Source organism: Camponotus floridanus, unplaced genomic scaffold, assembly GCF_003227725.1.
Source record: "Camponotus floridanus strain SB8 unplaced genomic scaffold, Cflo_v7.5 scaffold134, whole genome shotgun sequence".
NCBI classification, from domain to species: Eukaryota; Metazoa; Arthropoda; class Insecta; order Hymenoptera; family Formicidae; genus Camponotus; species Camponotus floridanus.
Window position 1 is genome coordinate 283,865 of NW_020229253.1, and position 72,089 is coordinate 355,953.

At 28.9% G+C, this 72,089-nt stretch overlaps 3 protein-coding genes and 1 pseudogene across 8 annotated transcripts; all 4 read left to right on the forward strand.

The window, feature by feature from the left end:
• The first annotated feature begins 11,609 nt into the window (after positions 1-11,609).
• On the forward strand, positions 11,610-21,268 carry LOC112637141 (putative fatty acyl-CoA reductase CG5065). 4 transcript variants are annotated; one of them, XM_025406147.1, is made up of 9 exons: positions 11,610-12,403; positions 13,779-13,981; positions 14,784-14,981; positions 16,051-16,247; positions 16,632-16,741; positions 16,842-17,040; positions 17,486-17,728; positions 17,928-18,185; positions 20,973-21,268. In XM_025406147.1, exons 2-9 carry the CDS (start codon positions 13,781-13,783, stop codon positions 21,055-21,057), a joined length of 1,491 nt encoding a protein of 496 aa, XP_025261932.1. In that variant the 5' UTR covers positions 11,610-12,403; positions 13,779-13,780; the 3' UTR covers positions 21,058-21,268. The 4 variants fall into 4 exon arrangements, with proteins under 4 accessions (XP_025261932.1, XP_025261931.1, XP_025261933.1 ...); XM_025406146.1 differs by lacking the exon at positions 20,973-21,268 and adding an exon at positions 18,941-19,264; XM_025406148.1 differs by lacking the exon at positions 20,973-21,268 and adding an exon at positions 18,261-18,732.
• A 12,080-nt stretch (positions 21,269-33,348) lies between these two features.
• On the forward strand, positions 33,349-37,193 carry LOC112637152. 2 transcript variants are annotated; one of them, XM_025406184.1, is made up of 7 exons: positions 33,349-33,617; positions 33,834-34,059; positions 34,822-35,052; positions 35,346-35,576; positions 35,930-36,135; positions 36,371-36,533; positions 36,656-37,193. In XM_025406184.1, exons 3-7 carry the CDS (start codon positions 34,881-34,883, stop codon positions 36,826-36,828), a joined length of 945 nt encoding a protein of 314 aa, XP_025261969.1. In that variant the 5' UTR covers positions 33,349-33,617; positions 33,834-34,059; positions 34,822-34,880; the 3' UTR covers positions 36,829-37,193. The 2 variants fall into 2 exon arrangements, with proteins under 2 accessions (XP_025261969.1, XP_025261970.1); XM_025406185.1 differs by having other exon boundaries at positions 33,918-34,059.
• Positions 37,194-45,417: 8,224 nt separating this feature from the next.
• On the forward strand, positions 45,418-53,389 carry LOC112637146 (annotated as a pseudogene).
• A 5,123-nt stretch (positions 53,390-58,512) lies between these two features.
• On the forward strand, positions 58,513-68,656 carry LOC105259137 (putative fatty acyl-CoA reductase CG5065). 2 transcript variants are annotated; one of them, XM_025406167.1, is made up of 9 exons: positions 58,513-58,791; positions 62,016-62,213; positions 64,499-64,695; positions 65,161-65,270; positions 65,377-65,575; positions 66,113-66,355; positions 66,542-66,799; positions 68,147-68,227; positions 68,369-68,656. In XM_025406167.1, coding segments are annotated over exons 1-9 (1,488 nt in total). In that variant the 5' UTR covers positions 58,513-58,590; the 3' UTR covers positions 68,370-68,656. The 2 variants fall into 2 exon arrangements, with proteins under 2 accessions (XP_025261952.1, XP_025261951.1); XM_025406166.1 differs by having other exon boundaries at positions 68,147-68,656.
• Positions 68,657-72,089: the final 3,433 nt, after the last annotated feature.

Below are 72,089 nucleotides of genomic sequence, written 5' to 3' on the forward strand. Positions count from 1 at the left end.
GACAAAATGATCTAAAGATAATTAGTTCGTGAGATTCAAGGATACACGCGTAATTGAAATAGAGAAATGTCGATATCGCATCCGAGTTGCCGGATAATGCATACCCAGTTTCTTGCGAGTATTAAAGAAATGCGGGTTCGGTAATGGCGTGATAAATAGCGTCTCGTTGAAACGAACTTTACAGCAATGTCGTTATTCTAGTAGAATATATAAAATGTGGTTGCGAACGTCCTAAGAATTTATGTATCTTTTATGTAAGATTTATACTGTATATTATATATATAAGAGTCAAAGATCAAAGAGTCTAAGATCTGTTCAGTGGTCACAGGAGTAATATAATATTATATAGTAATCCTTTAATATTATATAGTAATTGTTTTGAATATATAACTTTGAAAAAATTATTATGCTAAATTTTTTTCTATTTAAAATTTAAAATTTGATATTAATTCCATCAGTTTACGATATTAAGTTTATACAATTAAAATAAAATGAGGCTCAATGTAAATGAATCAATTTGATTATATGATAACGTGTATTTCTGATACAACATTTTGCAACTGCATTCTTTCTGTGTAAAAAAATGCTGAAACTTGTTCCGTGATTCAATCAAATAAACTGATGATTTGATGAACGAACATGTCCCAAAATATCAACGATATTAAGTCTTACTTTATATTCAGGTTTTACTGTATAATTAAGAAATGAAAGAGTATATGTATGTATATTTATAAATCAATAATTATTACTTGATATTTAATGCAATGATGAACTTTATGATTGTATTATGCAGTAGTTTTTTACATGTTTTTAAGTTCTAAAACTAATCCAAAGTATGACTAATCCAAAATAATGATAAAAATATCTCTGTAATTTAATAGTTCAAAAAGATAATCGCGGAATGTGTATATGTTCTTGTGACTTCTAATATTATTGACATTTGAAGATTATGCTAAAGTTTTATAGACTATGTATGATGTAAGACTAATCGATTTACGACTGTTCGTAGATCGATGAAAGTTGTTAGTAAAATTTTGATGATCTTCTAATAATTTCTCGTATTGTTGCAAAAATGTAAAGATCATAATCACTTCCATAGTTGTAGGCTAAATATCATTTACGTTCAGTTCGAACACAATTATATATATTTTATACACACACACACACATATATATATATATATATATATATATATATATATATATATTTATACATATATATTTTTTTTTCTCTATTTCTTTATATTTTTTAATGAAATAAAATTATGTAAAATAAAGTGACAAAAAATATGTTATATGATATTGATTCGTGTGCATTTTGATTTATATATTATCTTGATACTCGATACGTGCAATGTAGTAAAATTTCATTAATGCAAAAGATTCTATTATATTTGATTTTTATTCATTAACATATTTTCCCTGATATATTTTTTGCTTTATTCGATCTTACGATTGTACCTGGATTGTACCTAGATGATGCGTTTTACATGACAGCGACTTTTCACTTATGCGAGAAAAAAGCCGACAGACTTTTATTGCGCAAGAAAGAGAGACACTAATGTCTCTTCTTCGGTCTTATAAACTCGTCAGGCCCGGGATGCTTAGACACAATGATGCTCGACGGGTCATCGCAAACATTACGCGAGTTTCGCCGGCTTGCATTGCGCGTGGTTCTACACGACTACTGCGAAGAGTGCGGAGTTCAATAAAAGTTTAGTGTCAGTGGCGCAAGTACTTAGCGTAAATAACTGCTATTTGCTAACTATTGAGCGAATAATAATCATGTAAAGAAATCTTTAATTTTCGCACATCTTTTAAAATAGCTAGCAATCGATCGCAATAGTTCCGAAAATTAGAGACTGCTGAGTTGGAAGGATGATAATGTGTGTATAATATGCAAAGTTGGAAACGTTACTTCAAAAAAGTAACGCGTTATCGTTTCTGTTACTTTTCGTGAAAAGTAACTCGTTACCATTACTCGTTACTAATTTTGAAAAGTAACTCATTACCGTTACCGTTACTAAGAAAATAACGATTCGTTATTTTTTTGTACTTTTTATAATACAAAAATTAAATTAATTTATTTTAAAATATAATTATTTTATAGTATTTATTATAATTAATTTTAAAATATAATTAATACTTTTATATATTTGATAATAAATTATTCCATCATTGATGTTGTTCATATTCAATTTTTGATTTATTGTAATTTAGAAATTTTAGATTTATGAATACAGAGAAAAACATCATGCATGTATATAATTTTCCAAAATATTTGCAAACTGCTTCGTAATAGGAATGGATTTTTCAATTACTAAGGGGATACTATCCAGGATTACAAAATTAAATAAATTGGTAAAGAATTCGGCTCTATGTAATTAATAACACGATACTTAAGAAACGAGCAAATAAGAGCCAAACGCGGATGGTAGTGCGTAAATTTTTTAAACATTAATTGTTCGCGAAAATTTTCGGCAAACGAAAGACTCGGGTTCGATTTCTGATTCAACGACTTCGCCTCGATATTTTTCTTGTCTACATCTCTTCAGGGGGGTAAAGAGGGTTTTATAGAATTCTCAAAAATGAGAATCAACATCTTCGTATATACATCAAGTAAAATATTTGTATATATGCCTTGTGCACGTTAAAAATTTTCGCTAATAATTAATGTTTAAGAAATTTACGCACTACCATTCGCGTTTGGCTCTTATTCGCTCGTTTCTTAAGTATCGTGTTACAAAATTAAAGTAACGATAAAAGTAACGGTTAAATTCGTTACCGTTACTGTAAAAATGTAACGACGTTACCATTACCGTTACAGACAGAAAAAAGTAATAATTGTTACCGAAAAAAGTAATGTTAACGGTAACGACGTATCAAGTAACGCATTACTTCCCAACTCTGGTAATAAGTAATTTTTGTGAAAAAGAATTAATTTTCAAAATATGTAAAACGTATTAAATAAACTTCTTAGAAATATATTTGGTATGCTTCATAAGTGTTTGTGAAATCGACTTCAGACACTTCAAAGCATGAATGGACAAGAGGAGACAGAGAAAAGAGACAGTAAGAGCAAGATGGAATATCTGATCAAGTTGAATTGAATAATTTAGTAATATTTATTAAATATTGATTTATCGAATATTTGGTGACAAATATTAAATATTTAATATTTGTTACTGAATTATTTATTAAAATATTTTAACTATAAAAAAATTTGTTTATACATAAATTGATCCAATAAAATATTTAACAACTACATCTATTATTAAATATAGTAATAGGTATCAAATATCCAATTAAAATTCACAACTTAATGTATTTGATAATTATTATTGACAATTTTTCTTCAGTATACATATAATATACACAGCAACAACTAAAAGTAAATGATGTAAATTCTTTAGTGTTGAATATATGTTGAATTATGTTTTGAATGCACATAATTTTATATCGCATTAAACGTATCGTCTGTACATTAATTATCCCTTTTTATTATTTTCTGATTTATAAACATACATGGCGATAATTAAAAATTAAACTTTCGAACTTTTCGATATTTCAAAGGTGCAATTTATGTGGAATTCATGCGTGTTATATTCTACTAATATCTAATTAGTAGGTAATTATTTTGACGTAGTTTATATATCTTTAGAGTTTAGTTGAATTTGGTTGAATCTTTTTTTTTCTGCATCAATATAATTTATAACACTTGCAATACTAATGTATTCCTTGCAACGTTAGTAAAAAGATAAACTTTTCAGATTTATTACCATGATATTTCTTGCAAAAAAACAATGTGCAGCGAATGCCATAAAACATTTTCGATAACAAGTTTTCCAAGATTTTTGTTAAATACAAATATATTAAGAATGAAGCAAAATGTCAAAATGTTAATTTTATCACATCTAAAGTATCAGGCACGTCAGACAAATATACGAGGAATGAAGTCTAATGAATTTTTAATATAAGCGATCTATAAATATGATCGAAAAGAATTGTACATTCTCTGTTCGCTCGCGAATTATTATAATTCATTCATGCGTGATGATTCAGAATTATGATTGCGTGGAAAAAGATTCCACTGTGAATTTTCCCAAATTAAACAAATGCTATGCTTGTTAATAATTAAATTAATAAGTAAAATTAAATTAAATTATATTAATAAATTATATTAATAAAATTAAATTAATAAGTAAATTTAATTATTAAATTATTAAATTTAATAATTAAATTTAATAATTTAATAATTAAATTTACTTGTCAAAAATGTCTCGATATTTGTATTTTGATAGATTCATCGCGTAGAAATGCAATTCTTTTCATTCTCATCGAATACTTAGTTGTTTTAGTATATAATCGTACAAAGGTCAAAATCATGTTTCATGTGACCTTAAATCATTGCTATCGGCTATCATCAGGACTAATTGAAATGATCTTTCTGATTAATACTTATATATCGACGTTTTTATATTTTTATTGATCTGACCATAAACAGTAGATAACTCCCGTGGCATTGTAATTATCCATGAATGAAGTTTGCTCCTAAGTGATATTAACCTTTCACTTAGTATTTGATTTTCCACTGAATGAAAGAGATTGTTAGAAAAGGTCAAGATTGCTGCCCGCAGGTTTGATCGGTTTTGCCGGATGAATTGTTAAAGGAATACTATCGACAAAAAAATAATAAACTACTTTTATATTACTTATTTATTTAAAAAGAAAATATTTTTGAGTGTGTGTGTGTGTGTGTGTGTGTGTGTGTGTGTATTCCATAAATAAAGATCTCTTTTTACGAAAATTTATTATATTTTTTAATTAATCTTGATAAGAAGTTCTCTTATGCAAACGAAACCTTCTTATGACTGCCTGGTACAGCAATTGAATGCAAGGAGGATTATACGATGTGTCTCGTATTGTAACGATAAAGACCGATTCTCCGCAAACACTTTATTATCATCGGTTAACTTAGCTGCGATTCTAAACTACTCTATCAAGGCTGACTATGACAAAACTGCGATTATTTTATCGACCAACACACAAATAAAACTTTCTTACTTTAATATGAAACATTACGTATGAATTCACTATTTAAATTTTAATACATAAATATGTTTATATAAATTGTTTCTCATAATTTCATCTTTATAATTGATATATATTTTATTCACATTTTATTTGAATTCTTAAACAATTCCTAAAAAGGATTTTTAATATTAAAATTAACACAAATTGTTTGCATTTTATACTTTCATAAAAAGTAATCTCCCTGATATAAATTTCAATTAAAAAATATTTTATTAGCAAGTGTTCATTAGCCTTAAGATTGTTTTTCGTTTTTTACTCGTTTTTATTTGTCGTTTTTTTCGTTTTTATTCATTTTTTAATTATATTTTTTTGTTATATTTTTTTTATTATGTCATTTATTATTCATTTTTTCTATAACTCTACACTTTCGTATTAAAATTAACTGCAATAACTTCGATTTTTAGATTAAAGTAACTAGTTTTAGATTAAATTTTTAGATTAAAGTAATTAGTTTTCATCTCATTCATAAACTATAGATTTTGATAGGTGATTTCATGATTAGTTCAGAAATTAAGAAATTTTATGAATTTATAAAATTTAAATACAAATTTAATTTTTATTAAGCCATTCCTGATGTTAACATTTCGCATCTTAATAAAAAAATTAATTGTAATTTTCGTGTATTTAAAAACACTTTAAATTCGAAGCAGCCAAATTATTTCTACATATATGTACATAAATATATATGTATATAAATATTTAAATGTACAAAAATTTTACAAATTTTTGTATTATTAAAATAAAATCAAAAAAGATAAAAACTAAAACTTTATAATTAAGATATAATAATGCATATGCATGTTTAAGAATTATCATGTATATGTAAGAATTAGCATGCGTATTTAAATTGTCTTAAATATTATCTTTCACATTCCTGAATTCATAAAAATTCGGAAATTCCAGAGGATACAACCAATTCATTACTAATATACTTTTTTAACGCGATGAAAAAATATAAGGCCTTAAACTATTTATAGCTATATGATGAATTAAATTTTAACAAAATGTATGATGTCAAATCTTTATTTTTATCTCTATTGTGTCTAAAATATTTCTATTTTGCCTTTTTTTAGTTCTTATTATTATGGTAAGAAAAATTTATCACTAAATACACACACACACACACACACACACACACACACACACACACACACACATTGTCTGGCTATAAAGTTTTAAGACTATCTTTACCAAAAATAAAGAAGTCGTTATATCTTCAATATTAATCTTCAATATCTTCAATATTATCATTTATTTTTCAATATATATTCCTTCTAATTCCACACAGAACTTAGCGCGCTCTTCTAGTTTATAAGGTGTTTTGAAAATCCGGAACTGGGACGCTGTTTAATTGTCTTGTGACATTGCTTTGAATCTTCACATCGTTAATTAGGCTTCTTTTTGATTTTAAGTTTGGAGGAAAGAAGATAATTAATAGGAGCCAAATTGGAAGAATAGGAAGGGTTGATAAAGTTCAGTCACGTTTTTATATATTAAAAAATGATTATAATTATGGTTATACGCCGGAGTGTTATAATTAAGCAGAAACCAATCATCATTCTTTTTCATCTCAGGTTGTATGCGGCTGATTCTTGCGAGAATTTTTTCCATGATGGTCTTATAAAATTCAAAATTAATTGTTGTCCCTTGTGGAATAAATTCCTTATTAATCATGCTTTTTACATCAAAGAAAGCAATGAGTATTGTTTTTATTCTTGACTCTTAGAATCGGAATATCTTCACTCTTAGTGAATTTTGTCCAATTCATTCTGCATTTTTTTATTTGTTTCTATAGTAATTTTGCTCAATTTTATACAAAACTTGATCGCATACCGTTGCTTGACTAACGCTCCCATGACGAGACAAAACAAACACTTTGTACAAAGATATATTTTAGATATAATTAACTTGTCATTGAAAAATTGTGTTTAGAGATTGTATTAGATTCGAATAAAACTAAATTGCACTGAACTAATATTGATAACTTAATAGAAGAAACGTAGTTAAAGATTAATGCAAGAGATTTCAAGTGGCGAAAGACAGATGATGCTGTTTAGACACGTTTTATAAAATTAGTCCTAAAACTTTTATAGTCAGACTGTGTGTGTATGTATATATATATATATATATATATATATATATATATATATATACAGGGTGAGGCAAAAGTATGGAAACCCCTACATTTTTCGAAAACTATGCATTTTAGAAACAAATGTTTCAGACAAAGGTTGTAAAGTTTCAAGTAATGCATTACGTAGTAATATCAGTGTAACCTTGAATAGCACCGTCAAGGTCACATAAAAATCACTTTGAATTTTTTAAATGGAACCCCCTATTTTTCATTGCATATTCTTGTAGCTTATCTCGAGAGCTTTCCAAAACACTATAATTAAGTACCTTTTTATTAAGTACTTTTTGAGTTATAAGGCTTGAAATAATTTCTTAATTTTACATAAACCATAAAATATCTAGTAAACCATTCATTTTTCGATTATCTTATCTTGGAATTGTTAATTGCAAATTACATATTTTTTCTTAGAAACAACTATGTGTTTTCTTTACACCAATTGATTCCTCTCATTATTTTGTACATAAAAGTATGAAGGTAAGATAATCGAAAAATGAATGATTTACTAGATATTTTATGGTTTATGTAAAATTAAGAAATTATTTCAAGCCTTATAACTCAAAAAGTACTTAATAAAAAGGTACTTAATTATAGTGTTTTGGAAAGCTCTCGAGATAAGCTACAAGAATATGCAATGAAAAATAGGGGGTTTCATTTAAAAAATTCAAAGTGATTTTTATGTGACCTTGACGGTGCTATTCAAGGTTACACTGATATTGCTACGTAATGCATTACTTGAAACCTTACAACCTTTGTCTGAAACATTTGTTTCTAAAATGCATAGTTTTCGAAAAATGTAGGGGTTTCCATACTTTTGCCTCACCCTGTATATATGTATATACTCACTCATGCATAACTACAACTGCTAAGATGTACTTTTCATTCCTTATTTTTTTTATATAATATATGTATTTTTAATTTAATGTAAAATTTAATTATTTAACCCGTTCTCTTCCCTAAACCCTGAGATCGCACTAGGTCCTATCCCGCGTAACAAGGATTAAATTCCTTTACCGAAAAGGGACCACCGAACGAATAGGCGTAAAAACGCAGAGTTAAAGAGACCTTCGGTCGCTGACCTGTGTCAGGCCCTTCACATTCGTTCGACCCGATCCATACACACGCCCGAATAAAGTGTGTCACGGGATAAGTAAGTTACGTTCTTCCATACAGATCATCCTTTCAGGATCTGAACGTAACATTAAAATGAACAGATAAGTTGTGTTATTTTTCTCTCTATAATTGTTTCCATATGTTAAATCGACATATCTCTTCTGTTATTTATGATAAAAATGTAAGAATAACATTTTCTTTTAATTAAATTTAACATTATAAATATGTTAATTTAACATAAACTTTATTTGCAGATAAAGTTTAAGTGTTACACTTTTGTGTTAATTTTCAAACATATTACTTGTGTTATTTATTTACATACTTGCCTTCTGTTAAATTAATATTAAAATTAAAGTGGATAAATTGGAACATGTGAAATATGTTAAATTTAACACAATATTTTTTACTGTGTATGCAAAGTGAAGTGTATCCCGCATCACAAACATGGGTTATATCTTTTAAAAGTGGTGCGGCCCGCAGGGGAGCGAAGCAAACTGTCCACACATGTACTTTTCAAGATAAAGCAAAGCAGCATTTACTTAACCTTGATCTCTATTAAGAGTAAATGTTGCTTCATCTTAAGAAGTACATGCATAGGTACAGTATGTTCTTTCAGAAGATAACTTAACCTGTGATGCGGGATACACTTCACTTGCATAGAAAGTTATAAATTTATGTGAAATTATGTAACAATTGACTTTTCTTTCGATAAATGTACACTCACCCGCAAAAAAAAGGGCTATTAAATTTTAACACGATTTTTTCACATTTTTAAATACCGATAAATCAGCACACAATCATCGTATCGAGATGAAACGAAGCTCAAATTAAAGCTTGAACATTTCTCTTAAAAACCATGAAAATCAAATTTGAATTACAAAAAATTTTTTATAAAATGGTGGACGTTGAAGATAGCTTTTGAAAAATGGGAAACAAATTTTTTTTAAAACTATTGCGTTGCTCAGGAGAATCTATACGCTAATACATAAATATATGAGTTTTGGAGCTCATTTATTTCCTAATAAATCCATATTTTGAACAATTTTCTAGGACCTTTTTTCATAAAGTTATACCATTTTGAAGAAAATGTTGCAAAATGGGACTTTTCTTGTAAAATCTGCAATTCAACAATAAATTATGGAGAAAAACTTTTTCAATAAAAGAAATTAAAGTGTAACTCGATCCAAGATGATCCGAGATATGGTTGGATTTAAATCTTGTATGTGTGTATGCGTGTACATATGCATATGCATGTATCCTGCTCTCGGCATTATCCAGAGTCAATGGCATGGACGTGACAAGAATCTGATCCCATGTGTGTGTGTGTATGTGTGCGTGCGTGCGCGCGTGGGTTTAATAATGCGTATTGCCTCCTTTCGCATGCATTAATCCTTCGATTTGTAATATACTCTTAATCAAATTTCTTGTTTTAAATTGTTCGATTCCTCTTGCAAAGCGTTGCGGCGAAAAGACCTATTTTGCAACATTTTCTTCAAAACGGTATAAAAAAAGCTTTATTAAAAAAGGTTGTAGAAAATTGTTCAAAATGTGGATTGTTAGGAAATAAATGAGCTTCAAAATTCATATATTTGTGTATTAGCGTGTAAATTCTCCTGAGCAACGCAACAGTTGAAAAAAATAATTTGTTTCCCATTTTTCGAAGGTTATCTTCAACGTCTGCCATTTTATACAATATTTTTTGTAATTTAAATTTGGTTTTCTTGATTTTTAAGAAAAATGTTCGAGCTTTAATTTGAGCTCTACTTCATCTCGATCGGTGATTATTTACTGATTTATCGCTATTTGAAAATGTGAAAAAATTGCATTAAAATTTAGTGGCCCGTTTTTTTTCGGGTGAATGTATTAATAAACTTCTGAAACTTATTTTGTTTATATCTTTTTAATAAACAATGACCGCCGACTAAAATCTTCACAACATTACTCAGAATGATGATCTTGATAACATATGTGAGATGTATTGAAATCGGGAGATGATCCATATAAGTAAATAATTACCAAATCTTTTTACATAATCTTTTAGTAAATGTAATTATCCTAGATATTCGTGATCTTTTTGATTTCGAAAAAGTTTATTGCTGAGATTACAGATTAAATAAAAATTGTTTGTGATTAAAAAAATGATAAAAGAGATTATTTAAGATCAATTGTGTCAAGTCATTTTCATGAAATTTTAAGAATACATTTGCACTTATATAAATGATTTTTAATATCGAGCGAGTTATTCTTGAGAATAAATCTCTCTCGAGACTGGAATGCATTTATTAATAGGCGAGTTATCCTTGAGAATATATCTCTCTCGAGCAAATGCATTTACTAAAGTCTTGTACAATTTTTTCAATTAAAAATGACTGCGAATAATTGAATATATATTCTCAGGAATAACTCGCACGATATTAAAAATCATTTATATAAATGCAAATGTATTCTTAAAATTTCATGAATTTCATGAATTTCATAAACATGACCTAACACAACTGATCTTAAATAATCTTTTTTATAATTTTCTTAATCACAAAGTAAGCGTATAAGTAATATGTATATATGTATATTTGTGCATATTTGTATATGTATATTTATAATATGTATATTTGTGTACGAATTAATATTGAAAAGACTTAAATGGTCGGTAGAGATTGTAACAAGTAATTATCAAATTAGAAACGAAAAAGGGCATCGAAATTATAAATAAACTACGATGATTTAATATAAAGATTTTTGGAATAAAGCAATCATTATTACTTTCATAAAAATTGATATCATAATCTGGAGAAATCGATATATTTTAATTAAATTCTCATTCTATTTGACTAAATTCCTATCCTGTCGTCTTTACTAATAAAAAAAAATGAAAATCGTTATAAGATGCAAGTTAGGTTACAAAATTATAATCATTTGAATACATATAATCGATCTATCGTCAATTTTCTTTTACCATGATTTTTATTTGCCCACAGATTTATGATGCTTGTGAACGGAAACCAGATCTTGATGTTGTTTTTCCCACTGCAAGTGCATGCTAAAGGCCCCCCGAGCGCCGCGAAAAGCAGTATCGTCTATGCCGGTCCAGTGAGGATAGCAAAGAGGGCACCATCGCGTAAAAAAAAAAAAAAAAAATATATATATATATATATATATAATATAAAATATAAAATAATAAATATATATATAAAATATATATATATAAAAAATATATATATATAATATAAAATATAAAATAATATAATAAATTATTATAGTTTCTTTATCTACGAGATGGTATCCTATTTGCTTTTCGCGGCGCTCGGCCGCTAGCATGCACTTGGAGTGGAAAAAACGGCATCAAGATCCGGACTCTACTTGTGATGCGCGTCCATCCGCTCCGAAAATCTTAACGAAGCGCGAGCCGAGCTGCCGCGCTAGATAGGATTGCGAGAGTCATATCGAGATCTCCGCAGAGACGAACTATTATTATTATTTCGCGTTCTTAATTGTTATTTTTTTTATGTTACATTCATTTCCTACATTAGGGCAACCCGTCGGAGCATATCGGGAAGAGGACCAAGAGGAAACTTTCACGACAACCGAAGCGGTGCTTCCATTCCAGCCACAGATTCGAATGCGGAGATAACGCCCGAAGATCTTCGAGTCAGGAAAGCGCAAAATCATGGTTGGCGTTCGCTCCAGCAAAAGGAAGAAGAACATCCCTAAAAACGGCTATTTAGACCCGGGATTACAGAGTCCGGTCGGCGCCTTCGCGGACGGAGACAAAAGATCGGCTGGAGAAGATCGTCGATAAAGAGTCCTCACAAATTTAGAAGATTTAAATTATCGGGGCCGTAACAATCTCCGATACGGCGTTATCGCGGGGCGCCGCGAAATCTATCGTGCAGCGGAGCGATTGGTCACCTGCGCGCAGCATTGACACGGTTATCGACCCTGGATCGCGAGATCCAGAGAGATACTCTGGTGCGAGCGCTCTATAGTTTTGTCGTGTGAGTTTCGCAGAAGAAACTAAGAGGACGGAGCCGAGGATCATCCCATTCCACGACAAGGAGCGAGCATATCAGTGAGATTGCCCGTCTTTAATTTATGTGCCATGTCAATTTATGTGTACGCGATTCTGTCCCTTATCTCACCGTTTCTCTGATGCGCTTATTATACTGACGCGCTTATTATTATTGTATGATTCGTGCATGATACCGGTCGCATATGTAAGCGTGTCGCATTGCACAAAAATACGAGACTGCTGAATTTCGAAAGATTCGCGTATGTTAGGAGCGTTATATCGAGAAATAAAGTAAGTGCGGCGTAAACAGCATCCGATCGATTATCGATCGCATTGACTCGTCGCAAAACGAATTATCACATTTTCGTAAATTAATTAATTATTCTCGCTCGATTATTAGGTATTCTTTCGAACCGATTGGTGTCAATTTGAATATCGAGACTAAAAATTAGAGCAAATTGAAGTGCGTTTGTGAGAAAAGTCTCATAAAATAAGACGACGATTCGACAGTCAAAGTATCGTTACGTTTTTCGATGCGCCGTTCGACCCCGCTAAGTCTGGCAATAAAAAAGAGTTAGAAATATCAGGAATGTTACAACATTCTTCCCTTAGGATTTCGGTATCGCGTGAATATTTGATCTTTCTAATTTTCACGTTTTGCGAATTTCGATAGATTGTGTTATGATTATGAGCACCGCTGTCCAATTATTATTTGTTATATTTCGTTGCTTTAAATATTCTCTAATTAATGTTACTATTATTTTTCTTTAAATTGTTTCTTCTTCTATTTTATTTTCTTTTTTTTATTGAATAAACTTGTTATATTGTATTTTTTTATACTAAGTCCGCGCAATTCGAGTGTCGACCTTTTGTGAACGTTAGATTTTGTCGTGATGGTCGAATTTTTGGATTTTCGTAAAGCCTCGTGTAAATTCATTATAATATTTTCCGTAGACGCACTACCGTTAGACAAACTAGTCGGTCTGTGGCTAATAAAGCAAGCGTTTGTCGCGTTACTTTGGCGTTTAACGAATTGATACGTGACAGACCGAATCCGGCGCCCAATTTCGAGATCTCGATTCGGCCTTCGCTTCGCCGCGGCTCGCGTAGTACATCCTCCATCTCTGTTCCTCCGAGCGCGAGTATTCTTTTTTCGTTATTTGTGTTTTTGATGACATTTGAACATCCGAGGATTGTAAAAATATTACGTCGCAAGCTTTTGCGTGAAAATTATGAGTTGCGATGTAATACGGTGATTTGAAAATAATGTAACAATATACATTTCGCGTCAAGTTGTATAATAATACGAACACTATAAATATCATACTGCAAAGCGAATTTGTGTGGTTTCCTATATGTTTTACCGCGTAGTAAAATACATTTTCTTTTTTTGTCTGTCGTGATCACAAATTCTGCAATATATGATAAATTTCAGCTATGAATGAATCAAAGTCTGAGATTCAATCCTTCTACAAAAACAAGACTATCTTCATTACTGGTGCTTCTGGTTTTATGGGCAAGGTCCTCATAGAAAAGTTGCTATACAGCTGTTCAGATCTCAATAAAATCTACATCTTAATGCGAGACAAGAAAGGTCGTAGTTGCGACAATCGACTTGAAGATATGTTCAATGTATCTGTAAGATATTGTGTGACTCATATTATCTTTATTATCCTTAATGACAAAATAATGTTGCTATATATTTTGGGTAATTATTTACTTTAGGGGAGCAACCTCTGATGACCTTAAGCTTGACATATGTGTCAAGGTCACTGTCCTGAGTAACATTCAAAAGATTTTAGCCGTCACTCGTTGTTTATTAAAAAGTATTAAAAAGAAAAAAAAAATATTAACAAAAGGACTTTACAATTTTAATGCTTTTTATCTCTACAAATATTGATTTGAGAAAAAAATTTTGTGCGTACACATACATTTGTGATATATTTTAATTGCATTAAAATATATTAAATTCTATATAAATTTAAATCTATATAAATTTAATTGTATTAAATGTATTTAAAATTATTATTTTTTTATATAACAGCTAAAATAGTAGGTTTATGAAAAAAATGTACATAACCTTTTTTATAGAATTTTTCAGCGGCTTTATTTTTTGCTTAAAATTTTTTTCTCAAATCAATATTTTCGGAGATAAAAGACATTAAATTTGTGAAATTTTTTTGTTAATAACTTTTTAATAAACAACGAGCGATGGCTAAAACCTCCTTCACGTTGCTCAGGACAGTGACCTTGACAACATACGTCAAGGTCAAGGTCATTGGGACTGGGTCCCCTAAACAACAGTTTTACCCGAAAAATTATTAAATTTTGAATATAAATAAATTTAATATTAATTAAGCTTATTCAACTAAAATGTTTTGAAACAATGAATGGTAATATATGCACGAGATTAGCAAATAAAACTGATATTTTTATATAGATGTTTCAGAGAATACAAACTGAGAAGCCTCAAGTTTTGAAGAAAGTGATACCGTTTAATGGCGACATATGTTCGGACAACTTGGGCCTTACTCATGAAGAACGTGAGCGACTAATAAATGAAGTAAACATAATATTTCATTGCGCCGCGAGTCTTCGAATGAATGCAAAATTGAAAGATGCCATCGAAATGAACATGGTGAGATATTAGCTTTCATAAAGAAATTTAAATCTAATCAATTTAAGTAAATTATCAATCTAGTCGATTTGAACAATTGAATTTATATTTTCTATAACGTGTTATTAGTTGTTTGCATTGGATGCAAAGTTCTTGATTACAGTATAATTATTTTTAAACTTTGTTTGTTCACGCGATAGATTTTTATATAAAAATGTAGATAAAGATATTTATTTTTAGAAAGACTTATATGTGTGTATGCGTGTCGAAGCAACATAAAAATTAATCAAAGAACTCCGCACGAGCCTAATGGAAAAGTGGTTTTAGAGAAATTGTCTAAAAGTTGGATATATTTTAGTTTATGACCTCCTGATCAAAAATTCTAATGAGCACGATCTTTAAACATTATTTTTCATTACAAGCATTCAAAACGGACAATTAGATTCGCTAAAGATGTATTCGACAATACATGTGGAATTGTGTTGATATATTCGCGCGTATACATGAGCTTTGTGTGTGTATATGTATAATATATACAGAACGTCCCGTTTTAATTGTACATCACGATTAACATCGAAAAGGATCGGATGGAATTCAACTTTGTTCTTTTAAATTAAACTCCCCATTTTTTATCGATATTTATTATAGCATATCTCGAAAGCTTTCCAATACACATTACAATAAAGTATTTTTTTGTTAAGTACTTTTCGAGTTATTTCTTCATCCGACCACTTTCTGCGATATTAATCGAGGTATACACCCACATAGACTGTATGTATATACGCGCGAATATATCAACATATTTCAACATGTAATGTCGAACACATCTCCAGCGTAAATTCAATTGTCCGTTTTGAATGACTGTAACGAAAAATTTGTCCACTTTTAAAGATCGTGCTCACTAGGACTTTTGATCTAGAAGTCATAAATTAAAACATATCCAACTTTCAGACAATTTCATTGAAACCATTTTTCCATAAGATTTGTGCGGAATCCTTTATAAGTAATGAGACATAGTATATTTTTTAGACTTAATTTTGCATATTATAATATTCTTAATGATTTATAAGACTTTGATTTATTTTTCAAGAATGGTACAAAAAGGATGCTAAACTTGGGAAAAGAAATGAAGCACCTGCAAGCTTTTATATATCTAAGCACAGCCTTCTGTCACGTTGATCAAAAGGAAATAGACGAGCGTATATATGACTCCTCTAATGACCCTGAGGATATTTTGAAACTCGTTCAATATTTAAATGAAGATACTATCGATCGTATTACGCCAAAGTAATTAAAAATCGGTTTTAATAATTAAGAACATTCAGCATAAGCGTAGCTCGCGCAAGTATATTTTATTTAGTCATTAATAATATATTTTTCAAATTATAATTTTTTTCAACTATTTATAAAATTTAAAAATTTAAAATATTTAAATATTTGAAAGTTATTGTAAATAATTATATAAATTAATAAAATAAAGTAACTATATTAATGAAAGAATATTAATAAACAATATTAGTAATATGTAATAATGTTTATAACTAATGTTTATAATGTTTAATTAAATGATGATTAAATTAATTTAATTAAATTAAGTTATTTCTCTCTCTTAATTGTGCATAAGAAAATATATGAGATTTTATTGTGTTTATCTTTGCAATTTTCTTTTAGATTAATACATCCGCACCCAAATACTTATACATATTCGAAACATCTGGCTGAAAAGTTGGTAGCCAATGAATTTCCTGAACTGCCTTGTTGCATTGCTAGACCATCAATCGGTAATTATCGCTATATCTTATTAATTATAAAAAATTTTAAAATATAATATCCCAGCGACTGTGTATAGACAAAAAAGAATATAAATGAATCCCGTCGCAGTGTTCCCTTCGTACAAGGAGCCGTTACCAGGATGGGTCGACAATTTAAATGGACCTATAGGAGTACTTGTCGGTGGAGCCAAGGGTATTATCAGATCGGTGCATTGCAACGGCAATTTTATTGTCGACTCTGTACCAGTTGATCTTGCAATTAACGATTTAATCATAATTGCATACAAAATAGCCACTAACCTGAGAAAGTAAGTTTCCATTTTGCTCAAACTTTTCTTCTGCAATAGTAAAATATATCACAATTTAAATTAAAGTGAAATTTAATTATTTAATATTATGCTCGTAATATAAACAAATTTTTGTCACTAATGCTCCTTAAAACATTTTTAATATCAAGATTATATAATATTTTAAATTGTTATAAAATATTCTAAATTAAAGTATCGTAAACTGTAAAATATCTCATTTATTTGTAAAATTGTATACTTCTCTTAAATTTATTGTCGTGATTTTTATTAAAAATTAATTTATTACAATTTTTAAATTATTTAATATTATGCAATAGAGAGAAATGTTCAGAAGCTATATTTTTTAATCGATTGCATTCTTTAACTATTTTATATTTGCACAATTGTCTTTCATTTATAAATAAAAAAAAATATTAATTTTTTCTGTTTGATTTACCATTTATAGTTCGAAAAGTATATTCGTAGTCAATATGACATCGCAAATCGATACAATGCCTATCACATGGAGCGAGGTGTGGAAGAGAAGTAAACAATTTTTTCACGAATATCCTTTAGAGGAACAAGTTTGGTATCCAGGAGGCGACTTACATAGCAATAAATTTGTGCATAATATTATTGTCTTACTCTTCCACATCATACCTGCATACTTCATCGACTTTCTGATGCTAATATTTCGACAAAGAAAATTGTAAGTTTCTCATGTTTTAATATTTTTAGACATTATATATTTTTTATTCAAATTCTCATTTTATCTGTTGATATTATATATTTTTTATCCATTTTTATCTGTTGACATTTTTTGCTTTTTTACACATGTAATTACACAATATTATGTAAATGTATAAATTTCCTTAACTATTATCTTTTTTCGTTATTCTTACAAACAGTATGGTAAGAATCCAGAAACGAATTTTAGACAATCTCGCAGTATTGCAATATTTCACAACGAGGCAATGGATATTTTATAATAAAAATATAATTACTTTATGTGACGATCTAACACCATTAGATAAAAAAATATTTCCAATTATGATTTATAATTTCGATAAGATGGAATACTTTAAGCATTTAGTCCTTGGCATACGGCAATATTGCATGAAAGAAGATCTATCTACTTTGCCGAAAGCCCGTCGGCGTCAAAAAATGTGAGTATTCTTTACATAAATTTATTAAATTTCGCGACATATTCGTACAATCTAACAATATCATTACCATACTAGGAATTGTTAAAATTTGGCCCTTCTCAGACTTTGCATTCACAGGATTACCGCGTGTTTGCGCTGTGGATTTATAACTTTTTTATTGTTCTATTACCTAACTATATATTGTATAACCTCAACTCATTCATTGCTTACTGCATCGCAAACTTACTTTGTATTTTTATTAATAAATAATAAACACTATAATCAGGAATAAAATCTGCTAAGTATTATATAGAGATCTTCAAAATATGTACAAACAATAAGATAAATGTTTCAATAAGCAGAAGAGAGAAGTGGATATATAACATTTGATTATAAAATTTGCGGAATCGTTGTGTATTATATTAACCCATTTGTATCATTAGCATATATCAACGCACATTTTTCCTGGTCACTATCACTGGAGCGTATATATACGCGCAATTGTTTTGATCATTTTTACTAAAGAGCATTGTTTTCTTAGATGACATTATAATTTAGCATAAATAGTTTAGTGTTATTTGTACTGAAAAAAATAGTATAATATAGTATAAAGTAACTATAACTATTAAAGATAGAGCGTTCAATGTCTTCAAATAAAAGTTATCAGAAGAAATCATTGAAAAATATATTTAAAAAATAAAAATACTACAAAAAAACGAAAACATTATACCATGTCGTTACCGTCAAGATTTACTAGTCAACATTTTCCAATTCAGATTGAGAGAGAACAACTTCATCAAGAAAAGCTCAAAAGCATTATGTAGTTTGTTTATCACAAAAAAAGAGAGGAGAAACATTTTATCAACGGTAACTGCCAAATAGTTACATGCATCGATCATTTCAAATACTATCATACAGTACAAAACAATTAGTATGGATGTTCTCGTCAATATCAACATTTGTAGTTATATGTACATAATAATTTCGTTGAGACTCCTTTCATCTAATATTATTATTTTTTAAATTCTTTCATCCTTTTATTACAGAGCACGGATATTGATCATAAAGTCGACATATGACACATTTTTCATTTTTTTGTATGAAGTAAATGGGTTAATAATATATTCTTTATATTTTTGGAAAAAAATATTTAATTATATATTTAATTATATTATTTAATTATATATTAAAGAAAATATGAAAATATGAAACAAGAAAAAACTGTATAATTTTTTGAAAATTTTTGTTATATAGATGTTATAGATACACAGTAAAAATTTTTGTGTTAAATTTCACATGTCCCAATTTATCCACTCTTATTTTAATGTTAATTTAACAGAAGGCAAGTATGTAAATAAATAACACAAGTAATATATTTAAAAATTAACACAAAAGTGTAACACTTAAACTTTATCTGGTAATAAAGTTTATGTTAAATTAACATATTTATAATGTTAAATTTAATTAAAAGAAAATGTTATTCTTACATTTTTATAATAAATAACGGAAAAGATATGTCGATCTAACATATGAAAACTGTTATAGAGAGAAAAATAACACAACTTATCTGTTCAATTTAACATATAACATATTTCATCAAAAATTCATGCATTTAGATATTAATTGTGTTGTTTTAACTCTTAGAAACGGTGAATATTAACTCAACGCACAGATGTCAAAATAATTCAACGATAATATGTTACATTAACATAAGAGTATGTTAAAAATTTAACAGAAAAATTTTTACACGAGAAAATTTTAACAGAAATACAAAATGTTTTTTACCGTGTACATTTTTCATTTTATACTTCATGTTTGTATAAATTACATGCAATTACTGTTTCTGGTGCAACAACGATTTAATCCACTTTTCTCTAAAAATTTGAGAAAATTATTTTTGAAATTTTTAAATTATAAAATTAAATAAATTAAATTTTATAATACATATATTGATTAAAATTATAATAAAACTAAACTGAACTTAAATTATATATTACTTGAATTATATAATAAATCTAAATATATATTAATATATATTTAAATATATATTAAGATCAAACTTTGAATTAATAACTTTGAATTTAAATTTAAATTTAATTTTTTTAATTTCTTGGAAAATTTAAAATATATTTTATAATAATAATAATAATAATAATAATAATAATAATAATAATAATAATAATAATAATAATAATAATAATAATAATAATAATTTATTTCCTTGCCTTATACGGGGTACAAGAGGACCGCCGCTCCTCTTAGGTAACGCTATCGCCGCACGCCATCGCCGCACGCCGCACGCCGCAACTTTCTCCGCCATCTCACTCCCGCTCTCTCTCCTCTCGTTATTCTATCCGCATTCTTCCACCCCCCCTTTCTCCCTCTCTCTCTCTGTTTCTTTCTCTCTCTCTCTCATACTCGTCTATCCTCCGTTCGTCCTCTGTCTCCTGCAGCAGCAGGAAAGATTTGAGAGAGTGTAAAAGCTTCCAGCTGTCTCGATATCTCTTTTCTTTAACTCTCCACTCACTTATCTGCTTTCCTCCCTCTGTCTCCTTATCCATTCTACCGATATCCCTCTCCTTCTATAAAAATCTCTTTTCTGCCTCCTCCATCAGAAGGGAACCTTCTCCTTCTTCCAACTAATACTCTCCAACTCATTTTTTCACCGCTTGAATAAACTGTCTCTCGCTACATGTGACACCAGCTATACCGGCGGAAATGGAAGTTCTAAAATATATTTTATATCTAAAATATATTTTTGTTAAAAATTGTTATGTTATCATATTCTATGAAGCTCATTTATTTCAGGATGTACATTCTTCATATCACGACGATATTTTTATTTTACTTCGGTGTATTATATTTTATTTATACAACAATGTTGAAATGGTAAGATTTTTCTTGGAAATTCTTTTCTACGTTACTGGAAAAAAAAATCGCTACCGTTTATAGGCAGATTCATAGAGCATATTTAAAAGTTTATTTAAAAAGCAAACGTTGTACTGCATTTTCGTTTATTGCACGTAATTTGTGGAACGAGAAGATGAGACGACGAGTTCATTGCCCGATTACTTATCTCTCTCTCTGTCTTACGTATTTATATTTTTAAACTACTTACACTTATGCGCAAGGGATATGAATTGATTTGGGATAGGAATTATAGGGTGAAAGCAAAATATATTATCAATAATCTACTAATTATTAATAGAATTACTATCAGAAATCTTCTTATGATTAATATATACTATTAATATTATAGCTGTAATATGAAGATAAAGATTAGATTCTACATCGCGGACACTTCTAAAAAGAAAAAAAAATTAATCTTACTAAAACATTTTTAATTCCTCAATAAAATTGCGCCAACTAAGAATAAAAATTTGTACAAGATAAATAGAAGTACAAGAAAGAAAACTTGTACAAGTTAAATAGAAATATTTTAATTGAGAACATTGTTATACAAAATAGTTGCTTTAATTTTCAAAAATAATAATATTAAAAAATTAAAAATTTATTTAAAAATTGGAAACTGAAAATTAATATAAAACAAGAAAGTAAAAAAAAATTTAATTAAAAAAACTTGGCGCTGCCAATCAAATTGGCATATATTCCAATTAAATATATATTTAACAGCAAATATAATTGCTGGACATTTATTATTAATTCTCTTAAGATCTTCTGGATCTTCAATTAATAATTTAATTATTATAATTCTTATATTATTTTCACAAATTATACTTTTTACTTTAGAAATTTCTATGAGATTTATTCAAGCTTATGTTTTTTCAATTTTATCAACTTTATATAATATGGAAATTTAAAAGATTGGAACATATTCCAATTATTAGTCTAACATTTAAATTTAATGATCTAATTTATTTAATTAATTTATATTGATTTACATTTGAAAATTTAGGCTTTTAAGCTGAACAATATATTAATAAAATTGGCAGCGCCAAGTAAAATATATATATATATATATATATATATATATATATATATACGAAATATATATATTTACGGGAATATATATATATATATATATATATATATATATATATTCCCGTAAATACATATATTTCGGATAACATAATAATATATTTATCAAAAGAATAACACATATATTTCATAAAAATTTGTATATTTATTTTAAGTATCTTAGAAACATTTATGTTTCTAAGATTATTAATCTTATTAATAAACAAAGATTATTATTATCATATATATATATATAGATATATAGATATATATATATGTATCTTTTATATATATAAACATATGATACATAAAATATGTGGTGTGGAAGCTTTATTGTGTTTCAAAATACTAACTCCTTATCATGACAAAGCTCCATTAAAATCTAATACATATGATTTGTCAGGTGTGATTTATCACATTATTCATTTTATTTAAAACATATAAATAAAAATCACAGATAAATTTATCGTTTATTTATCATTATACATTCCCCATTTCTTCCCCATATATACTTATAGAGGATATTTTTTAAATATTTTCCACAAAAACATTTACGGAATCAACTAACGGAAGAAATGATCAATAATTGAGTTGTGTTTCAAATCTTTTTGTACCAGGAATTAGATTAGAGTCCCATTAAAGTGGATCTTTTTATCATGAAATATTTCGAAATCTCACAAGAGAGATGGTTAAGATATGTTCGTATTGAACATGACGCAATAAATGAATCTTTGCAGCTTCTATATTGAGAATTTCCAAGGATAAATGTATTTGTTTTATCATTCAAAGACTCGAATTAATTTCGCGTTCACTGCGTTGCTTAATAAAAGTTTCGCATTACTTTTATTAAGAAAAGATCTTCCTTTTTTTTAATAACGGTTCTGCCTTTCCGGCTCTATCACTGCTATTAATAAAAGTTCTCTAATAAATAATCCACAAAAATGTTTTTATTGCTTAAGAATAATAGTTGAAATATTATATAATTATGTATCTTCTTAGCCCAGATAGCAAGCACATGTCATTTTGACATTTCAAACTGGTCATTTTTGATCATAATGTCGTCAAAATGACTGATTTATTACATGACTTCATATTGACGTCTTGATATAACATTATTTTGACGTCACATTTCGGTCATGGATTGACGATTATTTTATTATTAATGTGATTAGTTAGTATATCGATCCTATAAAAAATTTTTTTTTAATTTTTTATATAACATGACTTTCGCGATCAGACTTTAACAATTTTTCTTTCGATGCATATGTTTATCTGATTCATGTTGCTTAATCACTCAAGTTTTCATTAAATTAATGCACAGTGAAAATATTAGCTATATCAGTCGAGTTTAAATGCTATATCAGTCGAATTAAAGTGCCAAAAAATACACATATTTTTTTATAATACAATTGATTGGCAAAATATATTTTTATAAAACTCAGGCAACGGACATTATTTGATGAAATTTCATACGATATGTTACATCCAACTCCTCGAAAGATCGGGCCATCTGGAAGGACATAATCTACTTACCCACTCTCTAAAAGTGAATCAGCGTATTATCACTGAAAAATAGTAAATAGTCACTGATTACAGCAGTTATAAGTACAGCACTGTAAATCAGTGATATTTTATTGAAAGAATCAGTTAATAATTTTGACTGTTTTAATCAGTGAAATTTACTGGTTTTACAGTGAAGCATTTCCACTGAAAATCAGTAAAATACTCACTGATTCTCAGTAAAATCTTATTTTACTGTTCAAATTAGTGATATTTTCACTGATTCACTTTTAGAGAGCAGTGATACACTTTTTCGGACGTAGATCAGGTCGAGTGCACTGTTAGGGGCCTGACATAGGTCAATAACCGAAATGATCCCTTGTGTGTCCTAGGTCTATACGTTCATTGGTCCCTTTTTGGTAAGAGAATTAATCTCTTTTATACAGGATGAGATCCTGCGCGATCTCGGGATTCAGGGAATGAGAGCGGGTAGAGAAAAAAATAATAATACTATCATAAATCAGAATTTATTCATGAGTTAATTCATGAAGAGTTAAATACATCTATAAGGTTTTATAAATTTTGAAATACAAGAATATAATAATCTCAAAGCGAAGGTATTATCGAATGTGTATATGTGTGTTGTATATGTGCGTATGTGGCAATTTTCGCGGGTGTTATATTAATTTGGAGATCATCAGTCAGGATAAATAGGAAGAAACCTAGATTTAATAATTTGATCTTGGCTGGATTTTTATAATAACTATTTTACTTTCAAATTTTAATATGTGTGTGTGTGTGTGTGTGTGTGTGTGTGTGTGTGTGTGTGTGTGTGTGTGTGTGTGTGTGTGTGTGTGTGTTCTTATGTAAGGAAAGACAGTCAAAAGATCAAGGATTTTCAAATTTTATAGCAAACGGAGGGAATTTCTTCCATAAGGTTTGAACGGGAATTCCTGATGGAAGCTGGGAACCCGAGAGATACCACGGGATGATGAAGTCGGAAGGGGCGGTGGTCCGGAAGTTAATTAATTATTTGTGGTTCACGGGACCTGAGCCTAAGCAAAATGCTTCCTCAGCTATGGGAAAGTCGAACAGAAGAAACTGAGATAGGAAATAGCTTAATGGATAGGGAACGGTGGATTCAAGTGTTTCGTTATAGTGAGGCTGTTCTTCAGAATCAATTGGAGACTCGGAGAGAGAGAGTTGCGCTAATCTTCCTCAAGATTGGGGAGATCTCTTGCAAAATCTTCAAGAGCCTCACCAAACTCGATAGAATCTGAGAAATCGTGGTCTGAAGGGGAGGGAGGATCAGAATCAAGGGTAATGAGGGTATGGGAGAAGAGGTACGCTCTCGGACAAGAGAGGAGAGAGGATGAGGGAGTTCTGGAGAAGAGATTGGAGAATAACTAGCGGAAGCAGTAGGAGGGATAAGTATGTGATTCATGTCTTGTGAGTTATGTTTTTGTCGCTTATTTTCTAAATTATCACTATTACTATTCAAATAGTTAGATGTTGAAGCGCAGTCTGTTACTTTATTTCTTACGCTATTCTCCATATTATTAAAACATTGGGTGTCAGTGAGGGGTGCAGTTTTCTTAGTTATTTGCTCTTTAAGCGCCCAATTTCGACGATTCCATCATCGCAACGCTATTCGCCGTTTGCCGTGACGTCACACGACAATAATAACAATTTGACGCTGAATGAGGGATAGTTTTAAGGTGCAACAAAGGATATTGTCATTAAGCTTATTGCTATTAACTCTACTATTGTCGTCATTGGGAAAAGATGCTAAGACCTTAGGAGAGATAAACCCGTTTCGAAAGATTTGCTATTTTCTTCTGAGTTTCAGTTAATTTTAATTTGTTGATTATCAATAGAGGAATAATATAAGTGAAAGAATAAATAAATAATAAATAAAAGAAAATAATTTGCAAATGCTGAGGAATTATTTGCGAACCATCTTTCGAGAATGCAAGGCGAATTAGGAATCGTTCCCGAATCATCTTTCGGAGATTCGAGGCAAATTAGGAATTACTCGCGAACCATCTTGCGGATATTCTAGGCAAACTAGAAATTATTCGCGAACCACCTTTCAGAGATTCGAAGTGAATTAGGAATCGTTCTTGAATCATCTTGCGCAGATTCTAGACGAACTAAGCCGAACTAAGAGTTACACAGCCTGCTACGCTGAACAATGTGCTAATGAAATTAGCAGCGCTAAGTTTTTTAAAATTTACTAAAATTTTTTTATATGTATTAATTTTTAATTTTTATATAAATTTTTATTGTTTATTTATTAATTTCTAATTTTTAATTTTTTAAATAATTTTTAATTTTGTATTTTGTATTATCATTTTCTTTTTTTTTTTTTAATTAAACTTTTCAAGATATATGCATATGATTATTGCAATGTATATGATTGTTCATATTTTCAACAATTTTTTGTAATAGATATATTACAATTCATTTAATATCATTTTTCTTTTAATATTAAAAATAAAAAAGAAATATGTCTATTTTATAGTAAAAATTTTTATTCAGTTGGCGCAACTTTTTAATATTATTTGTAGGAAATTAAAACAATTATTTTGTACAATTTTTTTTAGTTAAAATATTTTAAGTTTTTATTTTCAATTAGCGTAATTTTTGGATATCATTATTTTTCTAGGATATAATGTAGAAAATTAAAACAACTATTTTGTATAACTTTTTTTAGTTAAAGTATTTTTATAAGTTTTTATTTTCACTTAACGCAATTTTTTTGATATCATTATTTTTGTAGGATATACAATACAGTAGTTTTTTACAGTTAATAATACATTATTTTGCAAATACATATACTGTTTTTTACGCTGACTTAGCACCTTTTTTTACCTTTTTTTTAAAAGGGTAATTTTTTAGGGATTCAAAGTGACAACTCGTATATTGCTTCTGTAATGTACATTCTTATTTAGCACAATTCTCCAATAGCAAGATTTTCCTGCCTTGCAATCTTCGAGAGATTTCTCTGGAAATAAATATTCATTTTTACTTCTTTTGCATAAGAAGTTTGACAAAAACATGTAACTTAACAGATCATTTTAAGAAAAATGCCTAAATACTAATATAATTCCGTCAATTCTTAATAACATTATTTTTAATAATATCAGAAGACTCCGTTCGTTTTTTTCATTTTGAAGACAATATGATAACAATAACAAAAGAGCTAACCTATGGCGCACGCTAATGTTGCGCCAATCATGCCGCCACCGTTGATAATGATGTCATATTTTTCTTCGTCTTCTACGACAGTCGAATAGTTTTTCTTGGACACCACGGATGCAATAGGAATAACATGCTTGCATTTTTGTGATAGCAATGTGAAGCAGTATCACAAAATAGTTTTCCTAAGAGCCGCCATTTTATATCGCTTACCTCGTGTGGGAACTCTTCGCAATTCCCGTTCGTGTTATATACGAGTGTGTGCAATAGAAGTTTTTTTATTCACATACACTCACCGCAACAAAAACACCCGCAAAAAAACGGGCCATTAAATTTTAACAATTTTTTCATATTTTCAAATAGCGATGAATCAGCAAAAAATCATCATATCGTGATGAAACAAAGCTCAAATTAAAGATCATACATTTCTCTTAAAAGTAAATTGAAGATAGCCTTTGAAAAATGGGAAACAAAAATTTTTTTAAACTGTTGCGTTGCTCAGGAGAATCGACACGCTATATAATACACAAATGTATTAGTTTTGAAACTCATTTATTTCCTAATAAATCCATATTTTGAACAATAAAACCATATTTTGAAGGTTGTTTAAAGGATGTAAATGACATTTTTCGCAAAAAATGTTTGGTACAAAAGTTTCATATTTTTTCGTATTGAATCCGAATCTACAATAAAAAAATACCATGTTCCATTTAAAAAAATCCACTTCCGGTCTAAATCACCTATTTCCGGCCTGAACTAGAAGTTGAAAATATTACCTTTCAATAGAGCGCATTCGATTTATAAAGAAAATGTTTTTACTTTTTTGAAATAACCACTTCTCTAGTTTTTAAATGGGTGGTACGGGTGGTCTGAAACACCTTGTATAAGTCAATATGTGATGCAAGACGCTTATATTATATTAAATAAATTATTAAGAATATGAATGAGTTAAAAATATAAATAGAGTCAATGTTACATATGTTTATGACTGCTAAAGATAGTTATACAAAGTTTAACTTCAAACAGATAATACGAGAGTAAATATTATATTATATTATATTTATGTATAAATATAATATGGTCATATCTGTATATTTTTTGTGGAAGTAAAAAAATTATTGATTGCATATGAAGTGTGCAATTAAAAGATAGTTCAGAAAAAATAGAAATAAATAAATTACTTTCAAAGTCTTATTCCAAAGTTATGGAATATGTTATAACAAAATAGAGTTATGAAGCCTGTAAACGGGTCAATAAACGAGTATCAATATTATAAGATCTAAAAATCATTACAAGTATGCGATTATGTAAATTGATACAATATTTATAAATTAATAGTATATGAAATTAATATGATGAGTGAAGTTATTTTTTCTCCTAGTATACATAAATTTTAAATCATGCATTGCATGAAAAATTTTTGTTTATAATATATATAACAATTATAATAAAAGTTTTATCTTGTGAAATATAAAATCATAATTTTTTTATATATAAGTTGAGGCACCGATAAAGTAGATGAACTGCGATCAATAACGAGCATATCGTCGGTATATTATCGCATTGACTCGTATTCGTATTGCAACAGTGTATGTGTATATTTTAATTGAAATGACTGCCGTTCATGATAGCCTCAGCGAAGATCTGCATTAGCAAGGTCATGTCGCTGAAACCTAGATTCACATTTTGACCAGAAGAATGAATGTTTTCGGTGTGCTGCCACATCCTTTAAAAATGAAATTATCAATGCTAAATAGAAAATTAAAAAATGTTGAATTCTTACAATGATGATAATAAAATCTTTATAAAGAAATTTCAATACAATTTTTATTTTAAGATAAATTTTGAGAAATATGTTGTCATAATTTTCATTGAGATTTCATTTTGATTCGCGTTTTAATACATGATCCATTTAGCTATATTCCTTTAATCGAGGTCACTCTTAATATTGAAAATTTTCTTCCCCCTTCAGCACCGTGATTGTTTGCCATGATTGATACTACAGAGGCAATTGCATATCGATCTACAAGGACAGATTTGCAAGCAGTTAATGAAACGCCTGCATCTTGCTCACGCCGCGATACCGTTCTTCGAACATATTCGCCACATTGTTTATAAACTCTTCATCCAAAATTTTCAGCGATTTCTTCTCTCTCTCGATTGTCACGAACAAAACGAACTGAGAGAATCTGTACGAGAATATAGATAGAATTATATATCATCGTAGCTAAATCAGATATTAATCTTTTTCATTATTTATAAGAATCCAAAAAATAATGTATTTAGATTCAGGTTTTTTGAACTTTTATATTATATTATTCGAGGAAAATCAGATGAAAATTAATAGCAGTTGTTTCAAAAAAAGGATGGTAAATTTTTTTTTTATTTTCTCATACATTTTTCTATCTTGTTATAATATATATAATTCAATTCGAGATATGATTCCTCGATTCTTTGCTGACATTCTGAGCGAATCGCCAACACAATTTATGACTAAAATATAAATAGTATAAAATTATCATTTTCTTAATCAGATTGTTTCTTTCTTTAACTTGTCTCTTAATAAAATGAAGTGGAAATAAATCAACCGTTTTCGTTGTACAAACGAATTCTTAAAATATATTTTTTCGTGTCTTTCAATTAATTAAAAATATTTTTTTTAAAAATACGCACACTGGTATGACTGTTTCGAATGATATTATTAATAATAAGATAATCGTTCCCAGCAAAAGGATTACATAGGAAAAATATTTGTACTATTGAAGATTTTCTTCTTTTTTATCTTCGCCGTTGGAAGAATAGGAAAGATTTATGGGAGCTATATAAATCTATTACACGTATTTTAAAAACATATATGCGTATATATTGTGGATATACAAAGAGACAGAATTATCATTTAAGTATCCAGCGAGCAAGAGAGCACGGCAGGAAATCATCGATTAAACATCGAGAAAATTAATTGTCTCATACTGTGAAGCAGTATATTGCGCATTTCGCGGAATCAATATTGTTGGTAGAAGATAGCGTCGAGCTGATTTAATCCTTTGCATTTCATAGTTTTTTCGCTTTTTAAAAAAAACTAGCAACTCAAAGAGTTTCGATTAAAAAGTGATGAAATTTTTTACATCTAACATGAAAATAAATCATATATAAATTAACAGATATGGAGAATTGTTGTAGAGAAATATTGCATTTTTCAAAAGTTTATGTATTTTTACATTGTACAAAACTTTATGTCGAATATTCAATTATTATGATCAATAATAATTGAAATAATAAGTACAAAGCTTTACTAGGAAGTATGCCTAAATCAAACACAAACAGTTATTGTCGCTTCTCACTCGCCATTCGAGTTGCTATATCAAATCAAACAACGATTAATTGTGAATGTGTTGTGTTTTTGTTGTGTTTCGGAGTGCAAATTGTTGTGTTTGTTCGTTAGTTCACGAATAATGTTTAACGTCGTTGTGTCTTGATTCCGCGAACAGTCCGAAGTAGTAGAAGATCCGAGCACGACGTTGTGCTCCGTACACGTCGACCACACTTATGCTTCTCCGACGATCCGTCTCTCGGTCGGCCTTTTAAAGCTTCTTCTTACTGTGGTGCCGTATGCAAGGTCGTGTCATATGCATCATCGTGCCAAAGTCGTGTCATATACATCATCGTGCCAAGGTCGTGTCATATGCATCATCGTCGTGATTCTATTGTTCCGAGCATTCCGATCCGGGTGATGCAGTCGATGCAGTCATGTATGATTCACGCTCACCGGATGAAGTAGCGCAATATACCCAACAGAATGTCACTTCTCAAGTGTAAAAAATCAATTTCTATATGACTGTAATGTATGTCAATTTATTTGATCCGGGTATTATAAGAATACGAGTCCACAAAATAATATCATAATTTTATCGAGTTCCAGTAAGAAGAAGACTTCGAAAGATTCTTCGACAGTCATTTGACACGAGAAATAACCAAGGATACAGACTGTAAAAGCAAAAGTTCTGTTATGGATGGAAACGTTATGAACAAGGTCAGTGAAAAAAAACAATCATCGATGGTCCTTCGATTTTTCTATGTGTGATGTAGATTACATTTAGGAAGAATACGTGAACATTTCGCTCGATAACATATCCGCAGACATTTACCAGCTCCGAAAACAGCTTGGAATCATATGTAACAGCTATTATATGTCAGGACACAAGACGAGACGCATCAAAAGACGAGACGCATCAAAAGATGAGCCGACGACGCGGAAACAACCTTGCAAGGAGGAGGTCGAAGTAGTTATAGAAACTTCCGGGAGGCGACATAGCTTTATCTCCGATTCCTTCTCTTCATGACGATGCTCTACAAAAGGTTCTGGAAGAATTTCAATGTGTAACTCTCAACAAAAATGAAAATCGCAAGCATAGTGTACCGTTGCCCACGTCTGCAGATGAGTACGGAATGATATTAAGAGGATGCTGGACCTTCCTTTTTTACCGATAAAATTTTGTGCACGGAAAACTTTTTATTAGTTGCACAGAATAATAAATACTTTTCCACAATTAAATTACACATAGCAACAAATATGAGAGTGAACCATTTTATGTTCAAAATGAAAAAAAAAATAGAAAATTACAGTTTTTTTATCGGCTTCTGACATCAACTCGTAACAATATTAGTTAAATATAAAAGTTTTGCAGTTTGTACGTACAAAATAAGAGCACTCTCACCTCGGAATTTCCTGAAGGAATATAAATGAACAGTTAGAAATGCGTTTAGAAGCGTAGTAAAAATAATTTCCGTGCACAAAAATTTCGTGCATATGTGTGTGTGCGAAATCGAGGCATGTAAGTAAAACAGTTGCTTGCTAGCACGACAGACGGCGCTATAATCGGTTTGTGTGACAAGGAGAGTCAATCTCGTACCATCCCACAGGGCACAAAGACGTCTAAAAAACGATTAAAACTGGACATATTTTTATCAAAGACGTCTTTTAGTTAGAGACAATAGTCGACGAAAAGTCGACTAAAAGTCGGCTCATGACCCGAATTTAGTCACTAATCTATCAAGCCAAAAAATGACTAAAAGATGACTAAAAAACGACTAAATCATATTATAATTTTTAAATGAAACATATATATTTCAATCCCTAAATAATAATATAATTTATCTATTTCATATAAAATTTTACATAAAAATTTTGTATACAAATTTCATTTATAATTTATACTTGCATATTGCACTTTACATCTTAAATAGATAACGAAAAATTATTTTCGTTTATTCGCCGGACATTTACTTGTCCGACTTATAAAATCAATTTAATATCTGAAACCCGTGCTTTAGATCAGAAATTAAATTGGACAATATATTTTGAAAATACATTTTTAATCTTACTTTTACTTATCTTTTGCAAACTTTATATAATTCTCATAACTGAAACTTAAATACGAGAAAGATAGCGCATCGCACGTCGCGTAACGGTAAACCAACGAATTAATACATGCTTGCGTGCTTGCGAGAAACTTTGACCTCCAAGACCGGACATCCAAATTGTGGACGTCCAAATATTGACCATTATCGGATGTCTTAAATCGGATGTACGATGGACGTTTATTTTATGTCCATGGACGTGCGGACGTAAAATGGACATAAAATGAATGTCCATAGAATGTCCTGTGTTGTCTGGGTTTAGACATACAAATTCTAGACTTTAAAAGGTCGACGAAAGGACATCTTGATTTAGTCGTCTTTTCGACATAACGAAAAGACATCTATAAGACGTCTTTTCCGCCATGTCCAAAAGTCGACTTAGAAAAGACATCTTTTCGTCGTCTTTTAGTATTTTGTGCCCTGTGGGATCCTTCTCTTTCATCTTGCGTGTAACAGGATACGTTAGTATACATGTACACGCCCACTAAAGCATTAAATTCTTGCGTTTTCTTTCTCAAATTCCGCGTAGTAGATACTTGTTGTCACACAACGACGTAACAAGCTGCGAGAAAACAGCGTTACAACGTGTTATGTAAAAAATATTCTGTGTAAGTTATACATATATACAATATGTGTGTGTGTGTGTGTGTGTGTGTGTGTGTGTGTGTCGGTGTGAGTGGGTGGGTGGGTGGGTGTGAGTATGCGTATGTATAGACGCATATATACACAAAACCCAAGTAGCAAAGTGACGTCAGAAGACGACATAATGACGTCTATTTTTGGTCTATGACGTCAGCGACTAACGATGGATGTTTAAAAGACGTCATTTTTAAACCATTTAAAGACGTCATTTTAAAGACGTTCTAAAGACGTCTATATAAAGTCTTATAACAACTGTTCTAAAGACATCTATATAAAGTCTTATAACAACTGTTTTCATTTTTCTCCTGAATAACAAAAGTAGTTATTTTGATATCAAATCGCATCAAAATAACTACTTTTGTTATCTAGGTTAATATTATATATAATTATAAATTAATAATGAAATAAAAATTACAAAATTAATTTTAATATATTTTTCACAGAATTTTATGATTAAAGCAACAAAAATTAGTGCTAACAATGTATGTAAATACACGTTATGTACATTAGAGATTTTTATTAGTAATTTCGAAACGCAATCATATTATAACAGTAAATGCAATACAATACATATACATAATATAACATATTCGCGCATGCGTGTAAAAGTGCTGCGCAGGTTTATTCTGGACCGCAGTCCTATATGTGATTGTGGTGTGAACACGTTATTGCATGTACGTGCATCGTAATTTTTACTCGGCAGTTAATTTACAAGTAAGTAATTTATGTTATTTTTTATTGTAAAGATGCATATGTATAAGTATTACTCAAGCTAGTTTGATATTTTGTTGTGTCTTAACCTATATTTATTTATTTTATCTTCTTAAAAACTGAGAAAAATTAGATTAGGTTACATTAAAGATAACAATAATGTAATTATATCTGCATGCATTTTTTAAGTTTTTTTTATAAAAAAAATTATTCTTGTAGGATTACATGATACTTTTTATGCTAATCAATACGAACAGTTTGACATCACTATGTCTTATGTATTAATTGAATTTGATGATGGAGGTGGTGTTGCAGTGGTAAGAAAGACTTGGATAACTCCTCGAAAAAGAGAAGTTTTTTGGCCACCTAGTATTAGAAAATACATTATATCCAGATACTGAAAAGTGGAAACTTTATTCAATAGTGAGATGTTTATATGAAACTGGTAAGCATAAAATATTTTACTAATTATTTATAGAAATAAAAAATATTGTGATAAAGTTTTATATAAGTTAATTTACTTATGCAAACTAAGAGCCATTCCAGAATACATTGCAAATGTCGAATTAGCTTGACGCTAATTGGATCACAATGCTTTGGCAACTGGCAATGAGACATGTACAATGAATTCTCGAATGGCCCTAACTTGATTAATGTATTATGTTATTTTATATAATCTCTTTTAATTTAAAATTAAAAATCTAATTCTTATCTAAATCCAAACTAAAAAGCAATTTGTTATAATTTAAAATATTTCTAAATATTACACATACTATATAATTCCTGTAATATCAATGAATATCTAATAATATAATATTAAAAGAAAAATTAATTTATAATATTTTTACTCATAATTTGATAAACAAAATCATGTTGCACACTGTTTGTTAGATTACTTACTATTTATGGTTTCTATACTACTTATTATTAAATTAAAATTAATATCTAGTTAAGAAAAGAATATGGGAAAACGTTTATAATTAAAAAATTAATAGTTGAACATTTATATTTACATTTAATATTTCAGATTTTTAAGTTCTATTAACTTGTGGGATTAAAAATTATGTATTTATGTATTTTACTAAAATTTATCATTTACTATTTCCATTCTATGTTTTCAAAAGCAAATTTAGTAGTAATTATAATCATTTCATTATAAGTTCATTTGTTTTGAAATATAGATATTTGATTAATGGAATTATTTTAGATGATTTACAAAAGGCTGAACAAAAATGTAAATTGTCAGAAGTTACATCTGATTTGCAAATGGATAATCAAGAGGTTGAGATTTCTAAAAGAAAAATAACAGTGCCCCGTCGATTTATATCAAGTGATGAGGAAGAAAATGATAATATTTATATTCGGCCTCCAAAATTAAAAAGGAAATTTTTTAATACAAATAAAAATACTGGAAAGAATATTCCGATTTCTGATCAATGTAAATTATTATAATTTTAGCAGTAATATATATATATAATTTTATATGATATAATATAATATTATAATTTTAATATAATACTATTAATATTTTATTTTTCCATTATTAAAGAAAATTTTCATTAAATAATGCTGAAATTTTTTACTATTTCTACTTATCTACATAATTTTGAATGAATTCTTTATACATAATTAAAATAATAAGTAAATTTAATACTACTTTGCTAATAACATTTATGTATATATAACTTTATAAACATTTGTCTAACATTATAAAATTTTTTTCTGAAACAGATTCATCTGATGTAGTTTCGCCGAAAACCCCAGATTCTGTTCCCGATGCAGATTCTGCTAGTAGTAGAACTGAAGTAATAGAACAAACTGTACGTAATATTTCAAAACTTAACTCGTATAATACGATTACAGTAAGATCCGTTCCGGACTATGTAGATAAAAATAGTAGATTTTATACGTACAAAATACCACATACTACATCTACAGATGATAGTTTAACAGAATCAATAGGTATGATATTTTTATATTTTTTATATTTTATATTTTTATATTTCTTATATTTATAGTTTGTTTGCTTAAGGTCTTTTTTTACATTTAGTAATACAAATAAGTGTTTGAAATATTTTAATATTAACAAAATATAAACAAAGAACGAAATGAATGCTTTCTTATTTAAATTATTATTTAATTTATTAAAAAACTTAGAAATATAATTTTTATTACTTATTAATAGATCTTTATACATCTTTCTCTCGCTCCTTCTAGGAGCGAGAGAAAGATGTATAAAGATAAAAAAAAATAAATTTTTTTTAAAAGTTAATACAATACAATAATGTAAATTTTTCTTAAAACGATTTTTTCAGTTTTCCAAAAAAAGGTTATTCTTTTAAAGGTTAAGCTTTTAACTCTCATAAAAACACAAAATTCACAGATGTTAGCCCTTTTGCGGAATAAAGAAGAAATACTGCCCTTACAAAACAATTTTGCTTTTGAATTTCCTATGAAAAGTTTACATGATGTTCATCATGTAGAACAAACACTTACAGATAAAACACAAATAGACATTTTGGTATATAAAATTTTTATTTTTTTACTATATATGTATATATATATATATATATATATATATATATATATATATATAATATTCACACATGCTTTTTAACATTGTAAGAAAATAATATAGCATAAAGGATATGTATGTATATGTATATGTATATGTGTATGTATTCTTTATACTATATTTGTTTCTTATAATATTAAAAAGTGCATGTTGTGAAATCTTATTTTTGCGATGTTTTCAGACTGCTTTTCTATGTACAATTGGTGGACGAGATATCTCTACAAAAATATCAAGAATTTTGAGATACCTTTTTACAGATGCATTAGCATCAGAATTCAGTTTCTATGGGAAAAGGTTAAATAAACGACCCTTTTCAGATTTATGCTTAAAGACTGTAATTGTAGGTGAGTATATTTCACTCATGTGATACTTATATATCATATCAATATATTTTTCTACTTGAAATGTTAATACTCTTCTAGAAAATGCTTTTTAATGACATGTATGATCTGTTAATTTTTTCTAGAATCCATCAAACGTACATCTGGAGTGACTAACAAGGAAATAGAGGATGGTATTAAGATTTGGCTAAAGCACGCTCCTGACAGACAGAAAAATCAAATGAAAAGAAAAAAGCAGGATGACGAAAATAATAATAATAGAATAGACAATTTTTATTCTGATAAGGAAAAAAATTAAAAAATGGCTGGAAAAATTGAATATAAAAAAAAGAATATTGTAAGTACTCGCCAATTATATCGACGAAGTGCAGTAGATATACGAAATACTTGGAAGGAGATACAGGAAAAAAAGGTCAGTCAAAATATACCGACAAATAAAAAAAGACATGAACATGACATTGATGATAATATTAATAGAATTCACGATTTAAGTACAAATATTATAGGAATTAAAAAAGCAAAAATCCAAGATAGTTCCGCTATTAATTTTAATCACAACTTAAATGATTTCATTAGTATTAGTGAAACTTATGACTGTGGAAGTCAAGATCTCAGATCTCTAATTTAGATCTCAGTATTAATCAAATATTACACAACTATTATAGTCTATAACAATATAGTCTATAACAAATATATAATAAATTAAATTTTTAGGATTTAATTTTTCCTAGTATCTCTTTAATATTTCCAAGTATATTTTATAAATATTTTTCCTAATTTTTCGTATATCTACTAAAAACAAAATTTTCATTTTATATTACGTTTTTGTAATTATATATTTCAAAGAGATTTCATGTTTATTTTTATTTTATCTGATTAGTCTATAAGATTATATAGTTTAAGATTAGAATTTAAATATTATGTTGTTCAAGCAATAACGCGCATCCTTTCAATAAATATATTTTCTATAATTATTATCTATAAATATATTTTCTATAAATATATTTTCTCTTTATAAATTATGTTCCTATTTTGTATGCTTATGTATTTTATCATAAATATTTTTTTTCTTTATAAATATTGTTATTTTTTTTAAATATTGATATTGTATGTGTGTAAGATATTTATCTAATATAAATAGTCATCAAACCGTTGAATTCGCTTATAATTTTTGTTAAACATTTGCGTACATTATAATTATAACGTAACATATATGTGATGTTAGTATGATAGAACTAAAAAGAAAAGATTTGTCAATTATCAAAAGTAATAGAATTATTAATTAAAATAAATGATTTTATTTATCTTTTGTATAAATCTTTTTTATTAAAATGAGTTATCTAAAAAACGAAATGTTCTTTTATTAAAAAATATAAAACCTTTACAATGATTAAATAAAACAATAAGTATATGTTGTGTTTTATCTGCAGGAAAAATGTCTTAATAATCTATATAATATCAGTTTTTTGAACATCTTTTTGATAGTTATCATGACCAATGCATGAAATAATTATCATATTAAGAATAAAAATATCCTTCTAACATATTTTATGATAACTATTCATATAGTGATCTTGTTATCTATTAAACTATCAAGAAGATGTCTAAAACTGTTATATATTGTTATATATTGTTAAAAAATATCAAATGGCGTTTTTGAATGTTCGTGTTTGATCGATCCAGAGTAGTTTACTAGATGTCATTGATCAATCACAACCATTCTTCTGAAGAATATATGGTTACATTCTTAATCAATGACGTCTAATAAACTATCCCGGATCGATCAAATCTGACTGAATTTTTGGCGTTTAAAAACGCCAAAAATTTTATTAATTAAGTCATATATTGGTCCTATTTTTGCCGTCAATAGGACGTCAGAAAATGACGTCCCATGGATGTGACATATCGACGTCATTTTCGGGTCTTATGAGACCTAATTTAGGACGTCTAATTGGTCATTTTATGACCAAAATTAACCGTCATTATGACGTCATTTTGCTACTTGGGAAGTGATGCGAAAATTTCGTGAAGAAGCAAGAAGATAATAAAAACGAGTAAAATAAAAAGAGCGAACAAAAAATAGCATGAGCAACGAGGACTCGAACTCCAAAATCGAATCTTCCTTTCACACTATTATTTTCCTCTCGCTCGCATCTATTACTGTCTCGCTCGCTCTTATTATTGTCTCGCTCGCATCTATTATTGTCTCGCTCGCTCTTATAATTGTCTCGCTCGCATCAATTACTGTCTCGCTCACTCTTGATTTTTGGGTCCGCTTATCTTTTCAAGCTGTCTATCATGATTGTCAAGTGTGACGGAGAAAGCAACATTGTTGAATATTTCCTTATTTATTCGTTCTGGATTTCAGCATTGGAATTCGCGAATAAATCTCCTAAGATCTTTATCCATTCGTTCAGGATTTTAGCATTGGAATTCACGAATACTTCCTTTATTTATTCGCTCTGGATTTCAGCATTGAAATTTGCGAATAAATCTCCTAAGATCTTTATCCATTCGTTCAGGATTTCAGCATTAGAATTCACGAATATTTCCTTTATTTATTCGCTCTGGATTTCAGTATTGGAATTCGCGAATAAATCTCCTAAGATCTTTATCCATTCGTTCAGGATTTCAGCATTGGAATTCACGAATATTTCCTTTATTTATTCATTCTGAATTTCGGCATTGGAATTCATGAATATTTCCTTATTTATTCGTTCTGGATTTCAGCATTGGAATTCGCGAATACTCTTCCGCTCTCCGAAGATTCCGAAGAATAATCCATCCCACTAGTTTCCTTTAATTTTTTCTCTTATTCTTTTCTCTCTCTCTCTATTAGTTTCTTTGTATTATCACTACTTTTGGAAGAAACCGTTGAAATAGATAAATAATATTTGAAATAACTAAATAAATAATTTTTGAACCTAGACTTAGCGAATCTCTTATTTAAAATTTTATTATTGTATTTTAATTTGGACCTGTGCTTCAGCGAATTTAGAAAATTTTAATTCTAACTATAATACATACGCGAGAATATATATATATATATATATATATATACACATACTCACTCATGCATAACTACACTGCTAAGATGTATTTTTATTTCCTTATTTTTTTATATAATATATGTATTTTTAATTTAATGTATTATAGAATTTAATTATTTAACCCGTTCTTTTCCCTAAACCCTGAGATCGCACTAGGTCCTATCCCGCGTAACAAGGATTAAATTCCTTTACTGAAAAGGGACCACCGAACGAATAGGCGTAAAAACACAGAGTTAAAGAGACCTTCGGTCGCTGACCTGTGTCAGGTCCTTCACATTCGTTCGACCCGATCCATACACACGCCCGAATAAAGTGTGTCACGGGGTAAGTAAGTTACGTTCTTCCATACAGCTCATCCTTTCAGGATCTGGACGTAACATTAAAATGAACAGATAAGTTGTGTTATTTTTCTCTCTATAACTGTTTCCATATGTTAAATCGACATATCTCTTCTATTATTTATGATAAAAATGTAAGAATAACATTTTCTTTTAACTAAATTTAACATTATAAATATGTTAATTTAACATAAACTTTATTTCCAGATAAAATTTAAGTGTTACACTTTTGTGTTAATTTTCAAACATATTACTTGTGTTATTTGTTTACATACTTGCCTTCTGTTAAATTAATATTTTCTACTGTGTATGAAAAGTGAAGTGTATCCCGCTTCACAAACATGGGTTATATCTTTTAAAAGTGGAGCGGCCCGCAGGGGTGCGGAGCACACTGTCCACACATGTATTTTTCAAGATAAAGCAAAGCAGCATTTACTTAATCTTGATCTCCATTAAGAGTAAATGTTGCTTCATCTTAAGAAGTACATGCATAGGTACAGTATGTTCTTTCAGAAGATAACTTAACCCAACCTGTGATGCGGGATACACTTCACTTGCATAGAAAGTTATAAATTTATGTGAAATTATGTAATAACTGACTTTTCTTTCGATAAATGTACACTCACTCGCAAAAAAAAGGGCTACTAAATTTTAACACGATTTTTTCACATTTTTAAATACCGATAAATCAGCAAATAATCATCGTATCGAGATGAAACGAAGTTCAAATTAAAGCTTGAACATTTCTCTTAAAAACCATGAAAACCAAATTTGAATTACAAAAAATTTTTTATAAAATGGTGAACGTTGAAGATAGCTTTTAAAAAATGGGAAACAAATTTTTTTTTAAACTATTGCGTTGCTCAGGAGAATCTATACGCTAATACAAAAATGTATGAGTTTTGAAGCTCATTTATTTCCTAACAAATTCATATTTTGAACAATTTTCTACGACCTTTTTTCATAAAGTTATACCGTTTTGAAAAAAATGTTGCAAAATGGGACTTTTCTTGTAAAATCTACAATTCAACAATAAATTATGGAGAAAAATTTTTTCAATAAAAGAAATTAAAGTGTAACTCGATCCAAGATGATCCGAGATATGGTTGGATTTAAATCTTGTATGTGTGTGTGCGTGTACATATGCATATGCATGTATCCTGCTCTCGGCATTATCCAGGGTCAATGACGTGGACATGACAAGAATTTGATCCCATGTGTGTGTGTGTGTGTGTGTGTGTGTGTATGTGTGCGTGCGTGCGCGCGTGGGTTTAATAATGCGTATTGCCTCCTTTCGCATGCATCAATCCTTCGATTTGTTGGAATATACTCTTAATCAAATTTCTTGTTTTAAATTGTTCGATTCCTCTTGCAAAGCGTTGCGGCGAAAAGGCCTATTTTGCAACATTTTCTTCAAAACGGTATAAAAAAAGGTTTATTAAAAAAGGTCGTAGAAAATTGTTCAAAATGTGGATTTGTTAGGAAATAAATGAGCTTCAAAATTCATACATTTGTGTATTAGCGTGTAAATTCTCCTGAGCAACGCAACAGTTGAAAAAAATAATTTGTTTCCCATTTTTCGAAGGTTATCTTCAACGTCTGCCATTTTATACAATATTTTTTGTAATTTAAATTTGGTTTTCTTGGTTTTTAAGAAAAATGTTCAAGCTTTAATTTGAGCTCTACTTCATCTCGATCGGTGAGTGTTTGCTGATTTATCGCTATTTAAAAATGTGAAAAAATTGCATTAAAATTTAGTGGCCCGTTTTTTTTCGGGTGAATGTATTAATGAACTCTGAAATTTCTTTTGTTTATATCTTTTTAATAAATGACCGCCGACTAAAATCTTCACAACATTACTCAGAGTGATGATCTTGATAAGATATGTGAGATATATTGAAATCGGGAGATGGTCTATATAAGTAAATAATTATCAAATCTTTTTACATAATCTTTTGGTAAATGTAATTATCCTAGATATTCGTGATCTCTTTGATTTCGAAAATGTTTATTGCTAAGATTACAGATTAAATAAAAATTCTTTGTGATTAAAAAAATGATAAAAGAGATTTATATTAAATAAAAAGATAATTTTTATATTAAATAAAAAGATTTATATTAAATAAAAATTTAAAAATTTATATTAAATAAAAATTTAAATAAAAAATGATAAAAGAGATTTATATTAAATAAAAATTCTTTGTGATTAAAAAAATGATAAAAAAGATTATGATAAAGAGATTATCAATTGTCAGATCATTTTCATGAAATTTTAAGAATACATTTGTACTTATATAAATGATTTTTAATATCGAGTGAATTATCCTTGAGAATAAATCTCTCTCGAGCCTGGACTGCATTTATTAATATCGAGCGAGTTATCCTTCAGAATATATCTCTCTCGAGCAAATGCATTTACTAAAGCCTTGTAGAATTTTTTCAATTAAAAATAACTGCGAATTATTGAATATATATTCTCAAGAATAACTCGCTCGATATTAAAAATCATTTATATAAATGCAAATGTATTCTTAAAATTTCATAAACATGACCTGACGCAACTGATCTTAAATAATCTTATTTATAATTTTCTTAATCACAAAGTAAGCGTATAAATATATATGTATATTTTAATATTATATATGTATATATTAATATTATATATGTATATATGTATATATTAATATGTATATATGTATATTTGTGCATATTTGTATATGTATATTTATAATATGTATATTTGTGTACGAATTAATATTGAAAAAACTTAAATGGTTGGTAGAGATTATAACAAATGATTATCGAATTTAAAATGCGAAAAAGGGCATCGAAATTATAAATAAACTACGATGATTTAATATAAAGATTTTTGGAATAAAGCAATCATTATTACTTTCAATAAGAATTGATGTCATAATCTGGAGAAATCGATATATTTTAATTAATTTCTCATTCTATTCAACTAAATTCCTATTTATTGTCGTCTTTACTAATAAAAAAATGAAAATCGTTATAAGATGCAAGCTAGGTTACAAAATTATAATCATTTGAATACATATAATCGATCTATCGTCAATTTTTTTTATCATGATTCTTATTTGTCCACAGATTTATGTTGCTTGTGACCAGAAACCAGATCTTGATGCTGTTTTCCCACTGCAAGTGCATGCTAAAGGCCGAGCGCCGCGAAAAGCAGTATCGTCTACGCCAGTTCAGTAAAGGTAGCAAAGAGGGCACCGTCGCGTAAAAAAAATATATATATATATAATATATATATAATATATAATATAAAATAATATAATAAATTATTATAGTTTCTTTATCTACGCGATGGTATCTTTTTGCTTTTCGCGGCGCTCGGCCGCTAGCATGCACTTGGAGTGGAAAAAACGGCATCAAGATCCGGACTCTACTTGTGATGCGCGTCCATCCGCTCCGAAAATCTTAACGAGGCGCGAGCCGAGCTGCCGCGCTAGATAGGATTGCGAGAGTCATATCGAGATCTCCGGAGAGACGAACTATTATTATTATTTCGCGTTCTTAATTGTTATTTTTTTATGTTACATTCATTTCGTACATTGGGCAACCCGTCGGAGCATATCGGGAAGAGGACCAAGAGGAAACTTTCACGACAACCAAAGCGACGCTTTCATTCCAGCCACAGATTCAAATGCGGAGATAACGCCCGAAGATCTTCGAGTCAGGAAAGCGCAAAATCATGGTTGACATTCGCTCCAGCAAAAGGAGGAAGAACATCCCTAAAAGCGGCTGTCTAGACCCGAGATTACAGGCCCCAGTCGGCGCTACCCTGTGAGGACGGAGACAAAAGATCGGCTGGAGAAGATCGACGATAAAGAGTCCCCAAATTTAGAAAATTTAAATTATCGGTGCTGTTACAATCTCCGAGACGGCGTTGTCGCAGGGCGTCGCAAAATCTATCATGTAGCGGTGCGATTGGTCGCCTGCGCGCAGGATTGACACTGTTATCGATCCTGAATCGCGAGATCCTGGGAGACACTCTGGCGCGGGCGCTAGTCTCAAGTGGTTGTGTTGTCGCTATAGTTTTGTCGTCGTCGTGTGAGTTTCGCAGAAACTGAGAGGACGGAGCCGAGGATCATCCCGTTTCACGACAAGGAGCGAGCATATCAGTGAGGTTGCCCGTCTTTAATTTATGTGCCATGTCAATTTATCTGTACGCGATTCTGTCCCTTATCTCACCGTTTCTGTCACCGTCTCTCTGACGCGCTTATTATATTGTATGATTCGTGCATGATACCGATCGCATATGTAAGCGTGTCGCAGTGCGCAAAAATACGAGACTTCTGAATTTCGAAAGATTCGCGTATGTTAGGAGCGTTATATCGAGAAGTAAAGTAAGTGCGACGTAAACAGCATCCGATCAATTATCGATCGCATTGACACGTCGCAAACGAATTATCACGTTTTCGTAAATTAATTAATTATTCTCGATCGATTATTAGGTATTCTTTCGAACCGATTGGTGTCAATTTCAATATCGAAACTAAAAATTAGAGCGAATTGAAATGCGTTTGCAGGAAAAGTCTCGTAAAATAAGACGACGATTCGACAGTCAAAGTATCGTTACGTTTTTCGATGCGCCGTTCGGCCTCGCTAAGTCTGGCAATAAAAAAGGGTTAGAAATATCAGGAATGTTACAGCATTACCTTAGGTTTTCGGTATCGCGTGAATATTCTATCTTTCTAATTTTCACGTTTTGCGAATTTCGATAAATTGTGTTATGATTATGATCACCGCTGTCGAATTATTATTTGTTATATTTCATTGCTTCAAATATTCTCTAATTAATGTTACTATTATTTTTCTTTAAATTGTTTCTTCTATTTTATTTTCTTTTTTTTATTGAATAAACTTGTTATATTGTATTTTTTTATACTAAGTCCGCGCAATTCGAGTGTCGATCTTTTGTGAACGTTAGATTTTGTTGTGATGGTCGAATTTTTGGATTTTCGTAAAGCCTCGTGTAAATTCATTATAATATTTTCCGTAGACGCACTACCGTTAGACAAGCTAGTCGGCCTGTGGCTAATAAAGCAAGTGTTTGTCGCGTTACTTTGGCGTTTAGCAAATTGATACGTGACAGACCGAATCCGGCGCCCAATTTCGAAATCTCGATACGGCCTTCGCTTCGCCACGGCTCGCGTAGTACATCCTCCATCTCTGTTCCTCCGAGCGCGAATATTCTTTTTTCGTTATTGATGACGTTTGAACACCCGAGGATTGTAAAAATATTACGTCGCAAGCTTTTGCATGAAAATTATGAGTTGCGATGTAATACGGTGATTTGAAAATAATGTAACAATATACATTTCGCGTGAAGTTGTATAACAATATGAACACTATAAATATCATACTGCAAAGCGAATTTATATAGTTTTCTATATGTTTTTTACCGCGTAGTAAAATACATTTTCTTTTTTTGTCTGTCGTGATCACAAATTTTGCAATATGTGATCAATTTCAGCTATGAATGAATCAAAGTCTGAGATTCAATCCTTCTACAAAAACAAGATCATTTTCATTACTGGTGCTTCTGGTTTTATGGGCAAGGTCCTCATAGAAAAGTTGCTATACAGCTGTTCAGATCTCAATAAAATCTACATCTTAATACGAGACAAGAAAGGTCATAGTTGCGATAATCGACTTGAAGATATGTTCAAATTACCTGTAAGATATTGTGTGACTCATATTATCTTTATTATCCTTAATGACAAAATAATGTTGCTATATATTTTGGGTAATTATTTACTTTAGGGGAGCAACCTCTGATGACCTTGAGCTTGACATATGTGTTAAGGTCACTGTCCTGAGTAACATTCAAAAGATTTTAGCCGTCGCTTGTTGTTTATTAAAAAGTATTAAATAAAAAAAAAGGTATTAACAAAAGAACTTCACAATTTTAATGCTTTTTATTTCTACAAATATTGATTTGAGAAAAAAAATTTTGTGCCTACACATACCTTTGTGATATATTTTAATTGCATTAAATTATATTAAATTCTATAATATATAAATTTAAATCTATATAAATTTAATTGTATTAAATGTATTTAAAATTATTATTTTTTTATATAACAGCTAAAATAGTAGGTTTATGAAAAAAATGTACATAACCTTTTTTATAGAATTTTTCAGCGGCTTTATTTTTTGCTTAAAATTTTTTTTCTCAAATCAATATTTTCGGAGATAAAAGGCATTAAATTTGTGAAATTTTTTTGTTAATAACTTTTTAATAAACAACGAGCGATGGCTAAAACCTCCTCCACGTTACTCAGGACAATGACCTTGACAATATATGTCAAGGTCAAGGTCATTGGGACTGGGTCCCCTAAACAGCAGTTTTACCCGAAAAATTATTAAATTTTGAATATAAATAAATGTAATATTAATTAAGCTTATTCAACTAAAATGTTTTGAAACAATGAATGGTAATATATGCACGAGATTAGCAAATAAAACTGATATTTTTATATAGATGTTTCAGAGAATACAAACTGAGAAGCCTCAAGTTTTGAAGAAAGTGATACCGTTTAATGGCGACATATGTTCGGACAACTTGGGCCTTACTGATGAAGAACGTGAGCGACTAATAAATGAAGTAAACATAATATTTCATTGCGCCGCGAGTCTTCGAATGAATGCAAAATTGAAAGATGCCATCGAAATGAACATGGTGAGATATTAGCTTTCATAAAGAAATTTAAATCTAATCAATTTAAGTAAATTATCAATCTAGTCGATTTGAACAATTGAATTTATATTTTCTATAACGTGTTATTAGTTGTTTGCATTGGATGCAAAGTTCTTGATTACACTATAATTATTTTTAAACTTTGTTTGTTCACGCGATAGATTTTTATATAAAAATGTAGATAAAGATATTTATTTTTAGAAAGACTTATATGTGTGTATGCGTGTCAAAGCAACATAAAAATTAATCAAAGAACTGCGCACGAGCCTAATGGAAAAGTGGTTTTAGTGAAATTGTCTAAAAGTTGGATATATTTTAATTTATGACCTCCTGATCAAAAATTCTAATGAGCACGATCTTTAAACATTATTTTTCATTACAAGCATTCAAAACGGACAATTAGATTCGCTAAACATTATTCGACAATACAATAATATTAAATTAGTATTCGACAATACATGTGGAATTGTGTTGATATATTCGCGCGTATACATGAGCTTTGTATGTGTATATGTATAATATATACAGAACGTCCCGTTTTAATTGTACACCACGATTAACATCGAAAAGGATCGGATGGAATTCAACTTTGTTCTTTTAAATTAAACTCCCCATTTTTTATCGATATTTATTATAGCATATCTGGAAAGCTTTCCAATACACATTACAATAAAGTATTTTTTTGTTAAGTACTTTTCGAGTTATTTCTTCATCCGACCACTTTCTGCGATGTTAATCGAGGTACAATTAAAACGTCACATCCTGTATATACATATACACCCACATAGACTGTATGTATATACGCGCGAATATATCAACATATTTCAACATGTAATGTCGAACACATCTCCAGCGTAAATTCAATTGTCCGTTTTGAATGTTTGTAACGAAAAATTTGTCCACTTTTAAAGATTGTGCCCACTAAGACTTTTGATCAAGAAGTCATAAATTAAAACATATCCAACTTTCAGACAATTTCACTGAAACCACTTTTCCATAAGATTTGTGCGGAATTCTTTATAAATAATGAGACATAGTATATTTTTTAGACTTAATTTTGTATATTATAATATTCTTAATGATTTATAAGACTTTGATTTATTTTTCAAGAATGGTACAAAAAGGATGCTAAACTTGGGAAAAGAAATGATGCATCTGCAAGCTTTTATATATCTAAGCACAGCCTTCTGTCACGTTGATCAAAAGGAAATAGGCGAGCGTATATATGATTCCTCTAATGACCCTGAGGATATCTTGAGACTCGTTCAATGTTTAAATGAAGATACTATCGATCTTATTACGTCAAAGTAATTAAAAATCGGTTTTAATAATTAACAACATTTTAAAATCGATTTTAATAATTAACAACATTCAGCATAAGCGTAGCTCGCGCAAGTATATTTTATTTAGTTATTAATAATATATTTTTCAAATTATAATTTTTCTCAACTATTTATAAAATTTAAAAATTTAAAATATTTAAATATTTGAAAGTTATTGTAAATAATTATATAAATTAATAAAATAAAGTAACTATATTGATGAAAAAATATTAATAAACAATATTAGTAATATGTAATAATGTTTATAACTAATGTTTATAATGTTTAATTAAATGATGATTAAATTAATTTAATTAAATTAAGTTATTTCTCTCTCTTAATTGTGCATAAGAAAATATATGAGATTTTATTGTGTTTATCTTTGCAATTTTCTTTTAGATTAATACATCCGCACCCAAATACTTATACATATTCGAAACATCTGGCTGAAAAGTTGGTAGCCAATGAATTTCCTGAACTGCCTTGTTGCATTGCTAGACCATCAATCGGTAATTATCGCTATATCTTATTAATTATAAAAAATTTTAAAATATAATATCCCAGCGACTGTGTATAGACAAAGAAAAATATAAAAATTAATGAATTTCGTCGCAGTGCTCCCTTCTTATAAAGAGCCGTTATCAGGATGGGTCGACAATTTAAATGGACCTATAGGAGTACTTGTCGGTAGAGCCAAGGGTATTATCAGATCGATGCATTGCAACGGCAATTTTATTGTCGACTCTGTACCAGTTGATCTTGCAATTAACGATTTAATCATAATTGCATACAAAATAGCCACTAACCTGAGAAAGTAAGTTTCCATTTTGCTCAAACTTTTCTTCTGCAATAGTAAAATATATCACAATTTAAATTAAAGTGAAATTTAATCATCTAATATTATGCTCGTAATATAAACAAATTTTTGTCACTAATGCTCCTTAAAACATTTTTAATATCAAGATTATATAATATTTTAAATTGTTATAAAATATTCTAAATTAAAGTATCGTAAACTGTAAAATATCTCATTTATTTTTTAAATTTTATACTTTTCCTAAATTTATTGTCGTGATGTTTATTAACAATAAATTTATTACAATTTTTAAATTACTTAATATTATGCAATAGAGAGAAATGTTCAGAAGCTTTTCATATATTTTTTAATCGATTGCATTCTTTAACTATTTTATATTTGCACAATTGTCTTTCATTTATAAATAAAACAAAATATTAATTTTTTCTGTTTGATTTATAGTTCGAAAAGTATGCTCGTAGTCAATATGACATCGCAAATCGATACAATGCATATTACATGGAGCGAGGCGTGGAAGAGAAGTAAACAATTTTTTCACGAATATCCTTTAGAGCAACAAGTTTGGTATCCAGGAGGCGACTTACATAGCAATAAATTTGTGCATAATATTATTGTCTTACTCTTCCAAATCATACCTGCATACTTCATCGATTTTCTGATGCTAATATTTCAACAAAGAAGATTGTAAGTTTCTCATGTTTTAATATTTTTAGACATTATATATTTTTTATTCAAATTCTCATTTTATCTGTTGATATTATATATTTTTTATCCATTTTTATTTGTTGACATTTCTTGCTTTTTTACACATGTAATTACACAATATTATGTAAATGTATAAATTTCCTTAACTATTATCTTTTTTCGTTATTCTTACAAACAGTATGGTCAGAATCCAGAAACGAATTTTAGACAATCTCGCAGTATTGCAATATTTCACAACGAGGCAATGGATATTTTATAATAAAAATATAATTACTTTATGTGACGATCTAACACCATTAGATAAAAAAATATTTCCAATTATGATTTATAATTTCGATAAGATGGAATACTTTAAGCATTTAGTCCTTGGCATACGGCAATATTGCATGAAAGATGATCTATCTACTTTGCCGAAAGCCCGTCGGCGTCAAAAAATGTGAGTATTCTTTACATAAATTTATTAAATTTCGCGACATATTCGTACAATCTAACAATATCATAAAATTTGGCGCTTCTCAGACTTTGCGTTCACAGGATTATCGCGTATTGGCGCTGTGGATTGATAACTTTTTTAGTGTTCTATTACCTAACTATATATTGTATAACTCATTCATTGCTTACTACATCGCAAACTTACTTTGTATTTTTATTAATAAATAATAAACACTATAATCAGGAATAAAATCTGCTAAGTATTATATAGAGATCTTCAAAACATGTACAAACAATAAGATAAATGTTTCAATAAGTAGAAGAGAGAAGTGGATATATAACATTTGATTATAAAATTTGCGGAATCTTTGTGTATTATATTAACCCATTTGTATCATTAGCATATATAAACGCGCATTTTTTCTGGTCACTATCACTGGAGCGTATATATACGCGCAATTGTTTTAATCATTTTTACTAAATAGCATTGTTTTCTTAGATGACATTATAAGTTGGCACGAATAGTTTAGTGTTATTTGTATCGAATAAAATAGTATAATATAGTATAAAGTAACTATAACTATTAAAGATAGAGCGTTCAATGTCTTCAAATAAAAGTTATCAGAAGAAATCATTGAAAAATATATTTAAAAAATAAAAATACTATAAAAAAAACGAAAAGTTATACCATGTTGTTACCATCAAGATTTACTAGTCAACATTTTCCAATTCAGATTGAACAACTTCATCGAGAAAAGCTCAAAAGCGTTATATAGTTTGTTTATCACAAAAAAAGAGAGGAGAAACATTTTATCAACGGTAACTGCCTAATAGTTACATGCATCGACCATTTCAAATACTATTATACAGTACAAAACAATTAGTATGGCTTATTCTCGTCAATATCAACATTTGTAATTATATGTACATAATAATTTCGTTCCTTTCATCTAACATTACAGACTCCTTTCATCTAACATTATTATTTTTTTAATTCTTTCATCCTTTTATTACAGAGCACGGATTTTTATCATGAAGTCGATATATGACACATTTCTCATTTTTTCGTATGAACTAAATGGGTTAATAATATATTCTTTATATTTTTGGAAAAAAATATTTAATTATATATTAAAGAAAATATGTCAAACAAGAAAACTAAAAAAACTGTATAATCTTTTGAAAATTTTTGTTATATAAATGTGTACTTTTTTCCTTAATGTTATAGATACTCAGTAAAAACTTTTGTGTTAAATTTAACATATTTCACATGTCCCAATTTATCCACTTTAATTTTAATGTTAATTTAACAGAAGGCAAGTATGTAAATAAATAACACAAGTAATATGTTTAAAAATTAACACAAAAGTGTAACACTTAAACTTTATCTGGAAGTAAAGTTTATGTTAAATTAACATATTTATAATGTTAAATTTAATTAAAAGAAAATGTTATTCTTACATTTTTATAATAAATAACGGAAAAGATACGTCGATCTAACATATGAAAACTGTTATAGAGAGAAAAATAACACAACTTATCTGTTCAATTTAATATATAACATATTTCATCAAAAATTCGTGCATTTAGATATTAATTGTGTTGTTTTAACTCTTAGAAACGATGAATAATAACTCAACGCACAAATGTCAAAATAACGCAACGATAATATGTTACATTAACGTAAGAGTATGTTAAAAATTGTTAAAAATGTTAAAAATTTAACAGAAATATTTTTACACGAGAAAATTTTAACAGAAATACAAAATGTTTTTTACCGTGTACATTTTTCATTATACTTCATGTTTGTATAAATTACATGCAATTACTGTTTCTGGTGCAACAACGATTTAATCCACTTTTCTCTAAAAATTTGAGAAAATTATTTTTGAAATTTTTAAATTATAATATTAAATAAATTAAATTTTATAATACATATACTGATTAAAATTATAATAAAACTAAACTGAACTTAAATTATATATTACTTGAATTATATAATAAATCTAAATATATATTAATATATATCTAAATATATATTAAAATCAAACTTTGGATTAATAACTTTGAATTTAAATTTAAACTTAATTTTTTTAATTTCTTGAAAAATTTAAAATATATTTTATAATAATAATAATAATAATAATAATAATAATAATAATAATAATAATAATAATAATAATTTATTTCTTTGCCCTATGCGGGGTACAAGAGGATCGCCGCTCCTCTTAGATAACGCTATCGCCGCACGCCATCGCCGCACGCCATCGCCGCACGCCGCACACCGCACATTGCACACCGCCCCATCTTCCGTCATCTCTCTCCCGCTCTCTCTCCTCTCGTTATACTATCCGCGTTCTTCCAGCCCCCCCCCCTCTCTCTCTCTCTCATACTCGTCTATCCTCCGTTCATCCTCTGTCTCCTTTCCCTCTTCCCCTCCAACTCTCTTCGCTTCATCGCTCTTTCTCTGCAATCTCTTCATCCACCCTTCCCCTCTTCCGTCTTCCTATAAAATTTCTAATATTTCTTGCCTCCCCCACTGCTTCTTCTCTCATACACACCTCCACCACATGTTCCCACGTTTTTTTCGCCCCTCCACATATTCTACACTTCCTCTTTTCCTCTTCCTCCTCACTCCTCATTTCACTCCCTAATCTGAATCTCGCTATCGTTATCATTCTCCCTTCCTTCCCCTTTTCCCTTAAGTATCTCGGCATCCCCAAAACTCTCACCTCCTTGTACCATGCATTCCATCTCGACTTTTATGTTCTCTCAAATCTTTCCTGCTGCTGCACCTCGATATCCCTTTTCTTTAACTCTCCACTTACTTCTCTGCTTTCCTCCCTCTGTCTCCTTATCCATTCTACTGATATCCCTCTCTTTCTATAAAAATCTCTCTTCTGCCTCCTCCATCAGAAAGGAACCTTCTCTTCTTCCAACTAATACTCTCCAACCCATTTTTTCACCGCTTGAATAAACTCTCTCTCGCTACATGTGACACCAGCTATACCGGCGGAAATGGAAGTCCTAAAATATATTTTATATTTAAAATATATTTTTGTTAAAAATTTTTATGTTATCATATTCTATGAAGCTCATTTATTTCAGGATGTACATTCTTCATATCACGACGATATTTTTATTTCACTTTGGTGTATTATATTTTATTTACACAATAATGTTGAAATGGTAAGAGTTTTCTTGGACTACGTTACTGGAAAAATAAAATCGCTACCGTTTATAGGCAGATTCATAGAGCATATTTAAAAGTTTATTTGAAAAGCAAACGTTGTACTGCATTTTTGTTTATTGCACTATACGTAATTTGTGGAACGTGAAGATGAGAAGACGAGAAACTATAGTTTCTTGATCGTTCATTGCCCGACTTATCTCTCTCTGTCTTACATATTTATATTTTTAAACTACTTACACTTATGCGCAAGGGATATGAATTGATTTGGGATAGGAATTATAAGGTGAAAGCAAAATATATTATCAGTAATCTACTAATTATTAATAGAATTACTATCAGAAATCTTCTTATGATTAATATATACTATTAATATTATAGCTGTAATATGAAGACAAAGATTAGATTCTACATCGCGGACACTTCTAAAAAGAAAAAAAAATAAATCTTACTAAAACATTTTTAATTCCTCAATAAAAATCAAGAGACATGGTAATGTCTCGCGCCAAGTTCATGCGAAGCATTACGTGGCACTCCGTGTATCTATATATACGCGAGTCGGACAGTTGAGAGTAACTTATTGTCAGATATTTCATGTTTTGAGCTCGAAAAAGATCTTTGAAAGGATCGCAATCACGCTTAAGAGTGTCATGTGTATCTATGCTAAAAAACCCTGTAGCGTAATTTCAAAAATTCAAGATGGCGGACTCAAGATGGCGGTCAAAGTTGAAAAAATCATGAAAAATGCATTTTTCTTCGATTTTTCGATGTGTATCTTGCTCAATCTTGTATAATATAAATAACTTTAAATTTTCGACTTTTTGACCTTGAAAATCAAAATTAGTAACATTAAACGTAAAAACAAGTAAATATATTTAAAAATAGCTCTAAATAAAGCTTGTGGGGCATGTTTATAGACGTGTACACTTATTTATCATACGTATACGAGAATTTTCGTCAATGTAAAAGAAAATATAAATATATATGTGTATATATGTACAGATAATGCGTGTTGTCATTTCATACGTTCTTTTGCCGCCAATTTATTTGACGTTGCCCGATTTTCACCGCGTGGAGGTAAACATATAATGGAAAATCTTTTTTCTTTTTTTTCTTTTTTTTAATTTTTTTTAAATTTTTATATACATATATATATATATTTTATTTTTTATTTTTTATTTTTTAATTATAATTATTGAAATATTTATTAATCTGCTTTCCCTAATATTATTTAAACTTACATTTCCTGATTCTTTAAAAGATACATAATATATTAATCACCTAAATTAATCATATAATAATCCTAACAATCCTCTACTTCTTGAAAGCAAAATTAAAAAATCTTAATAATCACCTGATAGCCCTAACAATCCTATTTATCGATTAAGTGAAATTATTCGACCTATCTCTAATCACATATATTTTAAATTACGTGCCCTAATTACATTCTCTAATCGCATGCCCTAACCGCGTGAATAAATGTCCGACATTACGTACTATTGTACGTAAATCTTTTCTTCAGGCCAGTTGAACTTACCTTTCGTTGATCCTGACCACTTTCTCGCTCGATCTCTAATCAGAGATTGAAAAAGGAGATAAACACTCCTTCTTTTGCCGATTAATTACCGGCAAATGAGCGTAAATATTTCACGCTCATCGTAACGATTGCTCGATTTTACGATCGTTCGTTAAATATTTGAATATAATTTTATTTTAACTCAAGTTAATCAAACACTGTATTATCAAATTTTCCGCTTTTTTTTATTATCACAATCTTGAAATCTAATAATGCAAACAAGTGGCAGGTATAATCGCCGAAACATCATCGCTAATCATGAAAATTGCTTCAAATTTAAACTTTTAATATTTAATATACATTGACATACATATTACTACAAAATAAATATGATTAAGAAAAAATATAAATTATGTAATTCGTGGCTTTTAATTTCATTTAAAAAATAGCATGCAACTTTATGTTATTCATAAGTTTGTGGCAAAAATTATTTACATGTTTGCTATTAACATTATTTATGTTTATATTTTTTTGAAATGGATACTGCATTAAAAAACTTTGTTCGTTTCAGTCAATTTTAAAATTAATTCAGCCTTTATTAAAATTACAATTTCAAAATCTCTTACATAAGTAATTCATAAATAATTTGTACATATTCAAATATATGATATATATTGGAACATCTACAGGTATTGCAAAATCTTTTTATATGGTCTTTTTGATAAATGTATTATAATTATTCCAGATATTCGTGATCTTTTTATTGGCTTCAAAAAAATTTACTGCTAAGTTATAAATTAAATAACAATTTCTCGAACCTCGAATGCATTTATTGTAATCTTTTACAATTTTCTCAGTAAAAAATAATCGCAACATATATTCTCAAGGATAACTCGCGCGATATTACACAGTTATATAAGTGCAAATGAATTCTTAAAATTTCATGAAAATGACCTGACAACTGATCTTAAATAATCTTTTTCATAATTTTTTTAATAACAAAGTAACTGTACTTTAATAAGTAATATGTATACATGTATATTTGTTTTATTTGTATATGTATATTTATAATATGTATATTTGTATACGAATCGATATTAAAAAACTTTAGTACTCGATAAATGTGCAAGTCAAATTACAATAATTATAATCGTTTAAATACTAATAATCGATCTATCGTTAATTTTCTCTTAGCATGATTCTTATTTGCGCAAAGATTTTCCCCATGTAGCACATTCGTTTCAAATGTTTCTTCGAACCGTATCAAAAAATGAAAATAAATGGCTTTTATCAAAAATCGCGAACAATTTTTAAATAAATCGGGTACGCTCTATCAAATGGTGATATATTCAACTTTTGATTCCGATCGGAAATACTCCATCCAAATCGGAAGTTGAATTTTCTTTAGAGGAATGTGGTACTTTTTATTACAGATTCGAATTGTACGTGAAAAAATAAGAAATTTTGTATCAAACGTTTTTTCTGAAAGTGCCTCTGTCAATCTTAACATTTAAAGTTTATTATTTCATCACAGTTACTTTAAATTTTAAGATATGTATATACACACACACACACACACACACACACACACACACACAGAGGGTGTCCCATTTTAATTACCCCAGGGAAAATATCTCGAAAATATGGAAGATACGGAAAAATATTTCGAACAAAAGTTGTTTGGCTCGAAGGGGGACAGATGACAAACATTAAATAACTTATTAACCTTAAGTAACCTATTGAAGGTCAGATCAAGATCGTCGATGTTTTTTTAAATAAAACTCCCTTTTTTACATATTCTTGCTCATCTCAAGAACTTTCCAAAACACTATAATAAAGTATTTTTTCATTGAATACTTTTCGAGTTATGAGGCTTAAAATCCCCAGGTAGCAAGCACACGTCATTTTGACGTTTCAAATTGATCATTCACTGACTATTCTTGACGTCACGAATTGACATTTTTATGACGTAAAAGTGACGGTCTAATATCACAGATTCTTGACGTCATGACATGTATCTCATTTTGATGTCATAAAATGTACTATATTTTGACGTCTTTTTCTTAGCATAATAATATATTTAATAGTGTTGTCGAATAAAGCATTGTCTAAAAGTGAATCAGTGCATTATCACTAAAAAACAGTAAATGATTATTCACTGATTACAGCAGTTATAAGTACAGCACTCTAAATCAGTGATATTGTATTAAAAGAATTTATTGTTTTAAAAAAAAATATGTAATTGTTAATTGCAAATTACATATTTTTTTCTTAAAAACAACTATGTGTTTTCTTTACACCAATTGATTCCTCTCATTATTTTGTACATAAAAGTATTAAGGTAAGATAATCGAAAAATGAATATTTTACTAGATATTTTATGGTTTATGCAAAATTAAGAAATGATTTCAAGCCTTATAATTCGAAAAGTGCCTGATGAAAAAACTTTTATTTATAGTGTTTTGAAAAGCTTTCGAGATAAGCTACAAGAATGTGTAAAAATATATAGAGTATTCCATTTAAGAAATTGAAGGTGACCTTTACGTCACCTTCAAATGACTCTCCAAAGTCAAATCATTGCCACTATCTGATGGCTCTCTTCAAGCCATACAACTTTTGTCTGAAACATTTCTTTCTAAAATGCATAGTTTATGAAATATCCGGTCGGAACTTTTGGGACACCCTGTATATATATGTATATATATGTATGTATATGTATGTATATACGTGTATATAATTAAAAGTTAATTTCAAATTAATTTTAAAATAGTTTTTATTTTGTTTATAGAAACGTGAAAAATACATTTCCTTAAATGGTTTTGAAAACGTTTTTATACAATAGAAACGTTTTTTATTAATACTTAATGATTAAAAAATATTGAATACGTTTAAGAAATGTACATAAAACGAACGTAAATATAAATAAAATTTTTAATTTTACACGAGGTAGGTAAATTATAATCTAATGTTACTGATTAAAACAATCAATATTACTAATTCTTTCAGTGAAACATTACTGATTTGCAGTGTTAATAACAACTTGTAACTGCTGTATCAGTGCTCTATTTACTGTTTTTATTGATAATATATTGATTCACTTTTAAAGAGTGTGTATGAATGCATTGTTTTATTAATTCCATGAGAAAACAAATGTTTAACGTTAAAAAATTTTAAACATATAACGAATAACTAATGTTTAACGTAAAAAAACGTATTTTAAACGTTTTTTAACGTTTTTTTATCAGAAAGAAACATATCTCTTATCTTTTCAAGTGGATATTTTAACCAATTAGAAAGAAGTTTTCAAGAGTCGGTTATGAAATATTTCAAAGAAATATTATTTTTGAAACGAATATGTGCTAACTGGGATGTATTCCTCTCTCTCGCCCTCTCTCTCTTTCTCGTTTTAAAATTTAGAGTGTGTATGAATGCATTGTTTTATTAATTCCATAAAAAAACAAATGTTTAACGTTAAAAAAATGTATTATACGTTTAACGTTAAAAAAATGTATTATAAACGTATAATGAACGTATAACAAACTCTTAACGTAAAAAAACCGTATTTTAAACGTATTTTAAATGTTTTTTAAACGTTTTTTTTTTATCAGAAAAGTAACGTATCTCTTATCGTTTTTTAATTGGACATTTTAACCAATTAAAAACGTTTTATGAAACGCTTCAAAGAAACATTTTTAAAACGAATTGAAAAAATTTATAAAACGTTTTTAAAACGAAAAATTTATAAAACGTTTTTAAAACGAAAAATTTATAAAACGTTTTTAAAACGAATATGCGCTAAGTGGGGTAATTGCATAACAATATAAGCACTATAAATATTATACTGCAAAGCGAATTTGTATAGTTTCCTGTGTTTTACCGCGTAGTAAAGTGTATTTCCTCTTTTTTTGTCTATTTTTCTGTCGTGATCATAAATTTCGCAGTATACGGTAAATTTTAGCTATGAATGAATCAAAATCTAAGATTCAATCTTTCTACAAAGACAAGACGATCTTCATTACTGGTGCTTCTGGTTTCATGGGCAAGGTCCTTATAGAAAAGTTGCTATACAGCTGTTCTGATCTCAACAAAATCTATATCTTAATGCGAGCCAAGAAAGGTTGCAGTTGCGATGACCGACTTGAAAATATATTCAAATTACCAGTAAGATATTGTGTGAATTATATTATTCTTATATTATCTTTATTGTATCCTTAATATCAAGATAATTTTTCACAGGATAATGTTGCTATACATATATTCTGACATATTCTTATAAGAATCACATCACATGTACATTTGTACATTTGTATTTTCCAATTAGATTTTATTAAATTTTTTTGTTTGATACAAATTAATAATTTTTATATTAAATTGTTAATTATAAATTGATTCTTATTCTTATCAAGATTTGTAATTAAGAAAGCTATATCAACTTCATTGACTTATTAGCTAATAAGATAATATAATAGTATAATATAAAGAATACTTTAAGAGTAAAAATGACCAAATAACGTCTCTTATAAGAATTTTTCTATTTAGCGACATTTTAACTTTTCTAAGTACATTTTTAATAACTTTTAAAAATAATATAAAATTTGTTTTTAGAATAAAATGTATTATACACACACAATTTTGTTCCCAGATAGCATGTTCGTTTTATTATATGTTTCTTAAACGTATTCAATGTTTCTTAATCGTAAAGCATTAATAAAAAACGTTTTTATAGAAACATTTTCAAAATTATAATTAAGGAAACGTATTTTCCACATTTCTATAGACAAAATAAGAATTAATTTTTAAAATTAATTTTAAATTAATTTCAAATCATACGTACACACATAAAATTATACGTAAATATATATATATATATATATATATATATATATATATATACATACATACATGTGTGTATGTGCGCGCGAGCATGTGTGTGTTTATATGTATTGTATATAATTATTTTATATATATATATATATATATATATATATATATTTACGTATAATTTCATGTGTGTACGTATATATATATATATATATATATATATATATATATATATATATGTATATATATATGTATATATATATATATATATGTATATATGTATATATATTTATGTATATATATACGTATATATATATACATATATATATATATATACGTACACACATAAAATTATACGTAAATATATATACACGGTGAGCCATTTTAATCGATGCACCTGAATATCTCCGTTGGTAAGCCGAATACAAAAAAATTGTTCAGACAAAAGTTGTATGGCTTGAAGGGGGACATAAGATGGTACCATTAGTTTGACCTCGAAGAGTTATTTGAAGGTCACATGAAGGTCACCTTCAATTTCTTAAATGGAACCTACATTTTCTCTTTACATATTCTTGTAGCTTATCTCGAGAGCTTTCCAAAACACTATAATTAAGTACCTTTTCGTTAAGTTTTTGAGTTATAAGGCTTGAAATTATTTCTTAATTTTACATAAACCATAAAATATCTAGTAAAATATTCATTTTTCGATTATCCTACCTTAATACTTTTATGTACAAAATAATGAGAGGAATCAATTGGTGTAAAGAAAACACATAGTTGTTTCTAAGAAAAAATATGTAATTTGCAATTAACAATTCCATATTTTTTTTCAAAAACAACTGTATGTTTTCTTTATAGCAATTGATTCCTCTCATTATTTTGTACATAAAAGTATTAAGGTAGGATAATCGAAAAATGAATATTTTACTAGATATTTTATGATTTATGTAAAATTAAGAAATGATTTCAAGCCTTATAACTCAAAAAGTACTTAACGAAAAGGTACTCAATTATAGTGTTTTGGAAAGCTCTCAAGATAAGCTACAAGAATATGTAAAGAGAAAATGTAGGTTCCATTTAAGAAATTGAAGGTGACCTTCATGCGACCTTCAAATAACTCTTCGAGGTCAAACTAATGGTACCATCTTATGTCCCCCTTCAAGCCATACAACTTTTGTCTGAACAATTTTTTTGTATTCGGCTTACCAACGGAGATATTCAGGTGCATCGATTAAAATGGCCCACCGTGTATATATATATATATATATATATATATATATATATATATATAAAATAATTATATACAATACATATAAACACACACATGCTCGCGCGCACATACACACATGTATATACACATATGTATATACAGAGTGTCCCAAAAGTTTCGGAACAGCCAAATATTTCGAAAATAAAGCATTTTAGAAAAAAATGTTTTGAACAAAAGTTGTATGACTCAAAATAAGGCACTTGATGGTGATCTTGACTTTGACCTAGGGGTTTAATTTAATAGTTATTTTAAGGTTAACTTGAAATTTTTATCGTACTTAAATTTTAATCATGAGAATTATATAAAACTTGCAAAGGGCTAGATAGATAAAATTAAAAGTATTACTTCGATTTGATATCCGATACAATCTGAATAGAGGAACTTCAGATATTAAATCGATTTTATAAATCGGACAAATAAATGTCAGGCCAATAAACAAAAATGATCCGTTTATTATATATTTAAGTAAAATAAATCATTATCTATTTAAGATGCATGTTTAATATATGCATGTAAATACAAATAAAATTTTTAATTTTATGCGAAGATAAATTATAATCTAATAATATTGATTGAAACAATATTACTGATACCTTTGGTGAAATATTATTAATTTACAGTGCTATAATAACTTATAACTGCTGCATCAATGACTCTATTTACTGTTTTCACTGATAATATACTGATTCACTTTTAAAGAGTATGTATAAATGCATTATTTTATTAATTCCATAAGAAAACAAACGTTTAAGAAATAAAAGAAATAAAAGTAAAAGAGAAAAACGTATTTTAAACGCTTTTTAAACATTTTTTAACAGAAAAAACATATCTCTTAACATTTTTCAAGTGGACAATCAATTAGAAATGTTTTCAAGAGTCGGTTATAAAATGTTTTTTTCGAAGAAACATTTGTGAAATATTTTTGGAACGAATATATGCTAACTGAAATGTGTTTCTTTCTCTCTTTCTCTCACTTTCTCGTTTGGAATTTTTTATCATCGTTAATTATATACATATAAATTATGTTTTAAATATAAATTATGTTTATAATTTGTTAAATTAATTTAATAGTACTTCAAAATGTTATAAGATTTCAAAAACTTAACGTTATTATCCTATTATTTGACATATGATGTGAATCAAAGGTACAAATAAAAATATTACGAAAATTTATTATTAAACTTTAAATATAAATAGATTTAATTAATTAAGGTTATTCAAACTAAAATGTTTTTAAACAATGAATGGTAATATATGCACGAGATTAGCAAATAGAACTGATATTTTTATATAGATGTTTCAAAGAATACGAACTGAAAAGCCTCAAGTTTTGAAGAAAGTAATACCGTTTAATGGTGACATATGTTTAAATAACTTGGGTCTTACTGTTAAAGAACGTGAGCATCTTATAAGTGAAGTGAACATAGTATTTCATTGCGCCGCGAGTCTTCGAATGAATGCAAAATTGAAAGATGCTGTCGAAATGAATTTGGTAAGATATTGACTTCCATAAAGAAATTTAAATCTAATTTAAGTCAATTTAAGTTAATTACCAATTTAGTTAATTTAAACAATTAAATTTATATTTTCTATAACGTGTTGTTAATTATTTACATTATTACATTACATATTGCGAAGTTCTTGATTACAGTGTAATTGTTTTTAAACTACACGCAATAGATTTTTTATATAAAATATAGATAAAGATATTTATTTTTAGAAAACCTTATATTAAAGCAACATAAAAATCAAAGGACTCCGCACAAATCTTATGAAAGTGTGGTCTCAGTGAAATTGTCTAAAAGTTGGATATGTTTTAATTTATGACTACGTGATCAAAAGTTCCAATGAGCAGCGATCTTTAAAAATGATTTTTCGTTACAGATGTTCAAAATGAACAGATTCGCTGAAGATGTATTCAATTTTACATATGGAAATATATTGATATTGTTACGCCCGCGGCAAGGACTTCGATTAATATCGAAGACACGCGCGGAGAGATCGGCCGCTCGCGAATCGCGCGAAATGAATAGACACTTCTAAAAGGAACTCGGAACTCTTTAATGTAAAACATCACAACACAGAACACTACAACGTAATCACAGAACGCTTTAACGCTTTAACAGCAATCGGCTCGGCTCGATACACAAACGCGTCCGCGCAGATTGACAGCTGGAACCGAACTCAGATGACAAGCGCTGCTGTCAACAACCTCTTGACAACGCGCTTCTTCTCGTAAATCGGCGCCGTGGCGATGAACACGGACTTCAGGGCCGTAACACTATATTCGCGTATATGCATGAATCTCTCTCTCTCTCTCTCTCTCTCTCTCTCTCTCTCTCTCTCTCTCTCTCTCTCTCTCTCTCTCTGCGTGCGCGCGCGCGCGCGCGCGCGTGTGTGTGTGTGTAAAGCATAGTATAAAGTATTTTTTTGCTAAGTACTTTTCGAGTTATGAGGTTTGGAATAATTTCTTAATTTCACATAAACCATAAAACATATAACCATTAATTTCAAACTATATATTTTTCTTAAAAACAACTATGTGTTTTCTTTACACCAATAAATTTCTCTCATTATTTTACGCATAAAAATATTGAGATAACATCATCGAAAAATGAATATTTTACAAAATATTTTATTGTGTATAAAATTAAGAAATTAATTCAAGCCTCATGACTCAAAAAATACTTAACAAAAAAATTCTTTATTATAATGTTTTGAAAAACTATTGCAATAAATTATAAGAATGTACGATAAAATTGTGAGTTCCATTTAAAAAAACAAAGTTGAAATCCATAAGAGCTTACCACATTCACTCAATGTCAAACCAATGTCGCTATCAGATGTCCCTTTCCAAGCTTTACAACTTTCTAAAACATCTTATCTAAAACATTTTTTCATTCTACCATTTTCTGCGATGTTAATCGGGTGCACAATTAAAACAAGATACCCTGTATATACACACATACATAATATTGTGACATCTTCAGCGTACGTGAATCTAATTGTCCATTTTGAACATCTATAATGAAAAATCTGTCCATTTTTACAAATCGTGCACATTGAGATTTTTGATCAGAAAGTCATAAATTAAGACAACTTTTACACAATTTCACTGAAATCACTTTTCCATAAGATTTGTGCGAGATCCGTTATAAATAATGAGACATAATATATTTTCTACACAGTGAAAAATTTTGTGTTAAATTTAACATATTTCACATGTCCCAATTTATCCACTTTAATTTTAATGTTAATTTAAGGCAAGTATGTAAATAAATAACACAAGCAATATGTTTAAAAATTAACACAAAAGTGTAACACTTAAAATTTATCTGGAAATAAAGTTTATGTTAAATTAACATATTTATAATGTTAAATTTAATTAAAAGAAAATGTTATTCTTACATTTTTATAATAAATAACAGAAAAGATATGTCGATCTAACATATGAAAACTGTTATAGAGAGAAAAATAACACAACTTATCTGTTCATTTTAACATATAACATATTTTATCAAAAATTCATGCATTTACATATTAATTGTGTTATTTTAACTCTTAGAAACGGTGAAAATTAACTCAACGCAGCAATGTCAAAATAACGCAATGATAATATGTTATATTAACATAAGAGTATGTTAAAAATTTAACACAAAAATTTTTCACGAGGAAATTTTAGAAATACAAAATGTTTTTTACCGTGTAGACTTAATTTTGCATATTATAATATTCTTAATAATTCATAAGACATGAGATTTTGACTTAATTTTCAAGAAAGGTTCAAAAAGGGTACTAAACTTGGGAAAAGAAATGAAGCATCTGCAAGCTTTCATACATCTAAGCACAGCCTTCTGTCACGTTGATCAAAAGGAAGTAAGCGAGTGTATATATGACACCTCTAATGACCCTGAGGATATCATGAGACTCGTTCAATGCTTAGATGAAGATACTATCGATCTTATTACACCAAAGTAAATAAAAATTGGTTTTAATAATTAACAACATTTTAAAATCGATTTTAATAATTAACAACATTCAGCATAAGCGTAGCTCGCACAAGCGTAGCTCGCGCAACATATTTTATTTAGTCATTAATAATATATTTTTCAAATTATAATTTTTTTCAATTACTTAAAATATTAAAAAATTTAAAATATTTAAATATTTAAAACTTATTGTAAATAATTATATAAATTAATAAAATAAAGTAACTATATTCATGAAAGAATATTAATAAACAATATTAGTAATATGTAATGATCTTTATAACTAATGTTTATAATGTTTAATTAAATGATGATTAAATGTTAATGTTTATAATGTTTAATTAAATGATGATTAAATTAATTTAATTAAATTAAGTTTATTTCTTTCTCTTAATTGTGCATAAGAAAATATATGAGATTTTATTGTGTTTATCTTTGCAACTCTTTTAGATTAATACATCCGCACCCAAATACTTATACATATTCGAAACATCTGGCTGAAAAATTGGTAGCCAATGAATTTCCTGATATACCTTGTTGCATTGCTAGACCATCGATTGGTAATTATTGATATACCTTATTAATTATAAAAGATTATAAAATATAATATCTCGGCGACTGTGTATAGACAAAAAAGAATATAAAAATTAATGAATCCCGTCGCAGTGTTCCCTTCGTACAAGGAGCCGTTACCAGGATGGGTCGACAATTTAAATGGACCTATAGGAATACTTGTCGGTGGAGGCAAGGGTATTATCAGATCGGTGCATTGCGAAGGCAATTATAATGTCGAAATTATACCAGTAGATCTTGCAATTAACGATTTAATCATAATTGCATACAAAATTGCCACTAGCCTGAAAAAGTAAATTTCTATTTTCTTTCTTTTAAATTTCTTCTTTTGCTCAAACTTTCCTTCTGCAACAGTAAAATATTTCACAATTTAAATTAAAATGGAATTTATCATGTAATATTATGCTTGTAATATGGACAGTTTTTCTGTCCCTAGTGCTTGTTAAAATATTTTTGATATCAAGATTATATAATATTTTAAATTGTTAAAGTATCCCAAATTAAAATATCACAAAAACTGTTAAAGTATCGCATATTTTTTTCTAAATTTTAAATTTTGCTTAAATTTATTGTCGTAATTTATTAAAAATATGAATTTACTACAATTTACTACAATTTACTACAATTTACTACAATTTATTACAATTTACTACAATTTCTAAATTTATTAATATTATGCAATAGAGAAAAATGCTCAAAAGTTTTTCATATGTTTTTTAATATCGATAGTATTTTTTAACTATTATATACTTGCACAACTATCTTTCACTTAAATGAAATATTAATTTAAAAAATATTAATTTTTTTCTATTTGATTTGCCATGTATAGTTCAGAAGGTATACTCGTAGTCAATATGACATCGCAAATCAATACTTTGCGTATCACATGGAGGGAGATATTGAAGAAGTATAAACAATTTATTTACGAATATCCTTTCGAGAGACAAATTTGGTATCCAGCTGGCGACGTACATAGCAATAAAATTCTGCATAATATTATCGTCTTACTCTTCCAAATCATACCCGCATATTTGATTGATTTTCTGATGCTGATACTTGGATACAAGAGATTGTAAGTTTCGTATGTTTTAATATTTTTAGACATTATATATACTTTTATTGATTTTTATCTATTAATATTTCTTACTTTTTTTACATGTAATTACATGTAATTTTTTACATGTAATTACAAAATATTGTATATGTTACTGTATAAATTTCCTTAATTATTATCTTTTTTCGTTAATCTTACAAACAGTATGGTCAGAATCCAGAAACGAATTTTAGACGGTATCGAGGTATTGCAATATTTCATGACGCGGCAATGGATATTTTATAATAAAAATATAATTACTTTGTCCAACGATATAACACCATTAGATAAAAAAATATTTCCAACTATGATTTATAATGTCGATGAAATGGAATACTTTAAGCATTTAATCCTTGGCATGCGGCAATACTGTATGAAAGAAGATCTATCTACTTTGCCGAAAGCCCGTCGGCGTCAAAAAATGTGAGTATTCTTTATCTAAATTTATTAAATTTCGCGATATTTTCGTACAATCAAATCATTACCATACAATATCATTACCATACTAGAAATTGTTACAATTTGGCGCTTCTCAGACTTTGCGTTCACAGGATTATCGCGTATTGGCGCTGTGGATTGATAACTTTTTTCGTGTTCTGTTACCTAACTATATATTGTATAATCTCAACTCACTCATTGCTTACTGCATCGCAAACTGATTTTGTATTTTTATTAATAAATAATAAAATCAGGAATAAAATCTGCTAAGTATTTTATAGAGATCTTCAAAACATGTACAAACAATAAGATAAATGTTTCAATAAGCAGAAGAGAGAAGTGGATATATAACATTTAATTATAAAATTTGCGGAATCTTTGTGTATTAACCCATTTGCATCATTAGCGTATATAAACGCGCATGCCTTCCAGTCTCCTCTTTATCTCGTTTATTTCTCTTAACCCCTCTTTTTCCCTTTTCCAACTGTCCACCCTTTCATGAATCTCTGCCCTTATCATTTTTATCTCTTTCTTCTGCTCCTTCATTTCCCTCCTCATCTCCCGCATTTCCTCACAACAATTCTCTAAACATAGGCTGTGTTCCAAAATTCACTGCCAGTACTGAAAATCTATAGTTTACGTGACGTACACTATAGATTTTCAGTACTGGCAGTGAATTTTGGAACACAGCCATAATCTTCACTCCCTCTTTCTTCCGGCGATCTTTCTGTCAACTTACTTCTCTTGAAGATTATTTCCTCCTTCCTTCTTCTTTTCTCTTTTCTCTCCTCTCTTTCCCTCTTCACAAATTTTTCCATACTTCTCATGCTACTAACACTTGCACTCCTCTTTCTATCTGATATCTCTTTTACCTTGCATGGCCACCCCGGCTTCCTCTTACTCTTCTTATCTTTTCCACCTTCCTACATTTCTTTGTCTCTATCCTCTCTCGTTACCTCTTTACTTCCACTACCTAATCTATGTCGCTCGTCGCTGCTCCGTCACTGCGTTCGCCTATCTACACACCGCTAGTCTACGCCCAACCGACTCCACATAGCACTTTCTCTTATCTTTCTTCCTCTATCCCCTATACCTTCCCTTGCCTTTTTCATCTTCACACGCTCCTTCGTCTCCATTTCCTCCTCCAAACCTTCTCTTTCTTCCAACTAATACTCTCCAACCCATTTTTTCGCTTAAATAAACTCTCTCTCGCTACATGTGACACCAGCTATACCGGCGGAAATGAAAGTCCTAAAATATATTTTATATTTAAAATATATTTTTGTTAAAAATTTTTATGTTATCGTATTCTATGAAGCTTATTTATTTCAGGATGTACATTCTTCATATCACGACGATATTTTTATTTCACTTCGGTGTATTATATGTTTTATTTACAACAATGTTAAAATGGTAAGATTTTTCTTGGACTACGTCACTGAAAAAATAAAATCGCTACCGTTTATAAGCAGATTCATAAAGCATGTTTAAAAGTCTATTTGAAAAGCAAACTTATACTGCATTTTTGTTTATTGCACTATACGTAATTTGTAGAACGTGAAGATGAGAAGACGAGAAACTATAGTCTCTTGATCGTTCATTGCCCGACATATCTCTCTCTATCTTACGTATTTATATTTTTAAACTACTTACACTTATGCGCAAGGGATATGAATCGATTTGGGATATGAATTATACAGTGAAAGCAAAATATGCTATCTATCTACTAATAATCTACTAATTATTATCAGAATTACTATTAGAAATCTTTTTACAATTAATATATACTATTAATATTAGCTGTAATATGAAGACAAAGATTAGATTCTACGCGGACACTTATAAAAAGAAAAAAAAGTAAAACTTATTAAAACATGTTTAATTCCTCAATAAAAATATAAATATAACATAAATGTTTCTAAGATACTTAAAATAAATATACAAGTGTTTATGAAATATATGTGTTATTCTTTTGATAAATGTATTATTATGTTATTCGAAATATACAGGGTGAGCCATTTTAATTTATCCACCCCAATAACTTTTTTATATTTGAATGTACAACAAAATGTTTCAAATAAAAGTTGCTTGACTTCGAGGGGGACAGAAGATGGGTGGCAAAAATTTAACCTTGGATAGTCATTTGAAAGTCGCATAAAGGTTACCTTCAATTTCTTAAATGGAAACCCCTATTTTTCATTGCATATTCTTGTAGCTTATCTCGAGAGCTTTCCAAAACACTACAATTAAGTACCTTTTCATTAAGTACTTTTTGAGTTATAAGGCTTGAAATAATTTCTTAATTTTACATAAAATATCTAGTAAACCATTCATTTTTCGATTATCTTACCTTCATACTTTTATGTACAAAATAATGAGAGGAATCAATTGGTGTAAAGAAAACATATAGTTGTTCCTAAGAAAAAATATATAATTTGCAATTAACAATTCCATATTTTTTCTTAAAAACAACTGTATGTTTTCTTTATACCAATTGATTTCCTCTCATTATTTTGTATATAAAAATTTGTATTAAGGTAAGATAATCGAAAAATGAATGATTTACTAGATATTTTAAGGTTTATATAAAATTAAGAAATTATTTCAAGCCTTATAACTCAAAAAGTACTTAATGAAAAGGTACTTAATTATAGCGTTTTGGAAAGTTCTCGAGATAAGCTACAAGAATAAAAAATAGGGAGTTTCATTTAAGAAATTAAAGGTAAACCTTTATGCGACTTTCAAATGACTATCCAAGGTCAAATTTTTGCCATCCATCTTCTTCGAAGTCAAGCAACTTTTATTTGAAACATTTTGTTGTACATTCAAATATAAAAAAGTTATTGGGGTGGATAAATTAAAATGGCTCACCCTGTATGTATTTATGGAAATAAAAAAAAATATATATATATATATATATATATATATATATATACATATACACGGTGGGCCATTTTAATCGATGCACTCGAATATCTCGAAAACAGCACTCTTCAGAAAGAAATGTTTCAAACAAAAATTGTAGGGTGTGAAGGGGGACATAAGATGGTAGCATTGGTTTGACCTTGGAAAGTCATTTGAAGGTCACATAAAAGTCACCTTCAATTTCTTAAATTGAACCCACTATTTTTCATTACATATTCTTGTAGCTTATCTCGAGAGCTTTCCAAAACACTACAGACAAATGTTTTTTCATTAAGTACTTTTTGAGTTATAAGGCTTCAAAGTTTGCAGTACTTCGATATAAAATGCAAAATATCTCGTAAAATATTTAGTTTTCGGTAGTCTTACCCTAATACTTTTATGCACAGGATAATGAGACAAAACTATTGGTGCAAAGAAAATGTATGATTGTTTATAATAAAAAATGTGTAATTTGCAATGCACTTTTTGTTATAAACAATCATACGTTTTCTTTGCACCAATAGTTTTGTCTCATTATCCTGTGCATAAAAGTATTAGGGTAAGACTACCGAAAACTAAATACTTTACGAGATATTTTGCATTTTATATCGAAGTACTGCAAACTTTGAAGCCTTATAACTCAAAAAGTACTTCATGAAAAAACATTTGTCTGTAGTGTTTTGGAAAGCTCTCGAGATAAGCTACAAGAATATGTAATGAAAAATAGTGGGTTCAATTTAAGAAATTGAAGGTGACTTTTATGTGACCTTCAAATGACTTTCCAAGGTCAAACCAATGCTACCATCTTATGTCCCCCTTCACACCCTACAATTTTTGTTTGAAACATTTCTTTCTGAAGAGTGCTGTTTTCGAGATATTCGAGTGCATCGATTAAAATGGCCCACCGTGTATATATATATATATATATATATATATATATATATATATATATACAGGGTGTCCCGAATTTAAATGTCATAACTTCGGGAGCGTGTAGAGGATCGATAAACTAAAAGAAAAAGTGGTATAGAGATATGCTCATTTTTGCTTCGTTTTGGAGAAAATCGCAAAAAACATAAAACGTAGTTTTTATTTCTGTACTTATTTATTACTTTTTAATTCATATTTATTTGTTCGCGTTGCCACTTGCCTAACGTAAATATTGTTCAAAATGTTGCCCTCCTGCAGCAATGCAAGCATTGCATCTAGTACGGACAGCTCGTGTTGCAGCCAAACACTGATCTGGTAATATGTGGTGTACTGCAGCCACGATTCGGTCTTGTAATTGCTCTCTTGAGTTGTCTTGTAATGCAGCTGATGCTCTCCGAATGCTGGTCTCAAGGTTGTTATCAAAGAGGCGCAGAATACGATTTTCTTGCAAATTTGCTCTTGCCGGATCTTGATGAATTGAAAATGAGCTGGTCTCTCGCAGCCTATTAAAAGTCATCGTAATGACTCGCCGATCCGGCACTCTTCTGTTTGGAAATCGGCGCGCATACTCTTGCACTGCCTCCACAGCATTACCGTCGCAGAAACCATACACGAAAACCATATCAGCATATTCAACGTTAGAATATGTACGCGGCATATTGTAACAGAAGTAATTAACTCGATGGCTTCTGATGAGTAACTGACGAATTTATAGGAGAAAGGCAGAAATATAAACAAACAAAAAAGCTTTTACCAAAAAACGGAATATTATTGTTTCCGTGTACGATTTCAATGAATGCCAGAACGATGAGTCATTGCTGCAAGAGGGCAACATTTTGAACATATTTACATTAGGCAAGTGACAACGCGAACAAATAAATATGAATTAAAAAGTAATAAATAAGTACAGAAATAAAAACTACGTTTTATGTTTTTTGCGATTTTCTCCAAAACGAAGTAAAAACGAGCATATCTCTATACCACTTTTTCTTTTAGTTTATCGATCCTCTACACGCTCCCGAAGTTATGACATTTAAATTCGGAACACCCTGTATATACAGGGTGTCCCATTTTAATCCATCCAGACGAATATCCCGAAAACCAAGTCCGAAAGAGAAAAATGTTTCAGACAAAAGTTGTATGGTTTCAAGGGTGCCATAAGAGGGTACCATTGGTTTGACCCTGAAGAGTCATTTGAAGATCATGCAAAGGTTACTTTGATTTTTTTAAATCGAACACCCTATATATTTTTGCATATTCTTGTAGCTCATCTCGAGAGCTTTCCAAAGCACTATAATAAAGTATTTCTTCATCGAGCACTTTTCAAGTTATGAGACTTGAAATAATTTCTTAATTTTACATAAACCATAAAATATCTAGTAAAATATTCATTTTTCGATTATCTTACCTTAATACTTTTATGTACAAAATAATAACAGAA

Coding starts and splice junctions, on each gene's coding strand:
- LOC112637152 (XM_025406184.1), top strand. CDS start 34,881: ATGGATAATCAAGAGGTTGAGATTTCTAAAAGAAAAATAACAGTGCCC. Junction 36,136..36,370: donor AAACACAAATAGACATTTTG/GTATATAAAATT, acceptor CGATGTTTTCAG/ACTGCTTTTCTATGTACAAT. Junction 36,534..36,655: donor CTTAAAGACTGTAATTGTAG/GTGAGTATATTT, acceptor AATTTTTTCTAG/AATCCATCAAACGTACATCT.
- LOC112637141 (XM_025406146.1), top strand. CDS start 13,781: ATGAATGAATCAAAGTCTGAGATTCAATCCTTCTACAAAAACAAGACT. Junction 16,742..16,841: donor CATTGCTAGACCATCAATCG/GTAATTATCGCT, acceptor ATCCCGTCGCAG/TGTTCCCTTCGTACAAGGAG. Junction 17,729..17,927: donor ATATTTCGACAAAGAAAATT/GTAAGTTTCTCA, acceptor TCTTACAAACAG/TATGGTAAGAATCCAGAAAC.
- LOC105259137 (XM_025406166.1), top strand. CDS start 58,591: ATGAATGAATCAAAATCTAAGATTCAATCTTTCTACAAAGACAAGACG. Junction 65,576..66,112: donor ATTGCCACTAGCCTGAAAAA/GTAAATTTCTAT, acceptor TGCCATGTATAG/TTCAGAAGGTATACTCGTAG. Junction 66,356..66,541: donor ATACTTGGATACAAGAGATT/GTAAGTTTCGTA, acceptor TCTTACAAACAG/TATGGTCAGAATCCAGAAAC.